We start from the raw sequence: 72,089 nt of genomic DNA on the forward strand, positions 1-72,089 counted from the left end.
ACCATCATTTTTCAGGCATTTGCTCTACATACATCTAGTACTTCAATTGCAACTGCTGAAGCCAGTGGCGTAGGCAGAAATTTTTTTCGGGGGGGGGGGGGGGGGCGCCTCCTTGATCCGACATGGGGTCTGGGCAGAAGTGGGGTCGGGTGTCATTTTGTGCTCTGTATACCACGGGAAAAAAATGTTTCAGGGGGAGGGGCACGGGCCCGTGTCACATTAGCTGATGCCAGTATCGACACGATAGCGCACTCGGGCTGTTTTGTTAGTCCCACGACTCTCGCAGTAATAGTTCACTTGTCACGGAAGAGCACTTAACTCACACAAAGTATCCTTGGACGCGGCTTGACACGGCCAATGCTGGGCCACGGTAAATGCACTTCACTCAGCAGGCTGCTGCACTGCGCGATCCGCCGTCAGGTCATTTCGTCATCATAACCAGCACTTTTCTGTCGATCCACTTGCATGGACTATTTGCTACTTCATCAAAATTTTCGTAGTGGGCGGCCTAATCAGCTTGAACACTTCAACGATGCTAAAAAAAAGTTCTTCAACTTCCGCAGGCGAACCGCCATGTTGGTTTGTTGAAGGCGGAGTTCTCACCGATCACCGGCCGCGCGTTCACGGGCGTTGACCGTGTAGACGTCGCGGGCGTTGTTTGCGTGATAACTTTGCGTATTCACGAGTAAACAGAAACACAGGCACGTCTTGTATATTTTTAACAAAAACGCTGCGAGGCGAACGATCGAGGCAGCAGCGACGAGGCGATCGACCGTCGTTACTTGGGCACGGCCGCTTTGTTTCCAACGCACGTGCAAGGCGCGTAACCAAAGACGATCGGCCAAGGTCAGGGACGCGCTGGCTGTAGCTCGAGTTCACCGGCCGCATTCGGCGCCAGCACAGGAAACACTACACGACGTGAACGTGGACTTCGAGCCTTGAGCACTCTCACTCGGCGTTGTTGCTATAACTGCATCTCAGGTGCGCTATTGCATCGTCCGTAAATTCGAAACAAAACCGACAACGTCAGGCAACGAGCGTCCAATACTGAACCCTTATGTCGGTTTTTCGCGTAGTAGGTTCCCCTAATACGCACAACACATGTGTACAGATAACGACAACATACGGGTTCTTTGGTGAGACAGGCGAGCAAGGGCGTATTTTTAACCCCCTTTGTGGCTTGCGTGCCGTCTCTTCTTTTGATACGCCCATTTCACTACGGAATGAAATCAGGTGATGCCACGTTAGTACTCCCTTATTTTGAGCATCTCGACGATAAGGGTAAAATAGCGGTTTCAGCCCATTTTGCGCCCAACCATGGGAGTTCTTACTTTGGGCTTGGGAGTTAAAAGGAGATGTCGACAGCTAAAAACGCCCATATGGGCTAATTTGTGTTTACAGTGTAGGGGCCGGGGAGGCAAAGGGATACGACGATGGGAGCAACGGTGTTTTGTTAGGTTGCGCAAACTGATTTGTCTATTGGTACATAATGATTATCTTGTTAACCAAGATTAATTACCCAATTTACTAATTACTTTAGTAAATGCCTGACCTCTCGTATCCAATTGTGCATTACATACGAGCATGTCATGTCCTCAGGACTACTCATGAGCGCTGCTGTCGCAAGTTGGTAAACTACGGTAAACAAATGCTTCATTACACAATACCCACACTATTAAACTATATTATAATTCGGTGCAGTTTAATCTTTTTACGGCCTCTCTCAAAGAACTGAAAGAGATGTATGTGGTTTTGATATAGGTTCTCCTTGTAATATGTACATCTTTGATTTCTTTTATGTAAACTGCGCTTGGGACCAGGGGCGTACGTAGGCAGAAATTTTTTTCGGGGGGGAGGGGGGACGCCTTTATGATCTGAAGTGGCTTCCATGCAGGCAGATGTGGTCGAGTGTCATTTTGTGCTCTGTATGCCAGGGGCGTAGCCAGAAATTTTTTTCGGGGGGGGGGGGGGTTCAACCATACATTATGTATGTTCGTGCGTGCGTTTGTATGTGGGCATGTATATATATGCAAGCAAAATTGAAAAATTTCGGGGGGGTTTGAACCCCCCCCCCCCTTGGCTACGCCCCTGCTGTATGCCATGGATGGATGAATAAACTTTATTTTGGTCCCTCGGAACGCGCCCTAGCACGTTGCGGGCCGCTCCCACGTCGGAACAGAAAGACCAAATCCCTTTGCTGCGTCGCGGGCCCGTTGGACTGCCCATAGCTGTTCTTCCAGTCCGGAGCTTGACGGCGTGATGACTATTCGCCGCCGCGTAACGCGGGGCACCGCCAGAGCGTATGTTCGAGATTCGCGATATCCGCGCATAATGAACATGCATTAGTTGGCTGTATTTCTGGATAAACCTTGTGCAATAGCGCGGGGTTAGGGTACGCCCCGACCTGAAGTAGCCTGAGTGTCAGAGCCTGTGGTCTGCTTAAATTTCTGTGTGGTGGAGGGTACTGTCTCCGCCCCAGGTAAAAATGTTTGGTGAGGGTCCCGATTCTCCAAAACCTCAGCTGGGCCGACTCATTGAGATTGGGCGGGGCTCCCTCGATCTGTCCCGTGTGAGCTGGGAACCAGACGAGTGTGTGTGTGTGGATCGATGTTCTTGTCCCGGAGGATCCGCAAGGCCGGTTCCTAGAAATTGGCAAATGCTCTGATCGCCGATCTCGTGTCGCTGTAAATTGTGGACCTCCTGTTGTCCAGCAAAGCCAACGCAATCGCCGCTTGCTCCGCTATTTCGGCTGCCGTCGTCCGGACTGTCGTCGAGTTTGTGATTATACCCTCGTGGTTGATGCTCACTGCCGCATACGCCTTCCCCTCGGGATACCGGGCCGCGTCGAGGAAGCAATCTCTTGCTCTTAAAGGGGTCATGAAGCACCCCTTGGGCTTGTTGAAAAAACACATCCTGCGGAAAGCTGACGCGGCTATGAACTGCTGTGCAAAATATTACAGTCGTGCGCGCCGCGTAAAGACCACAAGCGGAGCGCGAAATTGGCGTTTCCTCAGGCGCCCTCTTTTCAAACAGAGGCCGGTTCTCACTCTCGTCGGTGGGCGGGGCGTCTGCACGTTGACGTCGCGGATCTGCCAGTTTACGTCGCAAGAGATATAGCATGCTTATTGGCCGATAGCCGGATGAGATGCGCTTCTTGCCACGGGGTGCCTCCACTTGCCCGCGCCGCACTCCTCAGTCTGCTAAATTTACGCGGTAGCCGCACTCGCGCACGCGAATCACAGCGGGAGAGCGATCGCGTTTCATTACGCGCGCTGACGTAACTTCTTTCCCCTGTGCCATCCCTCCCTGTCTAGCTTCCAGTGCGCTCGTCGGCATGAGAAAAGAGAGAAAGCGCTCAGAGCGTGCGCCAGACCCCCGTAACTCCGCTCGTTCTTGACGGATTTGAGAAATTTTTGCGGCAATCGATTCGGGAGGCAGTAAACTCCGATACTGAGGTCATTAGATCATTACTTAGAAAAGTGGTTCATGACCCCTTTAATGACCAGCGGTTATCTTGCCTACAAGAGAATTCCAAGAGAAGGCAAACGCGCGAGGGGGAGACAGAAAGTTAGGTGGGCAGATGAGATTAAGAAGTTTGCGGGCACAACGTGGCCACAGGAAGCATAGGCGTGCGCAGGGTTCCCCATCAGGGGGGGGGGGGGCAAAGGTTGAGCGCAGCGCCCCACACCCAATTAAGTCAATGTATGGGGCAGATTTTGCGCCCCCCCCCCCTCTTAGGTGACTAGAAGGGTCAATGTACGGGGCAGATTTTGCACCCCCCTCTTAGGTTATTAGGGGGGGCGGTCGCCCCCCCCCCCCCTGTGCGCACGCCTATGGCAGGAAGCACAGGACCGGGTTGATTGGCGGAACTGCGTTGCAGTGGGCTCAGTCAGGCTGATGATGATGGTGATGAATATGTCTTAGCCCCCCAACACACGCTCCTCTTTGATTTCGTTGCCTTTTAAGGTGAAAGTGTGAGTCGAAACATGTTAAAGCACAAGTATGCGCTGTTATGACTGGCAGTCGGTGGCTAGGGTTGCCACCTGCCCGGTTTTGGACCGGCCGGGCCGGTTTTTTAGACAAGGGGCCGGTCGCCGGTCCGCATATAAGACAGGCCGTCATTGGCCGGTTTTTTGCTCATCGTATCCCGAGTATTTTTTTTTTTTTTACTCTTCTCCGTGTTGACCGCACATGTTGACTGAGGAATTCCACCTGCGCGGTCGGGGACTGACCTCGCAGGTGGAAAGAAAAGACGGGGGAAATGTGACACCTGCGTCGCCGCAACGACACCGCGTGTCGATCCCCTACATCGCCGGTGCACTGAGAAAGGCATGGGCCGACGTCGCCGACAAGCCATCCACCACCATCGGCAGCTTCAACGCTCGGCCCAAAGATAGCGCACCTGCGGAAAAAGCTCAGGGCGTCGTGTACCTGATCGCGTGAGCAGACTGCCCCGCTTCCTACATTGGGGAAACCAAGAACTTCCACGAAAGAATGCGGAAGCACAAGAATAACCTCCGTCAATTGAACCGAGAACGGAGCGCAGTAGCAGGACACTTCGAGCGGTTTGACCAATATCCGTCCCGACGACGCGGTGACTCTGGCAAAAGAAAGGAACCCTCGCCGGCGGCTCCTCCTCGAATCCTGGCACATTCAGCAGACAACAGGAAAAACCGACTGCTCTACGGGGACATTGCCCTCCCTCTCCTGCCACCGATCGTTGGAACATAGCGAAAATCAGTATCAGTAGTTAAGGGGTATTCAGACGGGGGAGAAATGCACGGGGGGTAAAGGCGGAGCCTAGTGACGTCAGCTCGCGAGGAGAAGTCTCCACAAATGCGCCCCACTCACACGGACGAGGCAAACGGCGGGGGAGACCAGTGTTACTAGACTACTCTGGTGGCTTGCACGCTTGCACCACCCGTTTGACGAGCTGCTGACGACGAGCTGCAGACGACCATCCAGCTGCAGACTGGACACCCACTGCCGCTCTCTGCAGGAGCAAGTGCAACAATGTGGCCAAACAAGAGCCCGAAATTCCGCCACATCCCCCACCGCCGGGGGATCGTTTGTCCTTTCGGGGAAAACGTCCCCGTCTCCTCCGAGGAGGCGCGGGGGGGTCACGCCCACTCGCTAATCCGTGACGTCGCGGTCACGTGATACGCAATCCCCCCCCTAGCAAAAATGCCAATAGGATTTCCTATTGGTCCAATAGGAAATCACTATTGGTTCTATAGGACATCTATTGGAGCTGTATTGGTTGTATAAGACTTCTATGGGTACCAATAGACACCAACAGCCACCACCTATTGGTGTCTTATTAGACCAATAGAAGTTGTATTGGTCAAATAGGGGCTGCCTTTTGGTGTCTTATTGGACCAATGGGAGTTGTATTGGTCAAATCGGTGCTGCCTATCGGTGACTTATTGGGCCAATAGGAGTTTTATTGGTCAAATAAGTACTCCTATTGGTTTCTTAATGTACTAACAGAAGATGTATAGGGCCAACAGGAGTTTTATTGTTCAAACAGCTACCGCCTATTGGTAGCTGTTATAACATCTTATGACTGATTGAGCGCGTCGGACCCGATCCCGATCAAATTTCTTGATCATGATTGGCTATATTATACGCAAGCTGCAAACGGGATCAATTCACTTTTGATAAGTCTGATCCCGATTGAGCTAACTGCACACCGTGAGACACCGTGTGCTGTTAGCAACTCACGCGACTAAAAGAGTTATATAAAAAGGCTGCGTGTCGACCACGGCGGTACGGTGTCTCCGTGCATGCCGTGCGGTAAACGGGCACTATAGTAAAACACGCTAAAGAAGAACTTGCGAAGGAATCGACAACACAGACACCACAGAATAATAATAAAGAAACCGCCATGAGATCACAACCGGTATAGAACCAGCCAGGTGACGAACAAAAAAAAAAAAAAAGTGAGACGGTGCGCGGCGTGGCGACGCTGCATGTGTGAACATTTTTTTTTACACGTTCCTTGGTTAAGCAGGCTAAGCCATGTGCTAAGCTTTAAGATAAGCTTTGGATAATATGTAAAGTTTATAACTATTTATGCTAAGCAATATAAGTAGTGCTGTAAAGATACAGGAGAAAGAATTGTGGATCTGCAAACGCGACCGACCGTGCGTTTGGCGCGCCATCCGCGCTCGGCCGATACGAAGACAAGCCCAGCCTGCGGCCAAGCTAAGCCAAAACGTGGTGTCTGTGTGTGATCTCGATGCTTCACGTAAGCCTGCTTACACGATGTTTGCTTTAGTGTGCTTCCGCGACGATAACGTGAAGACTGTGTTCAGCGTGCACCAGATGGAGACGTTCTGAGCCATAAATGTCTTGGATTTCGACCGATTTCGACTCTACAAAGTGGCACCAAGAAAAATGGCAAGACGAGCAACAAGGCCCATGTGCTCCGATTGTTTGGTGAGTTGAGTGGGCATGGTAGTTACTCCTATTTAGTATTTATTTGATATCACCTTTTTTTTGTATTCAAACTTGGGACGAAGCTGAAAGGTCGGGAAAACAAGTCCCTCGTCCTTTGTCTCCAGTATTTGATGACAGCGGGACCAGCAACGCCTCGATTGCAAGTCCACACGCTCTCAGAAGTTGAATGATTGAGCGCATATATTATTGCAGTTTGTTTTTGTGTTTGTCAGTATGCACAAAAAAACGTAGCATAGATTAGAGGTAAAGGACAGGCGCCCTGCTCGTGAGTGTAGTTGGAGTCTCGCAAGCCCTTTGTAAGTATTTACAACGTGCGTGTTAAGCCGGAAACGCGTTTATCGCCTCATAGTAAACGCTCTAGTCGATGCTGTTTGTGTGTTGTAGTGCGCGCCAATCGGCTTATCATACTTGTTCGACATAACGTCACAAGAACCACAGAAGGCCACATGATAATTCATTATACAAAATGTGCATAGCATATGTACTGCACTGGTGCGATTTTTTATTTCATATTTTTTTATTTTTACATACTGCAGCCCAATTAGGGCTATCGCAGGAGTGGGTTTATTAATGTTGTTGGCTTAATTGCATAAGCACGTAACATGCAGCACGTGTGTTATATCCAACTCATTGCAGCCTGACTGCTGTGTTGGGCTTGCAACGATATGTAATCTAGGCTGCCTTTACTACTGTCTTACATATTACCGTTGCCTCATCGTGAATCTACCCTAGCTTAATTTATTTCATGCCATCTTTAAGTTGAGATTTAGTGGCATGCTCTAGTATGATAGTCGCACCACCACCGTGAAAAAGAGCACGTCACAGATAGTAAGTGATTATTGAGTTGCTGTAATTTAAGGACGAGTTTGCAGTTCATTCTTGGGTACAGCTCAAAAAACACAGGACGCAAGCGTGTAAACGGGATAAGGTGCTGCTTAATTTTTAAAAAAAATTTTGCCCCTTTCTTTTCCTTCCTTTTTTGCCGCAAAATTTTGCCGATATACTGTTTTCTTCCACGCAATAAGCCACAGTTGGGTGTGTAATATTTCACTCAGTTTTTTGCTATAGTTCAGCTCCTGCAACATTGTGAACATGTGCAGTGAATTAAGGTCTAGATAATTTCTCACTGTGCCGTCTACTTTCTATACATTGCTTTGAAGGTAAACTTTAATTAAACATGTGTTACTGTTTTCTGATTTCATGGCTCTGTTTATTTACAGAATCTTTCAGGCACTTCCTCGAGTGCGGATGAGGCCCGCAAGATCGCCAACATCATCAAGGGCCAGAAGAAGCACTTGTAGTTTTGATTATGAGAATATATTTGAACATATGTCTCATTCATCCACTGTGATTATCATTGCAGGGGCGCTGCCACAGTGTGGGCCTTCTGCATGACGACAAGACACCCATAAAACACTTGCGCAAGACTAATTCTAATGGGGCTGAGAAGTGGGCAAATACAACACTAATACAATGCCAGCAGGCAAATACAGAACCAATAGGCCAATATAATTCCAATTGGCTAATAGAGAACCAATACACCAATATAGGTCCAGTAGGCTGATATAGAACCAATAGACCAATAGCCAAATACAGTTCCAATAGACCTATAGAACCAATAGACCAATAGGTGTCAATAACCCAATAGGCTATTGGTTTTTTATTGGGAATTTTTGCTAGGGCCCGTCTCCCCCGAGCATTCCTCCCCCGTCTGAATACCCCTTTAGTTACGTGCTTCCTTTGCTTGCATCATGAGCACGGATTCTCCGCCTTTGAAAAAGCGAAAAATACGTCAATGCACGTTCCGGAAAGAGTGGAGATCTCAACCCGAGTACTAGAGCTGGCTCCTGCCCACAGTGTGCTGCTTTTGTTTGTGCATTGGGTTCATTTCGCTCAATGAAAGCAATGTTACATTAAATGTCACTGCATGCCGAAGAAGTGACATAGCGTCTATTGTTCAACATTATTTTAATCTCCTGTTACCCCCCCCCCCCCCCCCGTCGAAGGGCCGGTTTTTTATTTCGGTAAAAGGTGGCAACCCTATCGGTGGCGTCGCGCTGACCATGAGAATCGGCGGGCGAGGCGTTCTCACACTGCTAGAACACCTGCATCTTTCCTGGAAACGGCGTTCCCGGGACGGCAAAGCCGGAGACAATGGGCCACCTGGGATTGACTTGGTATGCTGCCGAAACTACATGACCTGTATCTTTGGACAGGAGTCGCCGCAGACCCTTTTCTGCCTTCGCGGAAGAATCGGAGGAGCAAGCACGTTCTGCCTTCGGGGAAGAATCGGAGGAGCAAACACGTTCTGCCCTTCGGGGAAAAGAAGAGTACGAGGAACGAGCCCGAGGAACCTGTCGCCTTGCTTCCCCTAAAGTCCCTAGATTTTTCCCAAACGAAAAATCTAGGGACTTTAGCTTCCCCCACAAGCGTGCCGTTGACCACCTGACCCTTGCTGTTTCAAGAATGCAACGACCCCTCAGCGACAGTGAAATGGACTGTGCCATGGTGGGTGGGGTCGTGTGTGTGATTGGTGGTCATCAAGAAGGAGGAGCCAGTTGAGGGGTTAAAACGACGGTGCTGAGTGAGAAATGGGGGTAACAGGCTCATCCAATTTGCTCGTCGCTGAACTCTGACCTTGTCATGCTGTAAATTGAGTGAAATTGAGTGTACAATAAGTGCCAGTAAACTTGTTATTGTTTTCCCATCTTGCTAGCATCAGTTTCTCAACCCGGAGACTCGACTACGCTACCAAACGGAGTCCGGGTACGACGCTGCCCTATCGTAGCAACAACTTGGTTGCCGAGAAGGGATGGATCCAAATACCGGTCGCAACAGCGCCTATATATATATATATATATATATATATATATATATATAGGTAAAAAGGACTTCTTCTGGCTATTGCAATAAAATTGGGAAAAACGTCGTACAATATAGCAAACAAAACAAATATTTATTTTATCCTAACAGTTTCGGCTGGCGGGGCGGCCTTCTTCGGAGGATGTGATTAAGAAATCACATCCTCCGATAAAAAGATAACTGCCGGCGGCAAGTTATCTTTTCGTCCACTTTACTTTCTTCACAGTTATATCCTAATTGCTACAAATAACACCCCCTATACTTTCCCTGGCATTATTGTCTGTTAGGTATCATTAATATTGTATGTATATGTATATATATATATATATATATATATATATATATATATATATATATATATATATATATATATATATTATATATATATATATATATATATAATATATATATATATACACTACGAAGTAAAGGGCGTGGAAAACGAAAACTTCATTTCTCCAACGCTTCAGCAGGAAAAATAAAAAAAGCTTCCGATTTGCACGTCCTCTATTTCATAGTATTGGTTCTACTCGATCCAAGGACACTTTTCCTTCTTACACACACACACACACACACACACACACACACACACACACACACACACACACACACATATATGTAGAATGGTGGACAATGTCCTTGACTTCAATCAGAGATATTTAAGCATATTAAAAATTCCCTTTTTGAGGAAACTATTTTCGTACTTCGGCGTTTTTGGTAAACCACATATACGTTTCAGCCCAATGATGTGCGCGAAAATTATTTTAAAAGAATTTTTTAATTTTATTATATTTATATATGTTATTATTTTAAATCATGAAAATTATTTAAAAAGAAAGCTCCAGTATCAAAGTCAATATTAAGTGAGTTTGATTATCCTCTGTTTAACTTGTGTGCAGCTATAAATTCTTTAAATATATACAGGTATCAATTTTTGTGCCGTTTACCATGTTTGTGATGTTTTTACTCAAAAGTCCTTCGTCAACAAAGGTAAATAAAATACCCATAAGATTGCATTTCACTTGTTCTTTGAGGGGAAGAAATGTGACCAAGAAGCGCACCGTTGTTTCGTTAGATGTGCTCAAAGTTCTGCGAAATTAGCTGGAAAAGTGTTTTTGTGGCGAGAATTTGTACATTTTTTTAAGGTGAACAAAATTTTGTTTCCCAATATCACTGTGAAATCATTGTTCTAGGTCTAAAACTTACGCCTACAGTAAATTTCATCAGAATCGGGAGTGATGACCACTGGACCTCGTGTTCGTTCTTGTCTGGACACACCGTATGAGATACATTTAAGTGTCCTACGGCGCTAACACTTGGCCTCCACTAATGTCACTAGGTAAAAAAAAAAAGTAAAGGCAGTTCAGCACAGTAAAAGCTGTTGAAACATCGAAGCGCTCTCCTGCCAGCTCCTGCTGCCACTAGCGACGAGCGGCTTCTTCTTGGGCGTGCGATCTTGCCCATGCATCTTCGGGAAAGGCGCGGCGCACATAAACACCCTTGTGAGTGAGTGAATAATCTTTTATTGGGTCCAGCAAAACACGATAAAACGCGCACCCGGCTAATCCCACGACACCGACAGGTCTAGCGTGCCACGATCACGGGCGCGCTGGACGGCCATGATTTGGTCTTCATAGACGGGACTAGAGTTACTCTATAGGATAAAGTAACTCTAGGTGGGCGGGGGCGGTGGCGCCGTCTTTTTGAAATAAAAAATAAATAAATCTTTCTCTCTCTCTGTACTCGCGTTCTCTCAACCATCAGAGTTATCAGAATCGTGCGCCGGACAAATCGGCGCACGTGTTCTGTGAACGAAGCAGATGAAGAAGAGGACCATGGAGGAGCCGGTTCATGATCATGATAATTTTCTCTTGACGGATTACAGCCAACGGCTGGCATTAAAAGTTCCGCTGTTAACTCTATGAAACTCCGCCGTCAGCGACACGGAGTCCTCATAGACGTTCCGAATGTAAACCGCACTCCGACACTGATCGAAAGAGGCCCGTCCATCATTAGGATCGGTGACATACGAAACAGATAGACATGAGAAATCGTGGTTACTGTGGTTACTTCTCAACAAAGGCTATAAATTACAGACCACCTACAACGTGATAACCTGCAACCAAAACCGCTTTCGGCGCCAGAGGCGCCACTAGATGATCCTACACGCCGACTGAAAGCAATCTGGCAACTACTATTCGCGCCACATTGCCACATTTTCGCGCGAAAGCTCAGTTGGCGGGAACGGCGGGAACGCTTACTTGTGGTGCTGTTGGCCTGTTGGCGCGCAAAAATCATCGAGCCATCGGAGCTGTCAAGACTGTCAGGGGCAATGGAATTCAACACGAGTATGTATTCTCGCCGCACACTGTCTTTTATTTACTGTTGTGGCGATGTGGACCAGAATAATCGAAGGATTCGAAGTCCAGTTCCTTTTATGCTTCGTCAGTGATCTGAGCTCCGCGCCTCTTTTACCACCGGGATCGACTTGTCGTAAGCGAAGAACGGAATAGTACCGAACAAAAAGAATGTTAACATGTGGCTGTGCCTTTTGAGACGGGGTTGGTGTGTCGTGGAAATTACCGCTTATGTATTTCCGACGCCAACGTCGCGTTCGACATTCTGATTTCCAAGATGTAGTCGTTTTTCCTGTTGTGTATTCTACATTTCTTGCTGCTGGCATTTTTTGTTGTTCTAGTATTCTTCCGGCAGAGTCACCTCAAAGAAAACTTTGCCCCGGTATATTTTGGTGTCGAGTGAGCTCAAAGCTGTTTTTCAAGCGGTTCCAGGTAGCGACTTGGCTAATTCAGCTGATGAAACATGCCTTCTTTTCAATGTGCTGCAGCTTGAAGCTTGCGAGTGAGCGAGTGAAAGGACTTTATTTGATTATCCGGCGGACGACTATCCTGGCTTGAAGCTTGTCGTACCGCCAGCTGCCAAAGTGGGACAGCTTGTCTGTATGCTTGTAGCATCAGACATGGCTGCCCGTGAGTGGTATGCGGCAGAGTGCTTCCAGCTAGATGGAAGGGTGTAGGCAAAATGCTCTGTGGGCAAAATTCAATAATTTAAGGCCCATTATGCTGACACAGACTGCGGGCAAACTGTATGTGAAGAACGTAAAACGCTTCCCAAGCCAGTCGAGGAACACAAGTTATTCCGCTGGCAACCGCAATCTACCAGCAGAATAACCTCAAACAGGTGTTGGCGGCATTATAAATGTGCGTGGAGTTTCCACGTTAGGTGAATTAGGAGGGTGGCAGTTCGTCTGCAATGGCCATCCATTGATAGGATAAACTGCAAGCAAAATTTTTTTGGCACATCGCCAGCTTCTGTTAGAATATTCACTTCTTTTTTTATTCATACCGTCATCCGATCAGGTTGCCGCAGCAACGTTGCAGCGGTGTCTGTTCTATGCATAATTTTAGATCCTGCAAATATTTCTTATGTCACGCAAAGGCATGTTGTTGGGCTAATTGATTCATAGATTCAGCAAAATTTTAAACTGCGCAATGCAGACAGAACGAAAACAGGAACAACACAGACACACACACGAAGTGCTTTGTGTGTGTGTCTGTGCTCCTGTTGTTGTCCGGTCTTAACATTTTGTCGCATTTACATCGTGACTTTGCATTTCAATCTGTGTGATCCAGAGGACCTCAGCTAATTTCTTTTTCATTTTAAGTAACTACTATTGCCAATCACAATTGCGGTGTCTGTTCATTTCTATAGTGAGCTTGACCTGTGCATTCAGAGAAAACAAATGTGTGCAGGCAGCTGTTGTCACCAGCACTTTAAGGCTCATTCACACCTGCGACTAGAACCAGTCGCGTGACCAAGTTAATTGCAAATGGATGCTTTGGTTGCAAAGCGGCTACTTTGGCTCAGTCGCTTGCTGCTTGATTTTTCAGACGTGCGACAGCAGCGCAAACCTCTGAACCTATCAGATGTGCCAGCTTATTTTACGGGGCACTGGCAATACGAGCCATATGCTAGCAGATATGAATTCTGTGTGGCAGCGAGCCGCAGAACGAGTCCTATCACAGTTTTAAGTATGTTAACCTGTAGAGTTTGATTTTAAACAGCTGCCTTCTTGCACTTGTTGCTACTTGTCCAGAACCAGAAAGCTTACAGTTTTTAAGTGCAGTGCAATGGGCATGCTGTTTTCACCACACAATAAAAAACTGTCGTGCGTTGCTTTCCATTATGCTTGACGTGTGCTGCCTTATGATTATTTCAGGTGCGACAAGGCTTATGGATGAGGTTTATTGATGCGATGAGGTAGGGATGAAGAATGACCGCACGGTAAAGCACTGCAAGGTCCACAAACAGCACAGGCTCTCGTGCAATCACAGCACCCGTTTTTTTGTCTTCTTATGGGGGCGCATACCCATTGGTACATTTGCTCCATTACACAAGCCACATGTTCTGTGTGTGATGAGAGGTATTTGTAATTCAGGATAGGGAAGTCCTGAGAAAAAAAAAATGCCTTATGGTGAAAAAACGACCACAGTTCATGCGGTTTACTAAGCTCCAACTTTGCATGCAATGAACACTATACTCATTCTTGTGTTGCAGATGAAGTATTGTGTACTTCCTGCATGCTGCTGATAAAATAATGACCTTTTTTTCTTGTTCTTTTGCTACCAGCTGATGTGCAGGCCATGGCAGTGGTATCATCATATGAAGGAACCATGCCTGGGATGATGTCCAGCATCAATCCACTGGCGCAGTTTCAGATACAATCACCAGACAAGCCTGTACAGTCACCGGCACGGCCCTTGCAAACACATGCCCTGGTCAACAGCTACACTCAACAGATTGTTCAGGTGAATTAAGTGGAACGCAGTACTAAACCTCAATTACAGTGGTTCCGCATAAAATTGCACTTGGATAGTAAGTCTAAGTCTTTCTCCAATTTGTTTATTGAGTGGTCTCCCAGACGACATTGCTTCTCAATAGAAACACAGTGCATTTTGTTATCTAACTGAACATTTTGCTGGTTCAGCCGTTTGATACCATTTGGCTTTTTTTTCCTGCTTCCCTCTACTTGCTTATAAAATATTTACATTGATCCTCATCTTTGCAATAATTGTGTTGTCTGCCGTGCGTCTCTACGTAGCGTTCCTGACTTGCCAACACTCACTTTTCTTGTTTTGCCTGAACTTGAGTGGTTAGGAAATGCATAAAAAGTGCGTTTCCTATGAATAAAAGGGGGATTAGTCTTCTGGCCTTTGTGTTGGTCGTGCATTGCTCTACTACCGGTGGTCGTTGTGCCGCCGAATACACCATAGTTGATGTACCAGTGGTGCGGCTATTGTCATGTTTGTATGCCTATCATGTGATGTGATCATCACCATTATTTCACATTTAGCAATATCAGGCCTGCCGCATGTATTTTTTTTTTCTGCTACAGTCGAAGCTGCGTATATCAAGCTCGCTCAAAAACAGGAATTAGTGTGATATATTTATAATTCGATATAAAACTTTTAGAGAATTTACCGTATTTTCGATGCGAATTTCAGTGTGCAAGTTTGCGTCGCGGCACAGCTTCACGACGATGCAAGGAAGGCGGCTTATGGCAATATGCAGGGATGTTTTTTTTATTTTTTCGCAGTTTGTAGTTGGGGATACAGGTTACATGCAGTCACGGGTTGTAGGCGAGAAAATACAGTATGGACGTAAACAGTGACTCAACATCTTCATATGCAGCTGTGCGTGCTCGTAGGGTGCCAGAAGCCTCTAGTCTGCCTTGGCCTTAAAGGACCCCTGACACCAAAATTGAAACCTCGAGATGTTTGTGTTGTTTGACTTTCCTGTATACGGGGGCACATCTGACCGATTATTAGTGACGAACGTTGCCTTTAAGATATCTTAATTTGGTTTTAAAGTAAGCGTGGAGTGCTCACTCGAGTTGGCTGCACCTCGCGACATCCTGGTACGATGTAGATAAGAGGCCCCGCGTGACGTAGGCCTATTGTTCCGCCCCCCTCTTGCTTTGTTGTCGGCCTGCTCTCGAGGTAGTTTTCCTGAGGGGACACGCGCTTAACAGGTTTAACCCATACCGAGGCACCCACATACTTTCAATCTCTACCGCGCGGGGGGCCCCGATTTGAAAACCGCGCTTTCAACGTCACCACAGCTTGTGTGCACGTGGTCCTTGACGCTCCCCCACATGGGGCGCCAGTTTCTTGTGGTTTTTAGGCGGGTGTTTTGAAGCGACGCTAAAATGGTCGCAATTAACTATGCTAGAATGAGTTATGCGATACGCTAGAGCATTTACAATTTAACTTAGGGATTGCCAGACACAAAGCTACAAATTACAGTAAAAAAGTCATCAACAAAAATTTTGCTGTCAGGGGTCCTTTAATGTTGGCATTGTTTTTCGATATCATACTCACTGTGCTTCTTGGGATGCTGTATGTAGCAGCGACGTTGCACTTCTTTTCTCTCTGTTTGACTGTGTTCCCAAGCAACCACAGATATCCCTCAGGAATCCAGTATATATCCGTTTCGGAGGTAATGGATATCCAGTGGAGATTCGTAAATCTCCGCTGCAGCTCAATCGGAGGTCCGACAGATGTTGAAAAAAACATTTTTGCAGATTCACAGGATATCCAGAACGGGATCCTGTCGTGGACATATTATGGACCTTATACGTATGTTGTGCCTGAATGTACAGTGCTCACAGATTGAAACAACAAGCACAAAGCAACACTCAAATAAGGAAGAGACACGTACACAGGAAGGGTGCCTACGTGTCTGTTCCTTACTCGAGCATTCCTTTACATTTGTTCAGATGCCCAAGTTAAGTTATCACCAACTAGCCCAAGTGTCTGCATCAGAATAACGACTGGTATGCACAATTGCTCGAGTTAAGTGCGTTATGTTGCTACAAATGCAGCTGCCAAAAGTAATATTGCCTCTGATATGAGGGTTAAAGTTGAATTTACACCAATACGACACGAACTGAAGATGCTAGAAATGAAATTGCATTCATAACTTAGCTTTAAATTGCATAGTTTCAACCTGTGAGCGCTGAACAATGCCTAAGTATGATGGAAAGCATAAAGGTGCGGGCCCAGAGCGACTCACCAAGGAATGTAATTGATACCTAAGTGCACTCAGGCAAGTAAATTATATATATATATATATATATATATATATATATATATATATATATATATATATATATATATATATAAATAAATAAAATACAAAACAAAACAATGCAAATACAATACAAAACAATGCGCAGGCATTGCGTGTAAACGCAAGGCAGTGACATTTTCATAGGTCTTCAGTAATGTGTTGCAGGGTTTTTAAGTGAAGTAGAAGGCAGCAGAAGATGCATATACTAGTTCTTATTTCAGTCATTTGGGCTGCCATATGTGCAGTTACACAACTAAACTGTTTACTGGCAATTAGGTCATATTGCTACATGCATATTGCCAGCCCCTCGAACCATGCGCGTGTGCGCCGGACGAAGAGAAGGAAGATCTCTCTCCGCTCGGGCTCCGAGCTGAACCGGTCAGCGCTGCAACCGCTACTGTAAATATATCGTGTAAATAGTCTACGGACTACAGTCTACCGAGTCGTCATTCACGTAACAGTATAAGAGAACAATCAAGCGAACAAGTCAATATTATATTTCGATTAGTAAGGGGTGTACATGAAAATATTTTATTGTACGTGGTACCTCAATGATGTTTCTGGGTTCTAAACCTAGTAGTGGATTCTCGATTATGCGTCCCCCGGATTCTCGACGACCCGCATTTCACGGCGAATCGGTTTGGCCCCGGCAAAATCCCCATAGAAATAACATATTAAAAACCTTCGTTATACGACGAAATTTTACACCGACCCCGCATCTTACGACTTTCTGATTCCGTCCGAGAAAAAAAATCACCTTCTTTACTCGCATCTGAACGCTGACCAAGTATTTGCGAGTGCACAATAAGAACTCTCGTTCCCCTATGTTGACAATTACAAAAGTAGAGTATGAGACAGTAAATTTATTCTCCTGGCAGTTCATGCGCTTCTGCAGTCCAGTTTTCCTGGCTTTTAAGACAGCTTCTGGATACGCCTTGGTTGCGTGCGTATCCAGGGTCGTTACCTAGACAAGCTCTCTCCACACTGAGTAGCTTCAGCTGACCGGTCATTGAGATCCAGATATTTTCACGCTTTCGGTCCGTGGAAATTTTTCCTGGTCGACATACAGCTGTTCTCCTGCCCTTGTTTGCGGCACTCGCAGTCACAGGTCTTGAGCACGCAAAAGGACGCGACGCAGCTATTTTCACCGTGCAAAATAACTTTCGCTTGACATAAACGTTCATAATAACAGCGGGACATCACTAGTTGCACTTCACAGGGGCACAAATACGATGCACACAGCTCAGTCGAGCACGAAAGCATTCTACACATAATTCTACGCAAACTCGTGCTCTGTCGCCATTATGTGATGGCGATGACACTGTGTCTGGGTCTCCTGACGGGAGGCTGTTGCCAACGCGGTTTCGGTTTCGTTTTCACGCACAGGCAACTTTTGAACTCGATTTATTGGGAGGAAGATGCGCACTGGATTCAATTTTTTGAAGTTGAGGATGACGATTCGCTCATACCTCTTTCAACTAAGTAATGCTGCCGTTCGCTGTCATTTTCAAAAATAATTTAATCTACCTTCCTTGGAAAAGCACGGGGTCGTGTCGTGGGCTTATTCAGGTGGTTTGTTCCCCTTTTCTGGCCAAGGCTGATTTCCACTGCCTATATTCTTAGTTTTTCGATTATACGACGCCCGGATTATACGACGGTTTTGCGTGGATCCCTCAAAGTAGTATAATCGGGGTTCTACTGTAAATGATTTTCTGGTTACGACCTGTGACTATGCGCATTGCCATGTGTAAGAAAGCTGTTGTATCAGCTTATGTAGTGAATACATGTTCATTTGTGGACTCCTTCACAAAGTCATACACGAATATCCTTTGAAGATCCATAATCGATTATAACTTGTCTGTACGTCACAACTCCAAAAATGGATATCCACTATGGTATCTCTAATGTACATCCAAAGAATTTCCCACACTGGCACTGGACGTTAGGCTCTTGCATGGATACTGATCGGATATCCGTGGTTGCTTGGGTTATTGCTAGCTTTGCAGAGAAGAGCCAGTTTCTTCCGTTTAACCACAGCCATTGTATTAACAAAGAAAGCGGAGAAGTGAACGGCGACCCCGCACAATGGGCGCGACAAGGAATTATATTTGAGAAAGCACGCGATGAGAAGCGATAGTTTCTACTTGCTCTGCGTGGCGCCCTCCTAATCACATCGCTCACTCTCCTAAATCCACGCGGGAAAGTCCCCTTCCACGAGAAAAAACCAGCCTCTTGGGGTGCATCGAGTTTGATATAAAGGATAACTCGATGAAACCGAGTTCGATATAGTCGTGTTTTACTGTATTTCTCTTCATATTGTGTGCGTTGTTGTCATATTAATATTGTGTGTTATTGCATTGTGAATATTCCTTTTGTTGTACTGACGCCTCTGCTGCTTTGTAAAGGGACCGACAACTGGCCAGAACATGTGATTAGATACTGGTGGAAATGAAAAGATCAGGAATTTTAGGGACAGATTCGGGCATCCTTTTTGCGATCTGGGTAAGATTTATATGTTTAAATCTCGTTTAAAAGTCACAAAAAAACCCGTGTGTTGCGCAGCCTAGAGGAAGAGTCTTGAAGCCGGATTATGGAGTCAGTCACTTTGCTGTACGTAGTCTGATGCTTTCACGTGCACCATAATTAATGGGTAAAATTAGAGTATGTATATTATTACCCATCTCGATCTGTTCTGTGCTGCTTATGAGGCAAAGAAGGTTGCACGCTGAGATTCAGAAGTGCCACTGCCTTCGCAGCAACATGATGAGCTGCTTCGCATGTGCAACAGATTGCTGCGTGCAAACACGGACTGCTCTCGCGCTCGCCTCCCACTGTTTGCAGCATGTGTTGTGTGCATACGGCTTCATGGTCGCTGCAGATAAAAAAAAAATTTGATTATATAAATGTTTCACAGCGTTTTCTACGTTACCATTCCATGATTAGACACTCTGACCGGTAAGCTTTCCGTTGTGCTAAGGAAAACAGGTACCATAAAAATTGGTTGTCAGTTCCTTTGGCTCTGTGCTACAAACGGGTGGTTGTCTATCTTCCCTTTCTTAACCCTTCCGCCACCTTGCGGGATTCCGCAGAACTGATTTGCAATACTATGTGTCCAGTTGCTTCGAGTTGTTGATGAATTCGCCCTCGCGCTGCCAATTGCTAGCTTCCTGGTTAGCTCAATTGGTAGAGCGACCGCCCCGGAAAGGCGTTGGTCCCGGGTTCGATCCCCGGACCAGGACGAATTTTTCGGCAACTAAGAGGCTTTATTTCTGAGAAATCCGTATGGATTTCCTTGTGGCTTCGTGCTACAAATGGGTGGTTGTCTATTTTCCCTTTCTTAACCCTTTCGCCACCTTGCGGGATTTCGCAGAACTGATTTGCAATGCTAAGCTGTGTTTGACCTTGGAAGCTATTTCATTTGGGATATCTGTGGCACAGAAGTGCGCTTTAAAAGAGTGCTGACCTGGTTGCCGGCCTTATAGTTTAGTCAGTCATATCTGAATGTATGTTGTACCAGAATTCGTTGCATGTGAAGCTCAATAAACTGAAGAAATAGGAAGACCAGCATAACATCAAACATTGGTATGTTGTATCAGACTGTCTGTTGTACGAAGATCCATTGTGACGAGGTTATACTGTATATTATGGTGAACAGAATCCAACTGGCCCTCCGGGCAGTTCTTCCGCCATTCTTTCGTCATGGTAATTCTTTCTTTTGCAGCGGCAGACATCTGTCACAGCTGTGGCCCAGCCACGCTTGTCAGCAGTGCTTCCACAACCAGTCAAGACGCTGGTGTTCTTTGACCTCGAAACAACAGGCTTGCCTTTGAAGTACCAGCGAGTCAGCATCACTGAGATAGCCATGGTGGCTGTAGACAGGTGAGGGTCACTCACTATTAACTAAGCGCTGCAGTCCACATTGGAAGAATCTCCGCTCGACTCACTAGCAGCAAAGGAACCGGCGCGCACTTCCATAGCGTAAGCGAACTGTATGAGTGAGCGCACGAAAGAAAAGTATTGTTGTGCGCCTGTCCAGAAAGCAAAATGAGTGAAAAAGCTATAATAATCCTTCGTCTTATCGCCAAGGAAAACGAGTTAGTTTTTCAGAGTTCCCAAAACAGGAAATGCAACCACGGCGGCATCGTTTGTGTAATTTAGCGCCGCACGGAAACATGTAATTGCACCCCGGGGAGCAATAAACGAGAGAGTAAGAAATGGTCACTCTTTAACAGATTAGAAACCAGAAATCAGCTTTGCGGGTGTGAAAAGTGATAACCACCCAAAGGATGAAACCGAAACCAGCCGCACCACGCGCTCGCGCTCGAATATGCAAGCGAAAGCCGGCGCGCCTCTTTGGAAAGAAAAAAAAACAACGGAGAGACATCGGCACATGAAAGAATTCCACGTATTCCCGCATTGTGGCAGCACATGCCAAGCAAGAGAAATGATCGAAAAAGGCGCGCGTTTTAAACATACAGGCAATGACTTAATGTACGGCGTAAACCCTTTGTTGCCCGTTAGGTGATGCCATGCATGCACGGCATAGGTTAATTCTCCACCTGAGTCTAAGTGCACTGGTGTTCTTGCATTTTGCCCCCATCGAAATGCAACAGTTGTGGCCAGGAATCGAATCCATGTGCTCGTGTTTAGCAGTGCAACACGATAGCTGCTAATGTGGAATTGCAATGGTGGAGTCTGAGCAAGTTTTTGTACTCGTTTTGTTCCAATGACAGAGTGAGGGTGGGAGTTGCATGTTTCAGTGAGAGGCTCGGAGGGGATTCAGAGCAGCACTCACTTCGTGGAGTAGGAAAAGTTGCTCTGTGGGAATCGGCAGAGTGTATCGGAATTCTGTGCAATGCATTACTTTTTACATGTTCACCTGCTTGGGGGCGTCGCGGTAGTAGTGACTTTCCGTGGTACGTAATGGCGGACAACATGAGTGAGCAAACAGCAGAAGTGAATGCTCACGGCCAAGGTATCCTGGGTAACTCTTCATCTGGAGAATAGAACTTCCTATTCTGCTTTGCTCTATTGGCGATAGTTGTGTCCCATTTGCAGATTAGGAGGTGTTGCTCTACGCCAGAGACAAGTGCTCACTCGTGGAGTCGGTTGGCTGCTCTGAATCCGCTATTGGAATTCAACAAAAGACACCACAGCGGGTACTGCAGGCATTTACAGTGAAAGCTCGTTAATTCGACACCCGTTAATTCGGAAATTCGGATAATTCGGACGGCTCTATTGGTCCCGGCCGAAGTGCATGTCAATCTATGGGGCCAAACCTTCGTTAATTCGTCAGAATTGGACACCGCACCGCTTAATTCGGACAAATGTTGACGGCTGCCGCTACACAAAAGTGTGGTAAGGCAGCGCTGGCACCACTGGAGCGAAACCGAAACCTCAGTGCCATCGCTATCGTCATCAACTAGTGGGGGCGATCGCAGCGTCACCGAACGTCGGCGTCTTCTTTCTTCGCTCGCCTCCGACGCCATTTTCCCTTGTGTTGCGTCGGCACCGTCTCTTCTTGCGGAGTTCTCTTTCTTTCCCCGTTGTGACCGTGTTTACATGTGAGGCCCGAGCATGCGGCAGTAGCTGACGACGGCATCGGCGAGGTGTCAGCCGAGTCCAACGACGATGGCTGCCCTACCTTCGATGCTGTCCTTCCCTCAGATATGACCCTTCAGGACTACATCGCGATTGATGATTGTGTCGCCACGACTGGTCTCCTGCCCGATCAAGAAATTAATAATGATGTCGCCAACTCATCACACCTCACAGGAAGTCTCGGAGGCTCTTTTGATATTGGAGGACGTTTGCCTGAGCACTTCCGACAGTTTGCGTGCTGTTGGCCATTTGGAAGAGTTAAGAAAAATTGTAATGTCAGCCGGAATCTGCGCGAAACGCAGACGACCATTACAAAATACTTCAGCAAATAAAGGTATGCTTCTCCAACTTGATTTTAATGTTGTTTTTCCCGTTCATTCGTTAATTCGGCATTCGGTTAATTCGGACATTTTTTCCGGTCCCGTGAAATCCGAATTAACGAGCTTTTACTGTATTAGTCACTTCGATTTTTGAAAGTGAGGGAATTGTGGATGGTTGCGTCTGATCGGGACAGAATGCAAAAGTGCTTGTGCGGTTAGATTTAGACACACTACTGCCACTGAAGCATTACAGTTGAACCTGGATGTAACGAAATTGACATATGTCGGCAGTACAATAAAAGCTCGTTAATTCGGATTTCACGGGACCGGAAAAAATGTCCGAATTAACTGAATGCCGAATTAACGAATGAACAGGAAAAACAACATTAAAATCAAGTTGGAGAAGCATACCTTTATTTGCTAAGTATTTTGTAATGGTCGTCTGCGTTTTCCCGCAGATTACGACTGACATACAATTTTTCTTAACTCTTCCAAATGGCCAACAGCACGCAAACTGTCGGAAGTGCTCAGGCAAACATCCTCTAATATCAAAAGCGCCTCCGAGACTTCCCGTGAGGTGCGATGAGGTCGCGACATCATTAATAATTTCTTGATCGGGCAGGAGAGTAGTCGTGGCGACACAATCATCAATTGCGATGTAGTCCTGAAGGGTCATATCTGTGGGAAGGACAGCATCGAAGATCGGGCAGTCATCGTCGGTGGACTCGGCTGACACCTCGCCGATGCCGTCGTCAGCTACTGCCGCATGCTCGGGCCTCACATGTAAACACGGTCACAACGGGGAAAGAAAGAGAACTCCGCAAGAAGAGACGGTGCCGACGCAACACAAGGGAAAATGGCGTCGGAGGCGAGCGAAGAAAGAAGACGCCGACGTTCGGTGACGCTGCGATCGCCCCCACTAGTTGATGACGATGGCAATGTCACTCAGGTTTCTGTTTTGCTCCAGTGGTGCCAGCGCTGCTTTACCACACTTTTGTGTAGCGGCAGCCGTCAGAATTTGTCTGAATTAAGCGGTGCGGAGCCCAATTCTAACGAATTAAAGATTTGGTCCCATAGATTAACATGCACTTTGGCCGGGATCAATAGAGCCGTCCGAATTATCCGAATTTCCGAATTAACGGGTGTCGAATTAACGAGCTTTTACTGTATTTCATTATATACAGGTTTTCGTTACATGCAGTTTCACGTGAAAATCTGCAAGTATCATGCAAAACAAAACCAACACGATGCGGACATCATTTCAGAAGACCTCACCTCTAACATTTATTCAGAAGAAAAAAAAGCTGCGTGATTTTGGCTTTTGTTTTCTTCATATATGATGACGTAAGCGACACTCCAAGGAAGTTAATTCATGAAATGCAGCTTCATCATCCTGTGCGCCGGCGGCACGACACAAGACGTCCAACGCGTCCATCACTTCCTTCGCGGTAGGGGCGCGGCAAACAGTGGAGCTTTCTCTGATGCACCTTCGTCGTGACCGCAATCTTGCACCATTTCATCAAGCTACATATCTGACATTTGTTCAGTACACACGGCGACGTCGTCGGGCGCTCCCCCGTTCGCACGTAGCGCATCCCATGATTCGGTTACATCCGCTGGATTCGCAGACTCCTCTTCGTCGTCGCAGATTCCAGCTTCAACGACCTTTATTTGGGCCTTGGCGAAGCAATTTGAAACCGTTTGAGCTGCAACTTTTTGCCACGATGCGGCAATCATCTCGACAGCTTGATAGATGTTGATCTTCGTTTGCCGTTCAAAACGGCTGTCCAGAAGAATCTTTTCCATCACACGATGGCGTTAGCAGCACTTCAAGCTATTGATTATTCCCTTGTCCAGTGGCTCAGGGATGTGCGATTGGGAGGAAAATATATCAACTCTATGTCTGAGAGCTGAAGGCCGTCAACGTGGTGCGCAGAGCAATTGTTCTGGAGCAAACCGATTTGGCGGCCTTGTTGCTTGATATCTTCGTTGAAGTCTTTCAACCAATCGGAAAAGATCGCCCGCAACATCCATGCCTTTAAATTGGCCACATACTTTACCGGAATTCGCTTCGTTCCCTTGAAGCATCTGGGCTGGGCACTCTTCCCGATAACCAAGTGGACCCGTTTGTCACTGCCATCGCTGTTGGCATAAAGCAAAACATTCACGCGGAGTTTGCTTTGCTTGTTTCCGTGGTAGTCTTCTCCTTTAAGCGCCAGCGTGCGATTAGGCAGCATCTGATAAAACAGAGCCGTTTCATCAGCGTTATAAATGTCAGCTGCCTTGTGGCGGCTCAAAACGCCAGGCAGCTCCTCGGCCACCCACGATGCACAAGCATCGCTTTCGGCAGAGGCCGACTCACCACTAACGATCTTCCCGACGACTCCGTTTCGGCTCTTAAATCCTTGCAGCCAGCCGTTGCTAGCTTTGAAGTCGTCATGGCCCAGGATGCAAGCAAATCCTTCGCTTTTTGTTGTGGGATGGTGCCGCTTATGGGCACGTTTCGAGCACGTGTGCCCTAAAACCACGTAATCATAGCTTTGTCCACATTGGCGTACGTTGACAACCTTGTGCCTGGCTCTACTGCGCTGCGGATGCTGTCTTTCGCACTCAAGATAGTTGACAGGGTGCTAGCAAGAATGTTGAATCATGCAGTGACATTCTTCTTCTCGCCAGTGGCGACGACCGCATTGACAATCGGCAGCTTGTTCTCGAAAGGCAAAACTGTACGCTTTCTCACCAAACTCATTTTCGAAGCGAACAATCACTGTGAGAAATGCGGAACACACACTGTTGACGTTCACTCTCGCGTTAAGGCACTCGCACATGATGCAACGACAACGAAACACGCACAAGCCTAAAAAAGCAAACAAAATCAGGTATGCACAACAGCAACACCTGGTGTCACAATGTGTAAGTGAAAAAAAAAAAGGAAAAAACTCAGATCTGCCACCGAGTGTCGTTAGGGGAGCTAGCGGCTTTCATCATCATCATCATCCCGGCACACCGTATCGACTGCTCTGGCTCACTGCACTCGCATGCATTCCTCTTGCGATCGCCGCTTGCCTTTTTCTTAGCAGTTGCAAAAATTACGCATTATTTATCCGAATTTTCAGCAGATCTACTGCTAAAAATAATGAATGACGGGCATGGAAAATTCGTTACACCAAGGTCATTTGCCACAATGCCTTCGTTACATGGACATCAAAAATACATGGGCTTCTTTGGGGATGGAGTTGGGGAATGAAAAAAATTCATTAAATCCAGGAATTCGCTAAATAGAGGTTCGTTACATCCAGGTTTAACTTACTTAAAGGGGTCATGAACCACTTTTCCAAGTAATGATCTAATGACCTCAGTATCGGAGTTTACTGCCTCCCGAATCGATTGCCGCAAAAATTTCTCGAATCCGTCGAGAATGAGCGGAGTTACGGGGGTCTGGTACACGCTCTCAGCGCTTTCTCTTTTCTTGTGCCGACAAGCGCACTGGAAGCTACACAGGAAGGGATGGCACGGGGGAAAGAAGTTACGTCAGCACGTGTTATAGAACTCTATCACTCTCTCGCTGTGATTCGCGTGCGTGAGTGTGGCTACCGTGTACTGGGGAGTGTGGCGCCGGCAAGTGGCGGCACCCCGTGGCAAGAAGCACATCTGATCCGAACGCCGCTCTCGATTTACAGTGAAAGCTCGTTAATTCGACACCCGTTAATTCGGAAATTCGGATAATTCGGACGGCTCTATTGGTCCCGGCCGAAGTGCATGTCAATCTATGGGGCCAAACCTTCGTTAATTCGTCAGAATTGGACACCGCACCGCTTAATTCGGACAAATGTTGACGGCTGCCGCTACACAAGTGTGGTAAGGCAGCGCTGGCACCACTGGAGCGAAACCGAAACCTCAGTGCCATCGCTATCGTCATCAACTAGTGGGGGCGATCGCAGCGTCACCGAACGTCGGCGTCTTCTTTCTTCGCTCGCCTCCGACGCCATTTTCCCTTGTGTTGCGTCGGCACCGTCTCTTCTTGCGGAGTTCTCTTTCTTTCCCCGTTGTGACCGTGTTTACATGTGAGGCCCGAGCATGCGGCAGTAGCTGACGACGGCATCGGCGAGGTGTCAGCCGAGTCCAACGACGATGGCTGCCCTACCTTCGATGCTGTCCTTCCCTCAGATATGACCCTTCAGGACTACATCGCGATTGATGATTGTGTCGCCACGACTGGTCTCCTGCCCGATCAAGAAAATAATGATGTCGCCAACTCATCGCACCTCACAGGAAGTCTCGGAGGCTCTTTTGATATTGGAGGACGTTTGCCTGAGCACTTCCGACAGTTTGCGTGCTGTTGGCCATTTGGAAGAGTTAAGAAAAATTGTAATGTCAGCCGGAATCTGCGCGAAACGCAGACGACCATTACAAAATACTTCAGCAAATAAAGGTATGCTTCTCCAACTTGATTTTAATGTTGTTTTTCCCGTTCATTCGTTAATTCGGCATTCGGTTAATTCGGACATTTTTTCCGGTCCCGTGAAATCCGAATTAACGAGCTTTTACTGTATGTCGGCTATCGGCCAATGAGGATGCTATGTCTTTTGTGACATGGAGATGCAGATCGCAACGTCAATGGGCAGACGCCCCGCCCACCGACGAGAGTGAGAACCGGCTTCTGTTTGAAAAGAGGGCGCCTGAGAAAACAGCAACTTCGCGTTTCGCTTGTAGCCTTTACGCGGCGCGCATGACTGCAATATTTGGCTGAGCTGTTCATAGCCGTGTCAGCTTTCCGCAGGATGTGTTTTTTCAACAAGCCCAAGGGGTGCTTCATGACCCTTTTAAAGTGCTGGTGCAACTTTGGGATGTAAAACATTGTCAGTTATGACTAATGCACTTTGGTTATTTGAAGATCACAGCCCTCCCTTGGTGGGAGTACATATTTAACAAAATTAATTTTTATGTTACGCAGAATGAAATCACTTCTAACGCTAATCTTCACACTCCACTTCTCAAACTAAACTCCATTCTTATAATAGTCCCTAGTAAGTTACCTGGATAGTTTGTGGAGATATGGAAATCGACTTTGAAATTTTAGTGTTACCCAAAAAGTAAGAAATATTTTGATCACATGATTACAACAGGTGTTATTGTTGTAATCAGTGTTTCTTTGAGATGTTTGATTGCTGCCATGCTGCTGTTGTCATTTTTCTTGCACTTTCCCAATGTTACAAAAGTAAGCATACAGACATTGTGCTGTAGACTTATTTCACATTATTAAACATTTTATGTGCTTTAAAGGGGCCCTGCAACACTTTTTCAGCATGATCAGAAAACGCTGCCGATCGGTAGCCGAGGCTCCTGAGAACACGCAAGCCAAACATTATAGCGCAGCACGCGGCCTGGGATTTACAATAAATTCTCAGTCACCTAGAAAGTGCTTCCTTTTCTCTCGACAAAAATTATGCTCACGGCGTCACTGACACAAGTTCCACGCCATCGGCTGATTTGAACATGGCGCGCTTGGTAGTTACTGCGGCCGCCGCGGGAGGCCGTCACTTGCCCACACGCGCGCGATCGCACTGAAAGTATGTTGCGCATTCGAAGAAAAAAAAGAAAAGAAAAAGTGCTCAAGGTCAGGATACGCATGACGTACCTTCTTCCCCGGTGCCACCCCTCCCCGCTTAGCTTCCAGCGCTTTCGTCAGGATGAGAGAAGAGAGAAAGCAATTACAGCATGCGACAAATCTTTGTAACTCCGCGCGTACTGGACGGATTCTAAAAATTCTTGCAGTGGTCGATTCGTGAGGAATTAAGCTCCTTTAATGAAGCCATTCAATGGCTACTTGGAAAAGTGTTGCAGGGCCCCTTTAAATGCTTAACTAATCAATGTGTAACTTCACTGCCTTTTACAAACCAAGGTTATGCATTGTACAGTGGGCTTTCGTTAATGATTTTTCGATTAATTCTATCTCGACGAAACGTTCCAGCCAGCACCCACACATTTCTATGGGACCAAGCTTTTGTTGTTTCGTTCCTTCCAGATAATTTTAACTTAGTTGGCCATCCTAGATGTGCATGACTAGTGGCGACTGCAGTGGTGGCTCCAGTAGTAGCAGTGTCTGACTTAGGGTTGTTTAGGTTACGATGAATGCAGTGAATACATGTCATGTCCCGTCAAAAGCGGTAATTTTGGTCCTGCCCCAGGAAGATTTTAATTCAAAAGCAGTAGCTCACGAAGAGCCATAGAAGCTTTGCAACATTTCTTGCTCCAAAATTTAGGGCCCACTTTGAGAAGCAAGAAAAGGCTGAATTTCGGGTGACCAACAAGCTGACACTGTGCTTGAAGCCTCAAGCCTCCATGCACCCAATGGCTATCAAGAAGTCCGGTGAGTGACTGCCTTCTTGCTCAAATAATATTTGATATGGGACATTAAGACAACTAGTATTTAGTCTTGTTGGTGTTCAACGGTGTTTAAAGGCTCTTCAGTGTGTAGTCTTTCTTGTTTGCCAAGGGGTGACATAGTTGCAAATATTTGCTGATCCAAACAACTCCTTGTGGCTTAAATCAAATTATGCAGCAGCAGAATTTGTTGACATGTGATCACGGCAAGCACAAGTGAGGTGTAAGTCTACTGTAACCATCTGTCAGTATGCAGGTGTTAAGCAGGTCTGAAGTGGCTGTACCATATGGGATGCATTTCAGTACTAGAGATGTGAATAATGCAGTGATGTGATAGCTGCGCCAATTGCGCCAAACTGCGCCGAGACGTGAAACCTGCTACATCCTGCTACATCTCCGCTGTTCTGCGCCAAAACTGCGCCAAACTATAAGCACACTAGCGGAAAAACGTGCGCAGCGCGCCGGCGGCGGCAAAATTTTCGTGCCGCGAGAGGAATGGGTTCCTGCATCACTTTTCGCGACACGCTGCCCGACGCTTTCTGGGGGACCTGACCGGACGCAGATTGATGGGTAGGCTAGTTAAGCGCTGGTTTGGCTTGCTCAGGCTTTTGGGGGCCGACATAACCCTCTTCAGACTGCTGTAAATTGGCGTGACCCCCCAAAAATGCACCTTGGAAGGAGCGGCTCGCCGCGAACTGGTGTGACCGCATCGCCGCAGCAACACAGAAGTAAAGTTTCAGCTGTTAGTACAGCGGCGTCCATGACTGTCTTATTTTTGCCCCCTTTTTTTAAGTTCTGCTACTCGAACCAGTGTTATACCACGGTCACACGGACAATGTCGACATCTTGAACAAGATGGACGAAAATGTTGGTGTCGCCAAGGCAGCGATGGCAGTGGATTTTGCATTGTCTGCAGTCAGTCAATAGACCCTTTTCATAATCCGCAAGTGCGCTTCTCTGCGCTGCATATTTGAACAACTAATGGCGGCACCTCTCTTGCTTAGAGTGGAGACGTGGTCCTAGTTACACGTGCTGAGGCTTGTCTATTATGCGTATTTATGTCAAGAGAGCCGAGTCTACATTTTCCACGTCATAGCGTAAGCAAAATGCGCTTGAACACGCTGTTTGCAGTAAGTGACTAGCCGCCATTACTTGGGCAAACTGCATGACAGGAAAGCTAGCTTTACAATTATGAAAAGGGTCTATTAACCACGAACAGCATGGTTTTGCAGTGATACAGTGACATGCTACAAGCAAGAGGCACAATGAGGCCACGAAGCAGCACTAGAATTCAGCAGGTGTGTTGAAAACTCCGAAGACCTGCACATCAGACGTATTTGGACTTGAGAAAAATTGCAACCCAATCCGATCCAGGCTTTTTGCGAACCCACAGTAAACCAATTTAGGAGGCGTTGATGTAAACGTAACCTGCTGATACAGATTCGTGAAATTCCCCAACCGTCGAGCAACGGCCGAGAGCAGAATGCCGTAGCTTCGAAAGTACGCGCGCGGCCAGTGCGCACACTGTCAGAACTGTGGTTATCGTTTGCCACAACCGCTGTGGGCGAAACCGCGGTCGCTCTTGACACTATCGTGTATGGCGACGGCGAAACTGACGGAACTCCGAAAGTGCACGCGCGTTCAACGCCCACCCAGTCCAAGCGACGCTGCTTCCCGCAAACGCCGCGGACAAAACCGCGGCACATGCGATTATAGATAGCAACAAACGACGTAGTTTTGAAGGCACGTGCGCGGCCAGCGCAGGTGGATTGAAAACGGAATTACTGTTTGGCGCAACCGCCGCGCACAAAACCACAGTCGCTATCAACGCGATCATCGATAGCGACTGCGAGCTCCAAAGGTACGCGGCTAACGCAGCGGTAGAATCAAGGCTTAAAAAAAGAGGCACGAAGCAGTAACGTAGCCAGCCCCCCCCTCCCCCCCCCTTCCCGAAAAAAATTTTTGCCTACGCCCCTGGCACGAAGCCTTTCAGCGTTCATGTCGATCTTCGCTTGTTACTATGATGGAGCGGACTTCACTTAAGGCTTGAACACACGTAGGCGTTGCAGCGCGTCAACGCGTGACATTTTGACGCGGCGCCGCGCCCTCTCCCTATGGGGAGAGACGGCGCGCGGCTACGCGAAGCTGCGCGCCCTCCCTCTCCATAGGGAGAGGGCGCGGCGCCGCGTCAAAAAGTCACGCGTTGACGCGCTGCAACGCCTACGTGTGTTCGGGCCTTTAGTTTTCAATTGGCCTCATGCGAAGCTTTGACGCGCTTTCGCGGCAGCCAGCTGTGCCGTCCCTTATTGGTCCGTTCACGTGTGTCCCAGAAAGGCGTACGCGAGTTCTTTTGACGGAAATAAATGTTTTGTGCGTATATCGTGGTTTGGAAACAGGTTTTGCTAGTTTTTTGATGATACGAAATTTTGGCCGATACGAATATTGTCGCTCCCCCTGCAGATTCGTATCACCGAGATTCTACTGTAGCTGGGAAACCCTACCTGTGTTGTTTGTTTGGCCACCCTAAGCCATTATAAGACCGCAACGCCAATGTTTACGCTTACGGGGCTGTTAGGTGATCCAATGGTGTTATGCAAACACCCATTATTGGACAGAACTTTTTATTTCAGAAGAGTTCCTCCTTATCTGACTGTTTTGTTTCACACGGTTCATTTTTCCACTTGGCAGTGAGCTTTTAGCTGCTCCAAAACCTGTTTTCCCTGCTCCCAAACCCGTTTTTGGCTGCTCCAAAAGCCCTTTTACCTGCTCCAAAACGCACTTTTTGCTGCTCCAAAAACCTGCTCCAAAACAGCTTCAGTCAATCACATCACTGATAATGTCTTGGTGAATGTTCTTGACTTTTGCAGCTAAAGATAAATGTGCTGCAACCAAGGATGTGTTTGCAAGGGGTTCAGTAAATGGTTGCAGTGAATCTTGTTGTGGTACTGTACTTGTTTTGTCTAAACGTGTCTCGCATGTGGGGAGATTGAGCAGTCACTCCAGTGTCATGAGCCTCGGTGATGCACTATATGTGCTTCAAACCTCTATAGATGACCTGGATCCACTGTGCGTGTGTAGTGGCCTGGCTTTTTGCTACTTTTGGAGCTGAGACTCAGACAGCACATTTCTTTCTTAACCCTTTGCGGTCAGTTGTTGGGCACTGCCCGAGGTCGGGCACTGCTGGACAAGTTCTTTTGTGGTTGATTCACGCACCCGTTTTCTGACTACATTATGTGCCAACTGTAAAAGAGTAAGTAAACTTCTTTCACTTGATCTTTGAGTCTTTTACTTTCGGAGCAGAACAGACGGAAGGTGGGAAAAGGTTTCGGACCGCAGAGGGTTAATATGGATAAGTTGCATGACAGAAGGCGCGGCTTCATCCTTGTATCCAACCACGGCCACCTGGATCGGGGCTCGCGGCGGTGTTGCTCCGGCCGTCCCATTCGGACGGAGGAGGCGTAATTGCAGAAAGGGGCGTGACCGCTCCTTTCGCCGCACCGCGGCGCGCGCCTACTACCCCTCCATTCCTTTGCGCTCTATGCGGGAAAGTTTGCGGCGCCTTCAAGATATCGCTGTAGAGTAACCGTGAGTTAGCATAGCACTTCCCCCACCCTCACAAAAAGCACAAAAAAGGATGAATGGCGGCTATCGCTATATTCTTTATTTTTTTTGTGTGTGTGCGCCAGTCCTTGTCGTGATGATGGTGACCGAAGCGAAAACACCCGCGAGTCACATTTCAAGAAAATTGTTTTGGTGTTCTTAAGTGCAGCATATCAGTAAAAAGTATACATGCGAAGGAAAGCACGAGATTTATTAAAAAACCCTTTTTTTCTGAGTGCTTCCAGAATAGGGGAAACGATCCGAAGGTTGGTTCCGCTGCTTAAAGGAGGTTGGCAGATTTCCCTTGGGATGCTGCGGCCTTGAGTGCGCGAGCTTTACTTGCTGGAAGGAATGCCACTTTGGCGTCGAGGCAACGTAATCTTTCTTGGTGTTGACTTACAGTAAGGCACGCAGCCGTACGGCACGTTTCTGAAAAACACGGTAAATGAGGCAAGCTAGTGAAAAACTCGCAGCTACAGCTAACAGGCGTAACCTCGTGGTACGCAGACTAAAAACAAATTACTTGCCTGAAGTCAATGTGGTATGACAATGTGAAACATCTAAAGAGAGAAAACGTATATTGCCGTCTTTTTTTATTGTGAAAAAGTCGCAGCTACAGCTAACAGGCGTAACCTCGTGGAACGCAGACTAAAAAACAAATTACTTGCCTGAAGTCAATGTGGTATGACAATGTGAAACATCTAAAGAGAGAGAACTTATATTCACGTCTTTCTTTTATTGTGTGTTACGTATTAACACGTTAATTAGTGCAGACCGTTAGAGGCGTTTATTTCCGTCTTACATGTGCACTCTGCCCGTAATTAATTCAGATAGAGTTAAACGCCTCTATAAACTGCCCGTTCACATTAAATACGACACGCACCAACACACCAGAAAAACAATTGATGCGTTTTGTTAGAACACGCACAAAAAATAAGAAAAAAAAAAGCAGAGCAATACTAGCGAGAAACGTCCGCAACCGACCTACGGCCGTCGGTAAATCGAAGCTTATGTAACGTCGGGCCTTGGTCAACCCGCGAGCGGCATGCACTCGGCATCGTCGGCCACGGTGGACGGGCCTACATCGGGTGCCGACGCAGGCCCACATGAGGCCAATGTCAATCCCCAAGACCGGCCCTACATTGGTTGCCAAGGTTGAGCCAACGACAGTGCAGTTGGCCAGCGACGTCAGGCCGACATTTTGCCAAGGATAAAGTGTTGCTTGGGAAACGGGCTCTTTCATGCTGTCGCGTTAAAACGACAATTCGATACCAAAACGAGAGAAAGTGGCCATTGCGCGACCGACCCTTAGCTAATTCGCAGGCGACAAGCGTCACTCATCGCTTTCGCGTTCAAATTCGCCTACATGCGGCCTGCGCTTAAATAAGAACGTCGCATTCACATCACTGTCGTATCGTGGGAACTTCAGAATGCAAAGAGACGCGCCCATATCAAAATGTTGCCTATCATCGGCAAGGAGAAAACGACTACAGCATTATCATTACCGCAATTGTTTTCCAGCAACTTAAGACAGCGCTCGACCGCAGAAGATAGCTATGCAGTGCCGACGACGACAAAATGTATTTCCTTTAGAAAGAAGCATGGCGCGCGCCGGTCCAGGCGGCCGTGGGAGAAACGATTGCCAAAACAAAGAATGAGAAGCACGGAAAATCACGTACTCGGCACAATATATGTGTCATGGCACTTATGTAGCGGCCGTGGTCATGGCACATGAACGCGCCGCGCCACACGAAGTCTCTTAAGTACGCTGCTTGGCTCTATCTCGATTGTAACATGCTACAGAGAACAACACTCACTGTGTAAAGCCCGATTAACATTACATAATAGCGTACCTTGATTCCAGTCACCACGTGCACGATGTCCAGTGTGCATTTTTCCAAACACATCTGCGGCTGTCTACGGCGCGGTCAGCGCGGCATCATTCGCAAGGGGGTAGGAGGAGAGCGCCGCGTCGCGGCGCGCGTCTGAACTACCTCAATTACAACTTTTCAAAGGGGCGCGCGCCGAATGGGACGGCCGGAGCAACACCGCCGCGCGCCCCGATCCAGGTGGCCGTGATCCAACATCAATAGTTAACCAGTGTTGGTCAGGTGGCGCTGCTGTGGTTTGTGTGCAACTTAAACATGCTGACATCATCTCGCATGGTGCTACTAAAATGGAATGACATTTTGAATTATGTTACAACTCCGCGTGACATTTGCTTCTGGTCTGTTGATGGCCATGCCTACTGCGAAGAGCACATGCACTCGTGCTTGTTTTAACATACCACTGCCCACTCAGGTCAGGTGCTGAAAATGGTGATGTCGACTTCAGCACCTAGTTGGCCGGTAATGTTGCACATTTAATTTGCTTTACACTTGGTGCGCTATAAGGATCGTCCCAATTGATGAGCATTGATGCCATTATATACGATAATTCGAAGTCTCTTAACAGAATTGACAAATAATTCAAACTGCACAGCGGGTCCAGGCAAAGTACCTTGTATTTGAATAGGAAAAAGAAGCTCTTGGAATTTAAAGGGGTACTGACACAAAAATTTTGGCCTCGCGTTTTTTTGCTGCAATGTGTTGCTGGGGGCCTGTTAGTCATAACACGGCACATCGTTTGCTGCAGTGCACGACAGATAATTAATTACAGGCTCCTCATTACCGACCAGTGTCAGTTTTGGTTTCAAAAACGACAAGCCTCCGGGTGCAACTATCACCACCTACTGGGTGCAGCGCTCGATCACGTCAGCACACAGAACTGTGATTCACTTTCGCACGGTTCGTGAGCAGCCATCGAAAAGTAGGCTGCTGGAGCAAACGCGGCAAAAAAAAACAAAAACATGGCGGCTATGACGTCATCATAACTTGTTGCAGCGTGGTCACGTCAGGGAAGTAGGGGGTCCCCAAGGGTCCCCTTTGAGGGTGTCAGTAGCGCGAGGATGGCGATTGCTCACGCAAACTTCAAAATTCATTTAAAATAACTTCCAAGCTATATTCGGTGTTGGTATTTTGCAGATGATATACGCATGTTTACCGGAATCGATCCCGCAGGCTATCTCGGCCTCGAAATATTGTGTCAGTACCCCTTTAAATTCTAGGAACTGCACAACGGTTATTTCTAACAATATTTTCATGCCTACTGGCTGCCTTTAGGAAAAAAAAGCTCTGATCATGTTGCCTCTTGCATCAATGTACATATATCTGAAACTTAGGGATGATGCAACTGTCTGCACTAAATGCGAAGGAAGACAGTGCACACGTAGCTGCCAGCAGTCTATCTGGTTGCCTGGCTATTTTACCGGCTGGTGATTAGCTGCAAAACAAAAAGGAGCACTGGCTACCAATGCTCTCGGCCACTATGATCATTGCCTCGTAGAGCACACACATGGCTATGCTAAACTCTCTCCTGCACCCAATCCCGCCCAATGCACAGGCACCTTTCACGTTCTTTGCATTTTCATCTCCTGTGCCTCTTTTGCTATGGTGCACTCGCCCATGACCTGGAGTGCTATTCGGACAGTCATGAGCATATGAGGCCCTCGCTGCTTGGTTGACGGAGTTCGGCCACGGATATGCTGACACCTACTCCGCGTATTGGTTCAAACTTCCTCTTTCTTCCAGTCTTTTGTTTCCCCACTTTTTTTTTTCTTTTCTAACATAACCACTTTCCCCTTAGGTGGGATGAAGGAGATGCGTGCTCTCTGTTGCCGCTCGCATGCTCATTTGCCTTGCGAAATGACGCACTCGCCTGCAATCAAGGACCACAAACCCCCTTAGTCTGCACGAGCTTACCTTCCCCCCTGTGCCTGCATGCATGAGGACTGCGCAGACTGCCTGTCCACGGATGACCTGGGCTGCATACGTGTTCAAGAAAGGGGCTCAGGTTATGGGGTGTCATATTCAAAGCAGCTCTCTCTTGTTAAAACTGCATTTTGTTGAACAAATTTCTGGTCACTGTAGAATTTTAATGAACTAAGTTTGATTGTATAACATAAACATTTGCCCAGGACCCATGAAGGAGTTTGAATTATCTGAATTGGTGAGGTTTTATTGTAAAGTTTTACAGGCCACGGTGATGGAAGCTTCTTAAACAATTAGCAGGGGATATGTGGCTGTAATGAATATCAAAAGTATTAACAACCTGGCACCTGTGGGTTATGGTTGCCACATGCATGTTTGACAATGGCTTACAGCCTCAAGAACTCCTGAAAACAAAGGAGTGCAGTATGCACACTAGAAAATGTCTATCATATAGTTAAACCCTAATATATAAAACGAACTGCAATGTAATGAAGCATGTTTATCCGGTATACTAAAAGTCTCACTGCTGCTGCAATAGAAGACAGACAATAAATTGAAGCTCGTGCTGGTGCCAGTGCTCAAACGATTGAATTGCACAGGGCTTTTGCGAGTGCATTTTTCATTGTGCGCCGGGTGACAAAGCAGCCGCTGCAATGGAGCAGTGGTTTTTCCAGCATTGGTTGAAGGGCAACGAGAAACCCGAATGCTGGCCTCCAAAGCGGTGGTGAAAGCATGCGTGAGAGTGCCCTAGTGCATGTACTGCGTACTCTACAACTGGCGCAGTTCCATATTTCGCACCACCTGTGCCATGCGCCAGCTCCCAATTTGATGTTCTTGCTATTGCCCAGTGTAAAGCGACAAGCATGAGTAGCCATAGAGGTGGTAATACTAAATGCAACAAGCTCTCACTTATCTTGCAAGTGATAGCAATTGTTCGGGAAGCGTACATTGCCGACAAGGCAAGCTGTCAATCGGTGAGAAAAAAATGTTGCCCATCTTTTTTCTAACCGAGAAATGCTGGCCCTAAATTGGCGATTTTGATGCAGTGTTTGTGCGAAAAAGGAGTGGCATAGATAGGTGTCCTCTAGCATGCGCCTTGTATACTACAGGTCTCGACCCCGTTCTCCTGAAGGACCAGGGACTGTTCAATCAAGCCCAGCCTGCGATTCGTGCTTTTCTCTCGGTCCTAGCACAACCGATCTGCCTTCTGGCTCACAATGGGGACGCTTTTGACTTCCCCATACTCATGGTATGTACTAACTTGTTTACCTATATAAACTGGCGGGAGTGCATGTTGCTTCTTGCTGAAGCACTGATATTGCAACAAGTATACTATAAGTGAGCAGTGGCTGTACTTAACTGTGATTATTTCTTCTTTTCAACCATTCATCATTTTGGTTGCACTGAGTGGTTGGTCCCAGTGATTGTTGCCATGACAGCATGCAACATGGTGATGAAAGATGAATGGCACAAATTAAGGAATCTGGGCCCAGCAATGCTATATACAGTAGAACCTCGTTGATATGTTTTCGAAAAAAAACGCGGAAGATAAACGTACGATCCGGGAAAACGTACGATCCGAATCCAGCAAAAATTGAGGCTGACAAGTCCATATAGAAGTGTAAGGGCACAAAACATTTATTTTTCAAAAAACATAGTAATTTTCTGCTGCTGCCTCTCACCCTTGGACAAGAAAAGCTCCTTCTGCACACACTGTAGAGCCTTGTCCGCATTTTCGTTGTTCTTCGTGCAAAAAAAGCTTTGTAAAGCTTCTAGTCCCGCAAGGGCTTCGACGAAGTTAGCCGGTCGGCTCACGCTTTCGTTCTCGCCGCTGTCTTCCGGTGCCTCGTCCCCCACCTCCTTCGCTGCGTTGTCCCCCACCACCTCCGCGACAATCTCGGCAACACTTTGCGGCTCGCAAGTTGGGACGTTGTCGTCTATCGAGACTAACTCTGCGAAGGGTGCATCGGCGCCGGTGGAGAGGAACTCCTCATCGATGTCGTCGTCGGTGTCAGACGCGCACGCCACAGGGTCATCTTCGCTGCACTCTGTATCCTCCGATGCAAGCTGCCGCCGAAAACCGCACTTCCTGAAACAGTTGCTAACCGTTTCACTCGTCACACTGTCCCAAGAAGTGCTAAAGTAGTGCATCGCGTCGAGAAGCGATAACTTCCCGGGGTCATCACCACGTGACACGCGAGCAAGGAAGCGTCGCACAATACATTTCCGATAGAAATGCTTCACATTCTTAATGATTCCAGCGTCGAGGGGTTGCAAGTGGCTAGTCGTGTTGGCAGGTAGAAACACAACACGAAGGTTGCGAAGGAATGACGTGTCCTTCGAATGGGCAGCGCAGTGGTCCAAAAACAGCATGCCACTGCGCCCCTTGCATCCGAGGCGTCCGTCGAGGTAATGCAGGAAGCATTAAAAAATCTCGCAGGTCATCCACGCCTTCATGTTGTTCTTGTAGATACAAGGTAGACGAGGGATGTTCCACAGGCATGTCGGGTTTTTGGATTTTCCAATCATCCACGGCTTTATCATGTCACTGCCGTCTTCATTGCAACAAAGCAACACAGTTACTCGGTCCTTGCTGACCTTTCCACCGTGGCAGGACTCGCCCTTCATGCTCAACGATTTGCTAGGTTGAACATGAAAAAAAAAGGCCTAGTTCATCCGCGTTGTAAACGTCGCGTGGATGATAGGAATTAATTATGGTAGGGAGCAGTGATAACCAGTTATCGACGTCGGCTGGATTCACACTTGCTGCCTCCCCATTCACTTGTCGGTAGGCGATGCCATGCCTCGCTCGAAAGCGACTTATCCAGCCGTTGGAGGCGGTGAAGTCATCGATGCCAAGAACATCGGCAATTTCGAGTGCTTTCTCCTTAAGGGGAGACCCGGCTTCTGAAACATGTTTCTTGTTTTGAGCATATAGTTATGGTATGTTGAACATTCCCAGCTTGATCCCAGTTTGACCGAGCTCGACATCGCTCACTTGCCAAGTGTTCAACATACTATAACTTTTGTTCAAATGGGCCTAGAACATCCATTCTTGTTTTATTGCATACAGTATTCATTCCAGCTTATTGTGATATGCTGATTTGCTTGTTAACTCTCACAATTTATAAATAAATCTTGCTCCCAACAATATAAATGAAATATTTGATATTTTGAAAACAGCATAGTGTACAAGAAAAATAATTGCATATTTGAAATCAGGACATAAAAATACATAAGCTGCGAAAGTTTCACAAAAATGTACTCAAACATAAAGAAATATGTCTCCGAAGCAGGGTCCCCCCTTAAGCATGCTGCCATCAAAGTTAACTCCGGAGGCGCGTGCTTGCTTAAACCACTTCAATAGCGCCTCCTCCAGCTCCCCATGGCGGGCTGCATGGGCTTGCTTTGTTGCGCCGCCGAATACCAAATCGTTCGTCTCGATCTCTTTCCGCTTCGACACCACGGTATTCACAGTAGACGCTGGCAGTCCAAGTTCGTTCGCTATGTTGACTCGCTTCCTCTTCGGGTTCCTGTCGACAACCGTTAGGATATTCAGCTTCTCCTTAATCGACAAGGGCTTGCGCTTCCTCGACGCCATGCTAGACGCAACTGCAAACTGTCTCGAATCGCGAACTACTGAGCAACGTGCAGCCTCGCACAGGGCCCGGCCTGCCTAATACAGTAAAAGCTTGTTAATTCGAATTCCACGGGAACGCTGAGCAATTTCGAATTAAACAAAATTCGAAATAATGAAAGTGAGCAAAAATGGGTGGATTTCGAAGGTGAGGGCACGAAAAATATTTATTGGCCAAAAAAGTCGGTGATGACCATCTGCTTCTTTTCTCTGAATGCCACAGCTGCGGCTCTCTGTTCCAGCGCGCAGACGCGGCGCAGGGAATCCTCTTCACCCTCTTCAAAGCTGAAGAAGAGACGCGCCACATTAAGTGCCTCCATCACCGCAGAAGCTGACGGGCGCACAGGCGCTTCGTCATCTTCGTCTTCCTCACCTTCTGGCTCTTCAGCAACAGGCTGCGCACCGGCTACTTGAGCGATAATGTCCTCATCAGTCAGGGCACCACACACCGATGCACCGGTGTCAACTTCAACATAATCAGCAAAACGTACGCCCCGAAGAGTGTCGCGCAATGCCACTGGCATGAGCTCCTCAGCCCCGTCCACGTCGACGTCACAACTATCCTGCGCACTTCCAGCTGCAAATCCACTGTGGCGGAAACAGTTTGCGATTGTGGTCGCGGTCACCTGTTTCCATGCGCGCACCAACATGTGCATGGCAGTGAGCAGCGTAATGCCGAAGTCCTTCCTGTCGCCCGCGCACAAAATCATTCTCTCCAGCATGTGACGCCTATAAAAGCACTTGATGTTCCTTATCACACCCTGGTCCATTGGCTGTAGGGCCGCAGTCGTATTTGCTGGAAGGAACACTAACTTTGTTGCTCTCAGCTCAACGTCGACTTTGTGCGCCGAACAGTTGTCGACGACAAGAAGAACGCGTCTGCCGCCCAGTTCCATTCGCCTGTCGAATTTCAGTAGCCACTTCCTGAATAGGTCACCTGTCATCCAGGCTTTCTTGTTTGCAGCGTACTCCGTCGGCAGTGACCGAATGTTTTTGAAGCACCGTCGCTTGAGTGCTTTGCCAATCACAAAAAGGGGGACCTTTTCCGTACCGGTCATATTTGCGGCGACCAGAACAGTGACACGCTCTTTGCTGCGCTTGCCGCCGGCACAGCTGTCTCCCTTGTAGGTGATCGTCTTGTCTGGCTGCAACTTGAAAAATAACGCTGTCTCGTCAGCGTTAAACACATCCTGTGGTGAGTAGCTCTCCAAGTACTGCTGCAGGGTGTCGCTTCTCCAAGTAGCGCATGTTTCGGCGTCCACTTCCTTTGCCTCGCCGGATAACGTGCGGAATACGAGATTGTGCCGCTCCCTGAAACGATGAAACCATCCCTCGGAGGCGACAAAGTCTTCAATGTCCAAGCGCAGGGTGAAATCGGCTGCCTTGGCCATGATGATAGGGCCGCTCAATGCGATACTCTGGGCTCTCATTTCTTTAACCCAGATAATCAAAGCTGACTCCAGTTCCGGGAACTTCGCTGTCCTTAGCCTTTTTCGACTGGCGCCAAAATCCTCGGCTTCATAGGCGTTTTCAATGGCCGTCCTGTTGCGTATGTAGGTTGACAACGTGCTCGGAGGTATGCCGTGCTTCCTCGCAATTTCGTATTTGCTCGAGTTCCCTTGGTCAACCTCTCGCAAAATCTCCACCTTCTCCTTGACAGTCTTCGCGCAGTAGTTTCCCCGCGGCATCTTGCAACTTCGATGCGGAATAAGACGGCTTGACGGCGTGAACGAACAACGTGCTCGAGGAACAAAGTGACGCTGCCGGGTGCGGCCTAGGACTGCTAGGACTACTCCGCCGACTCCTCAGAGTCCCGCGGGTCCCGCGTATACAAGTGGCGCCAGGCGCTGAGATAGCGGGAGGGCTACGGAAAAAAAAAAAAATTGCTCCCTGGATTTCGGAGGCCATACTTTGCTTGCCCTTGCTCGGAGGCCACTTGAAGCTCGAAAAAACCGGTCGTGCCACCTATTGTTCGGCCGTAAAAGCTTCCACTAGTGTTTGACGACGATGACGCTCGGCAGCGCGCGCTTCGAATTATCCGTAGAGGCGGCAATTTCTGTTCGAATTAACGAATCGTTTTACACATGGTCTCCTATGCACTGCGGACCGGACTGCGGCGACCATTTCGAATTATCCAAAATTTCGAATTAATGAGGTGTGAATTAACGAGCTTTCACTGTACGTATATCCCTAAATGTTTTTCTCCTTGAAGTAGCAACAATCGCCGAGGCCCTGACGACGACTCTCATTGGGCGACGCTCGATTCCGGTGGAGGTTACCCTGCAGAGTTGTAGACACCTGATAACACAGTGGGGAACGCATCCCCCGCTAATGACAGGGGGATTAGCGGGAGTAGATAGGCGCATCGCGTTCGCATCTTTCCCGCTAAAAGGTGCGTGGCTAAAGTACTTAAATGCGCGTGGCTTTGTAAATCTTCTACGTTAGGAAAAACATGGAGGCAGACGCCAGCTGCGTGTGAGACACCGTCGGGAGAGGAGGCAGATGGAGCGAAAGTCTAGTGATTTAAGGCGTTGCTACCCCTGCGCGGCGCGTTGTGTAGCGGAGGCAGCACGTGCGTCTTGTGCCGAAACATGGCGAACTGGAAGTGACCGACAGCATCCATTCTTTGTGCCACATTGTTAGCTCCGTAGCGTTCTTCCGGCTGTTGTAGCCATGGGGTCTGAACAAAAGTGTGTGGGACGATCGCATTTTGACGTACCGTGCTACGGATGAAGGCTTTGCAGCGCTCAGCGAAATCGTGCCAAGGTGTCAGCTGAGTAAGAAAACCACTGTGCTACAGAAAATAACAGGCATTTTTTTGAAAACCATTTGAAGACTTTGACGGCTCGGACGGGTCTGTGTGTGGTTCACAGACAGCTGCGGCAGTGATGGAGAGGGCGACCGGGCCATTCGAAGAAGGCGCGGAGGGGACAATTGAGAATAATTCGGAGAAGACGCGGGGGAGGGGACAACTGAGCGCAGCAAAGAAACCGCCGTAGCCGCGCGGCGGCAGTCTGCCACTTTACGCTTGACAAGCACGCGAGAGCGTTTTTTTTTTTTTGCCCACCTGAGTGAGAATTTTTGCCCGCGGAACGTATCATACGACCGCAGTTTGCCGAAATGCCGAACGTTGCTGCCGAATAATCGTATTTTCCGGGAACGTATTAAGCGGAACGTATTAACACATAGCTCTATGGGGGCATTTCTAGTTTTCGCGATTTCGAGCGTAGGAGCCGGGAAATCGTATTAAGCGAGAACGTATCAACGAGGTTCTACTGTATATGACGTGCACACAGTTCAAGCCTATACAGTAAAAGCTCGTTAATTCGACTCTCGTTAATTCGGAAAATCGGTTAATTCGGACACGTCATCTGGTCCCTGTAAATATACGCATCACTCTATGAGACTGGGCGCTCGTTATTTCGGACAGATTTGACCGCAAATCGGATAATTCGGCGACTTTCGGGCCGCTGGCGAGGCTCGAAAACGAAAAAATAACAATTCGGAACAGAAGTGAAGCTCAAACGCAGCATCGCCATGGACATCAATTGTCGACTTGGCTTGACTTGAGACTGCCAGACTGGTTGAACGCCTTTTCTTCGCGTGTGCTTTGTTCCCGTTGGTATGCTGCATCGTTGAACGTCGTTTTATCGAGGAACGATTCAGTACGGCTCCTTTAGCTTGATTGTTGCTGGTGCTTTTGTGCTGACTTTTTGTGTGAACGCACTCTCTGCCGATGGCAACGCCGGCGAAGCGGCCCAAGTACGAGGCGAAGGACTTCACCACCAAAGTAGAAATTTTGCGTGCCCTGAAAAATGGGCTCTGCCGACAAGAAGTTGCTCCTGTGCCATGACGTCGGCGTAGCATTCTTGCGTATGTGTGGCAGAAGTTTATAGAGGAGGTCGTGGGCAGAACACGCCTGTGCACGCCATTGCCAACTGTTTCAGGCACAGTGGCTTTGTTGTACCCGACTCCAGCGATGCCGAAGTGTCGCCGGACTACGGTGCCGACGTTGGGCAGGATTTCGGAAGTGTTATGCCTGATGCAGTGACACTAGAGGATTATATCGGCATTGATGATGGCGTTGCCACTGCCGGCTGTCTGACTGATGAGCAAATCGTTAAGGAAGTGATGCATGGCAACGAATCCGAGAACGAAGAGCCTGAAGAGGAGCAGCCACACGGGCCCCCTCGCACTGTGAAGGAAGTCGCGGAGGCCCGCGTCGTCCTTGAAGAACTTGTTTTGGCACTGCAGACAGCATGCGAGCTGCTGAGCACCTTAAAGGGCTCAGAAAAATTGTGTCCGCGCGAATTTCTGCTCGAAAACAGACACGCATCCGCGATTACTTTGTAAAGTAAAGGTATGTTGAAAAAACTCTTGCATTTATTGTGTTTATTTCGACCATTCGATAATTCGGACATTCGGTTAATTCGGACATTTTTTCCGGTCCCTAGAAATCCGAATTAACGAGCTTTTACTGTAGTAGTGCCCTCAGTGATTTGTGCACGTGGAGGGTCGTCTAGTGTTAGGCGATAGTTCTTCAGTATTCATAGTGATAAATTTTAAACAAATTGTAGAGGCCAAAATCCATGTGTTCCATGTGTCTTCCTCTAATCCCTGTCCCCTTTAGTTTATGCTATACTCGCGTACAAGTCAAGAAAAAAGCGTCTTTTCACCGTTGAAGGACCCCCCCCTCCAGCCAATGGCATTGCCGTGTCATTGCGATGTCGTGGCCGACCACATTGCGCCTACAGGCAGCGCTTGGACCCAAGCTCCTATGAGTGTGTCCGCGCTGTAAAGTAGTTCCTCTGGAAGCCTTCATTTTGAGCGAAGATATAATTTTAGTTAAATTTCTTTTATTTCTCTGTTAGAATACAACCCGTGAAAGAGTTTATTGGTCAACTGGAGTAGTGAATTGAAACCACGGCGGGATTGTTTGTGTGAGTCGGCGCCTGCACAGAAACAGGTGTAATTGCGCCCCAGTGAGCAGTAAACGAGAGAGTAACAAAGCAGTCACCCTTTGAGAGATTCTAAACCAGACAGCCATCAGTTTTGCGGGTGCAATAAGCTGGAACCGCCCACTAACGTCGTGTGTTATGCACAGCCATAATATTAACAACTTACAGGCATAATCAATGAGAAATAAACAAGCAGTTATCGCCACCTGTCGCAGTCACTGGTCTGACAACAGGCATGTGAAACAACGTACAGCGCAGATGCAGGAGGGTCCAAAACGGCAGAACGCGCAACACTTCATGCTCAAGATGAAGCACTCGCAGAGGATGATGATGACTGCTTTGTATCATTTAAGGTATTGGAGCGTCGATCAACAGCGCAAATATCGGCAGCTGTTTCCAGCGCCGAGCGCTTATGCAGCAAACGAAACAACACGGCGATCGTCATTACCGAACACTGCACACAACACAAACAAGGTTTTTCGTAGAATCCAAATTGGATTGAATGCACTAAAATCAGCTTGCAAGAGCGCCATCTCACTGACGCCGCCGATGGATTGTCGCGAACAGTGGAAGCAGCCATTTTGGTTGAGGTCTGTAAGCGCAGAAGAACATGCTTTTTGATTCCTCACTTGAGCGCGGCACGAAGGCGGTTGGCTGTGACATCACGATGACATGGCGACGCCATTGGCTGGAGGGGATCTTTTGATGCCGAAAAGCTGCTTTTTTCTTGACTTGTACCCGAGTATAGTAATCATGTCCTACTATCATGAAAGGAAAACAATTTTTTTATTGCATTATTGAAATCTACGGTGTGCGCGCGGGCACGTGGTTGCAGCCATGGCAACTATGCAGCTGACGATGCTCCAATCAGCCAATGGTCGTGGACTTTGGGTTTCTGGCGCGGTCATTTGGTTTTATGGCATCATTTGTTGAGAGAAGAGAGCGATATCTAGCTCACTTTGAGAATTAATTGTAAATTCCAGGCCGCGTGCTGCTCTATAATGTTTAACTCGCGTGTTCTCAGGTGCCTCGACTACCAATCGGCAGCGTTTTCTGACCATTCTGAAAAAGTGTTGCAGGGTGTTGCAGCACTAGTGCTTTAGAAGCCCAGAATTCAATTCAGCATTGCATTTGTACTTCAATGGTCCCCATGCTCAAGCTGCTTAAATATAATTTGCTTTGGTAGTATATGACTGCACCACATAAAACATGGCATGTATGCTCATAAAAAATAAAAGCAGTAACGTGGAAGAAAAGCCAGCACAAAAGAAAACACTAATATTTTGTGTAACATGCCCTTGAGTACTATGGTAAAGGGCTGCATGACTTTTCAAACAATTTAATTACACGAGCATGTTCGTTCAGGAATAGTGTCAAGGACATGTACTACCTTACTCCCTTTCAGGATGAGCTGGTGCATTCCACGGGCAGCAGTGATGTGGACAGTGTACTGGGTGTGCCAGGGCTGGCATGCTGCGACACACTCAAGGCTGTGCACAACGTGTGGCCTGTGCTACCTCCCGCACCCAAGAAGGGACGCGGATCGGTGGCTGCCAGCAAGCAGAACTCCTATGCACTTGACCAGCTCTTCAAGCGCTTCTGTGGACGCCGTTCCAATGCACACCATGCCGAGCAGGATTGCGTTGACCTCATGAAGGTGTGCCACACAGAGAAAGCAGCCTTCCTTGCCTACGTTGATGCCAACGCGGCACACCTGGCCGATTCTCGTCGTGACTGGTGATTGCAGCAGCAACCCCATCATGGGATTTGCGGAGTTGTACAATGGGGGGTGCATGTCTGCGCCGTGCCAAAATCTTTGTATGAATTTGGTAGACCAAAATGTGCCATCTTCATGGGGCTTTTTCTGCGGGCCTCTTGCAGATTTTTGTGATTTTGACATGGATGATCATCATGACTGGTGCATTGTCGAGTGAGCCTCATTTTTTTAAATCTAAGGTTTGAGTACCTACATTGACGTAGGTATCTGGATGTCAATGCAAGGCTTGCATGGCATTCACAAGGTATCTCATTTTCGCTGCTCACTCTTAGTCCATCTTATTGCCTCTTTGTAGTTTGACCCTCATTTTCTTCTAAGTGTGGTCCCCCCCACCGGCTGTCTGTGACTCATAGTTACGTCAGGTGGTGCAGCATCCACTTTACTTTTGAGGCAGGCTGCAAAGGTGCAGTCACACCATGTGAAGCAGTGCTAGTCTTGAATAACAGGAAACAAGTTTCCATAACCCTACTTATAATTTTGCATAGTGCTGCAAATGATATGGCATTGTTAAGGTCTACTGTAACATTGCACTTCACAATTGCATGTGGATGTACAATGTTTGCGTGCTCCTCCAAATGATCAGAGGCATAATTGAGTTTTTTCCTTGCCAAGAAAGTGCAAACAGCCATAACGAGCACCTCATTTCTGTGGAATTCTCAAGGCCACAATTTTTATGACAATTTCATCATGCTCTGGTATGCTGTCAATTGAATGTTTGTTTTAGGTTGATCAGACCCTAAAAAAGTTTTTGTATTAATTTTTTGCTTATTTATCACATTGCTCAACAAGGAAACATTTTCTTTCATTTTGGGTATTATCTTATGATGCCTTTGCAGCATTTTTATATACCAATTTTAAATGGGTTAGGGAGCATGCGATAATTTGGCATGCATTACTGACTATAGGAATCATTTGCTTGCAAAGCGAGCTGTCATTTGGTGTGTGACCTTGACCAACATGGAACTTGTGCGATCAAAGTATTTTTTTATTTTTGCTGCATGTGGAGTGTTAAACAGACTGCCTACTTTGGTACTGCGTTAGGCGGTGTGTTAATACTCACGGCCCTTAGTCTATGGAAATGTGCATCACTTTGTATTCATTGTATGCATGTCTTAAAGTAAAAATCTAGTAATCATTACTTCAACCATGTCGACTCACCGATTTCTCGTTCTCTGCATCTTTTACTGTGACTGTGGGACATGGTTTATCAAGCGTTGAAAACGTGCGAGGTGTGGCCGCCATCAACTCTCGTCTGTTCCTGTCTTTCTCTGGTGTGCAGTCCTTGCTCTCTCAAGTCTCTTCAGTGCATGCAAGTGTGCTCAGTGTAAGGGCTCCTCTCCCCTTCACCGGCATGAACTGCATGTGGTTACATTGTGTTTAGTGTAGAGAGCCAAGGTTCGCCATGATGGGAGGGCATTTACGGTCCTTGAAGTGAAATGGCGGCCCTCTGTAAAGTTTTGCCTGCCAATGAGAGCAAAACTCGAGCAGTGGAAGGCTGTTGCTTAGTATGGGCAGAGGGTCTGGGATGTCCTTCAGTGAATGCCATGCTCCCTACTAGGGCTGTAAAAATAGTATCTTCCACGCCTTGTCCACACCTCTTTCTAAAAACTAAGCGCTTCACAACTTTGTGCTGCCACCACGATTGCAGAAGGTTGAAGTTAAGCTTGTACTGCTGCTGTACATGAGTATTGTGCAGCAGCAGCAAGCGCCACTGGGAAAATTGAAAAGGGTCAAGCCATCATATCACGTGAGGGATGCTAACAGCAGCCTGATCGGTACGTAGACAAGCAGTGTGGTGCTGTTTATGTCACTGCCTTCACATGTGGCAGGGCATTTCCTTCATTACTTTTTAAGCCCATCACCATAATTATGTCTTCCCATGCGTGGCTCTTTGTATTGGTTCGCTTGCTCATTCCAATTACGGGAAGGATTTGTTCCAAGTTTTATGGCAGCTCTTTCACGGCAGTTGGAGCATTGTATGGACCACTTAGTGTAAAATTGTCTGCTCCTTTTTTATCACCGTAAAGTTTCCTGCTAATGGTTGATGAAGCATACCTTAAAAAAGTTGACATACTGTTTATCACGCACGTTTTATGTGTAGTCATGGATTATGTGAACAGGATGTGTGCTCATAGCACAGACATTGCTGTATTTTGGCTTGCGAAGTCTAGCTAACGGCACTCTTTGTGGTTACTTGTACGTGCGAACATCGTGGTTAATGCATGGTAATAGTTTGGAAGCACTGCTGCGGAAATGTTTTATATGTAGGTAGTCATGCAATGAGCACTGACAGTTTTGAACTTGTATTTTGTTGCACAAACTTTTATACAGGAATGTATCCAGGTGATCTGCATGTAGTGTAATACAAGTATATATTGGGTTTTTATATGTATGCCAGGAAATGGTGCTGAATAATCGAGTTTATAGACGTTGTTCTTATTCAATACCCTGTTTTAGCATGTGCTTCACTTCTTTACCTTGCATGCCATTTCTTTCAGTTTTTCTAGTTACGCATGTCACATTTCATTTCCATATTGTTGTGCCCCCTGGCAACTATTGATCACCTAGTGCTGCAAAAAAAAAATGCATTAACATGGTTCGAAAGTGCAGAAAAAATTTGTGAGTCTGAGCATGGCTTGCAGTGTGACCATAGAAAAGCTTAAGTTGTGTACCTAGAATGTGTTGTGTAATAAATTATATTTCCAAGCAACAGGAGCTTCATACATGGTGTGTGCAGTATTGAAAGCCGAATTTTCTTTTCCAGTGTTGAAGTTTACTAGAGCTGAAACTCTATTTAACGAATTGATGACCACGCTCGAATTATTTCGTTAAATTGTGAATTTTATAAAATTAAGGGAATTTTTCGGTCCTTTGAAACCTAAAATTGTAATGCAGCGACACCCAAAAACTACCACCGCATTGTCTTTGGTGGTAACCTCTGCCTGCGTGTCTGAAGACTTTACTCTGGCAAATGGCACCACAGTAACAATACTGATGCGCAGTAGACTGGAGGCACTGCCACAGGCAAGCCCAAAATGAACTAGTGGTTGGACATCACCGTTTCGTGTTTTTTCCCTAGCAACATCGGGAACGATGGTAAAACGGACATAAAAGATGTTAAACAGGTATAACATGGCAGAAAAAAAATGGATGTACAAATATGCAGCTAGAAAACAGTTGCAAAATAATAAGCATGAAAGCACATATGGAAGTGAACGTAATACATGAAGGAAGTGCCTTAAAAGGCATGGCACAAGTTGTGTAAAAGGCTGGAATTCTACAGCATGCAGCTTTCAAACTGAAGGTGAACTGACATGGGCAACTTAAAATAATAAGCATGAAAGCACATATGGAAGTGAACGTAATACATGAAGGAAGTGCCTTAAAAGGCATGGCACAAGTTGCGTAAAAGGCTGGAATTCTGCAGCATGCAGCTTTCAAACTGAAGGTGAACTGACATGGGCAACCTGACTATTATGAAAAATGCTTGTATATATATGAATTGTGTCGGGCTCCTCTTCTACTAGCATAAACTAGTTTATTGTATCAAGGTTTGGGTGGCAGTGGCATTGTAAATGACGCTCAGTTGAATCGCCCGATATCCATATCTTGTACTTGTTTGTGTTGCTGAAGTCATATTTAGACATGTACAGATGCTGCGGAAAAATATTAGCACAAGTGATCATGATGACCTTTGCTGCAACATGCAATGCTCTTATTCCCGAGCATGCCAATAACGCGTGTTCGGCACAATCCGTGTTCTAAACTCTTTGACCTAGTATATTTTTCTGCTTAAAGGGCCAGTAAACAGCCCCGAGGTCCAAAAATTGTAATGAAGAGAAATATGCGCACTTTTGCTATGCGAACGTGCTGCCGCAAGAATTTTGCGAGTATGTGATATAATAAGGAAGTTAGAGGGGTTAGAACATCCGTTTCAGCTGGTTTTAAATTTTTGCGCGGCCGCGCCACCCTTCTCTGCCGCAGGAAGCAGAAGGCGTAGCCCGTCGTAGTGACTCCGCCCACTTCGGCAACGTGACACAACGTCAGCAATTGACGTCATCGGCGAGCTCGATCAGTCGCAATGCACTTCCGTTTGGTGCGACTCCTGGTTTATTGTTCACATTGTCGCACATGCTCCGTAACTTTACATGCGGTTTTCGGCTCTTCAGTATTTTTAAACCTTTGTCACAGTTCACAATGCAGCAGGAATGCGTGCTTGCTTTCCAAGACGACGAAAGGGCGCTAGAGAAAAGCGTGGAGAACCTCGCTTGCCGCACGTGCAACGGGAAAACCAAGCAATCGCGACCCGTCCGAGCTACCGAAGATTCCCCTCTCTCCGCTCGATTTGCAGCCGACAACTGAACACTTTGCCTCATGTCGAAGGCGAAGTGTGTGCAGGTTCACGGCCGGTCTGGAGGCGCGCGCTCTTCAGACCGGCCGTGGCAGGTTCTACTAGTGTCGCCGCGAGATCGGGCTACAGGTGGCAGCACCGTCGCCGCGCTAGTGTGGATAGGCGGTCGTCGGCGCCTATACAAACGCACACAACAGCGCTTCGTTGTGAGCGATTTGATCCGATTTCCGGCAAATAAAATGCGTTGACTGCAGTTTTCTGATAATATATGCGCTCTTCATTCCCGAATTAATGCACGAAGCGCGCCGAACGTTACTATTACTTGTGAGAGAAGCGCATTCTGCCAACGAACGGGGTTGCTCGCCTTCGGCAACAGTCGGCGTTTTCGCAGTGCATGACGTTTTCTTGTTGTTTTATTTGTACATGTTCAACTCGTGTTGCAGCTACTACGCACTGCTGTAGCACGACTGAATTAAGTATTTACTTCTTGTTCATCTGGATACCCCCCAACAAAAAGAAAGCCTGTATTCCTGCACGATGAGTTCAAATAGCACTTTATACACTGTGCTCAAAGATTCATCCGCATTTCTTATTCAGTTCTCCTATGTAGGACAGTTGATAGGTTTACTGAGGAAAGCTACGTGGCTGACAGCGCTTTAGCGCTACAGAAGCGTTTAGCACGCACACGCTTGTTTTTATTCCAGTAACAGTACACAAAGGTAACTGTACAGCACGGAACTTTCTTCGATTAATTACTTGCACGGCAGTAATGTAACAAAGGCCCGGTTATTTCACGGGACCAAAGTATGTATCTTCACGCGAAGAATGTCCGCTGCCTTCCGCCAGTCTATTACAACGTAGCAAAAACGCTCAATATAATGTAAAGAAAAAAATATGTGGCTTCGGGTGAAATTACTACGACATAAATGTAAAGTACGCCGTTTGGATTAATTTTGACCATCGGGGCTCTTTAACGCGTACCTTAATCTAAGTACACGGGTGTTCTTGTATAAATTTCGCCACAATGTAAAATTGCGCAAGGCAAGCTCAGTTTTGCGATTTCCGTACATTCCATATTCTGTTCTTTTTAGGGGCAATTTAAGTACCGAAATGTCAGACATTACTTGACAGAAATATTTATGTGTAGTGTGACCAGGACCATACACAACTAAAGCTCGTCGCGTAACCTATAAACGACAGCCCCGAAGTTATACACCAAACCGCAACGCGCAAGTGCATGAGAGCCTTTCTTTTTTTTTACCACCGAGCCGCTGAAAGAATAAATTCACATGAGATTTAATACTTCTCATCTTTAGGACAACGCCAAGTGCACTTTACAATGCGCTTGAACCACAGAGCGGCACCTACACTGATATAACTCTCGTGAACGGAGGGTACGACGACTACACATAGCACTCTCTACAAGTGCACTCACTGATCTTAATACAGTACAATATACAGCCGATCACGGCCAAATGCTTCTTTACATCGTGTCAGGCATACGTACGAGCGGTTAAAGTTGCACTAACGCAACGCAGTGATGTGATAGCTGCGCCAATTGCGCCAAACTGCGCCAATACGTGGAACCTGCTACATCCTGCTACATCTCCGCTGTAGGGCGCCAAAACTGCGCCAAAGCTGCCGCGCGGCAAAATTTTCGTGCCGCGAGAGGAATGGGTTCGTGCATCATTTTTCACGGCACGCTGCCCGGCGCTTTCTGGGGGACCTGACCGGACGCAGATTGATGGGTAGGCTCGTTAAGCACTGGTTTGGCTTGCTCAGGCTTTTGGGGGCCGACATAACCCTCTGCAGACTGCTGTAAATTGGCATGACCCCCCAAAAATGCACCTTGGAAGGAGCGGCTCGCCGACAGCTGGTGTGACCGCACCGCCGCAGCAACATAGAAGTAAAATTTCAATTGTTAGTACAGCGACGTCCATGCCTGTCTTATTTTTGGCCCCCTTTTTAAGTTCTGCTACTCGAACTAAGGTTATAGCCCTGTCACATGGGCAACCTTAACCATGGTTAATCTCGTAACCGCGGTTATCGCAAACAGAGAAGCTGGCAAGATGGCGGACAAGCTTCGCACCAGCCGTGAACTGGCGCAGTTAATTGGCAGCTTCGTGTTGTTTGAGGATTTTCACGGAACGCGACTCCAGTCGGTGAGCAGAACTGGAAAACTGGGTTCGCCCGGGTTCGCCGTGGAACGGCTATCAACAAAGGCTGTTCCGTCCTCGACGGGATTAGCAAAAAGCGTATCGCTACACGTTTCTTGAGGGGAATTACTTTTCGCATTGTTCGTATCTCGCCGTCTCAGAGCCTCAAGTCGTTCCACCAAGTTTAATGTCGACATCCCGAACAAGATGGACGAAAATGGTGACACTATGTCATCTTGGTGTCGCCAAGGCAGCGATGTCAGTGGATTTTGCATTGTCTGCAGTCAGACTATTAACCGTGAACAGCATGGCTTTGCAGCGATAAAGCGACATGCTACAAGCAGCCGAATTCCACTGTGTCGAATGGGCCGAAATGTGGATGTTCCGAACACTTTTTCGCGTCGTGGCGGGCGATCAGAATGCTTCGGAAGTACGCGCGCGGCCAGCGCACACACTGTCAGAACTCTGGTTATCGTTTGCCACAAACGCTGTGGGTGAAACCGCGGTCGCTCTTGACATTATCATGTATGGCGACGATGAAACTGACGGAACTCCGAAAGTGCACGCGCGTGCAACGCCCACCCAGTCCAAGCGACGCTGCTTCCCGCAAACGCCGCGGACAAAACCGCTACAGATGCGATTATAGATAGCAACAAACGACGTAGTTTTGAGGGCACCTGCGCGGCCAGCGCAGGCGGATTGAAAACGGAACTACCGTTTGCCGCAACCGTTGCGCACGAAACCACGGTCGCTATCAACGCGTTCATCGATAGCGACTACGAGCTCCGAAGGTAAGCGGCTAACGCAGCGGTAGATTAAAGGCTATATAGTCGTAAAAAAAGGCACGAAGCAGTGGCGTAGCCGGGGGGGGGGGGGGGAGGGTGCACCAGGCCCGACCCCCCCCCCCCCCCGATTTTTTTTTTGCTATGGCATACAGAGTCCATGACAAAATGACACTTGACATCTGCCTGCCCGGCCCCCACTTCAAGTCAATGAGGTGACCCCCCCCCCCTGAAAAAGATGTCTGCCTACGCCCCTGGCATGAAGCCTTTCGGACGTTTGTGTCGATCTTCGCTTGCCACTATGGTGGAGCGGACTTCACTTAGTTTTCAGTTGGCCTCATGCGATGCTTTGACGCGCGCTTTCGCGGCAGCCAGCTCTCCGTCCCTTATTGGTCCCTTCACGGGTGTCACAGGAAAGCGTACGCGAGTTCTTTTGACGGAAATAAATGTTTTGTGCGTATATCGTAGTTTGAAAACAGATTTTGCTAGTTTTCTGATGATACGAAATTTTGGGCAATACGAATATTGTCGTTCCCCCTTCAGATTCGTATCAGCGAGATTCTACTGTAGTTGGGAAACCCTACCTGCGTTGTTTGTTTGGCCACCCTAAGCCATTATACGATCGCAATGCCAATGTTTACACTTCGGGGCTGTTCGGTGATCCAGTGGTGTTATGCAAACACCGATTATTGGACAGAACTTTTTATTTCAAGAGTTCCTCCTTATTTGACTGTTCTGCTTCACACGGTTCATTTTTCCACTTGGCAGTGAGTTTTTAGCTGATCCAAAAGCTGTTTTCCCTGCTCCCAAATGCGTTTTTGGCTGCTCCAAAAGCCCTTTTACCTGCTCCAAAACGCACTTTTTGCTGCTCCAAAAACCTGCTCCAAAACAGCTTCAGTCGATCACATCACTCAACGGAACAAACCGTCTTTTGAGGACCTGCATGACGTACGCGCACATGCAAACACATCGTGGCTAGCAGACGACGCATGGAGCAATCCACACTAGGCGCGGTTCAGTCAAAAGCCGCGAGGTGGCGACTCCATAGAGTTTCCTAAAATAGGAAACTCTATGGGTATAGTGCCTAGAATATACTTACTAGTGTGCCGACCGCGGGCGTCGCGGTGGCACGGAGAATGATGCCTTCCACCGGCGGCCACCAGACGGCGATAGCCGTAGGGACCATGCTATGCCGAGCGGCGTCTCTAGCCGACGCGCGCGCCTGTGAGAGACGCCGACGGGCTGTCCCAACGCAGTTTTGCGCTACGGAACGTTGGTTGGGGTGCAAAGCGTAATCGAAGGAATGTGATTTCGTAGCACTAACAAGCGATCGTACGCACAGTTATCATTAATACGCTGCGCGATACCGGCTGTTTCTTCGAAAAATTCTATTATATGCGACACATGACTACAAAGGCTAAATTCACGGCAATTTGCAGCTAATTACCTTACATTTACTAATGATCTGTTTATTTACCTAAGGACACATATTTTACTAATTATCCATTTAATCATCTAACGACACATATTTTACTAATTATCTATTTAATCACCTAACGACACATATTTTACTAATTATCTATGTAATCACCTAACGATGCTCAGTGTAGCAATTATTGAAGTGCTTCTCACAAACGACAGCCGCCGGAGTTTAGTCTTCGATTTGTGCTCTTTATATTATTCTCCCACTCGGCTAAACTTAATTAAATCTCAGCGTCCACAGGAGCGCTGAATAATGAGAACCGCTCGTTGTTTGAGCGGTAGCCACTGGTACAATATGGGACAAAACAGGTGCTGTATTTACGCCTCGTTTTCTGCGACCACATCGCGGTCCTGTGAAAAGAAACAAGTGCGAAGCGCGCGCACAGAAAAGAAACCTAGCAATGACATGCGGAGACACCGTAAGCTTCTGGCTCGAAAGCGACAACGCCCCACAAGTTTACAGCAACGGAATATTTCTTAACCCCGTGATCACAACCGACTACGCTTACGAACGGGCACGGCCGCTACATGAAAAAAAAAAAAAAAAAAAAACGCGGCCGTGGAACGGGCATCCGCAGCGCAATTCAGCGACGCGCGTGCAACGCGCACGCTTGGCTTGATGCGCCGCTCGGTTAGCATGGTCCCTAAGAGTGTCGCCGTCTGGTGGCGTCCAGTGGAAGGCATCACCGTCGGTGCCAGCGTCTCCCATTGGAAACCCTCGGCGGTCGGCACACTAGTAAGTATATTCTAGGCACTATACTATGGGCTATAGTGTACTAGAATAATTTATTCTAGTACACTATACTATGGGCGACTCCGCTCGATCTCGCGGCCATGAAAACTGCGTGGCCAAAACCGCATCACCGCAGCGCCAAGAAACAAGGCGCAGTTTCGTAGCGGTGGAACTGACGTTAACTTGACACCTGTTTGTTGAGACCTGGTTTAGACCAATCGACGAGCTCAGTGGTACGTCAAGTTGCCCATGGGAAAGTTTGCGTCACTGCGCGTACGAGGGGGATTCGTCAGACGAAGGAAAGAGGCGCGGGAATTGTTTTTCGAAATGGAGGGTCTGCGCGGCGCGCAGCGCTGTAATATTCGGAAAATGTGATCGCCGCTGTTGACTGTACAAATTGGCGAGTTTGTTTGGGGAGTGTAAAAAAAAAATGTCGGAGCCTGTTTACTGGCCCTTTAAAGAAAAGCATTTGTGTGGCTGTTAGAATTGCTTGTGTGCAAGCTAAAAACATCTGAAATTAATCGCTGGCAATTTCACTATCGCAAGTGAAAGGTGTAAAGTTAAAAACAAAACAAAAACAGACTGGGCTTCTACGAGAAAACAGCATCTTTATGTTTACAAGTATTTACATTAAACATACCTGGACTTGGCAGGTGAAGTGGTCTCTCATTTTGCGGCAGTCTGCAAAACAGTCAACATTGCCGAGGTGCTGTTTCTTTAAATTTAGGCGCCTGAAGTGATTCAGCTGCACAACATTTTTGAAGCGTTCACTCTCATTGGAAGCATCATGCACAATGTGTTATTTCCTCCAAGTCATAAATGGCATTATGCTGGCAGGTTTTTGCCAGTCAGACACGTCACATCCAAATTAAAGGGTCCCTGCAACACTTTTACAAGTTATCGTCGGATGGCTTCATTAAAAGAGCTTATTGCCTCACGAATCGACTGCCGCAAAATTTTTTTGAATCCGTCAAGTACGAGAGGAGTTGCAGGGATTTGTCGCACGCTTCAAGCGCTTTCTCTCTCCTTTCATATTAGCGAGCGCGCTGAAAGCTACGCAGGGAGGGGGATGACAAGGGGTATAGTGAACTATAGAAGAGATGATGTGGCACGAACAGCTCAGCGCAGGCGGCCCGTTTTCGCATGGATGCCATGAGATGGCGCCACTGCAACTTTTCATACTACTATGGCGCGCAATACGATAAGGACGTGTGAATGGTTGCGCGCCATAATAGCATGAAAAGTTGCAATTGCTCAGAGAAATATGCAATCGCACTCGCTAAAGAAAATTGGTTCTCGAAATACGACTCTCTTACGGGATCTCTTCATACCAAATCTGCCTGGCACCTCCTGCGCCGCCTCGTTGACCCAGATTCTACCAGAGGCGCGACCAGAAGAAGCCTTCAGAGGGTTATACACGGCTTCCCTGGAGACAACACGAACTTACTCCGTGCCCTTCAGTCGAAGTACGTAAACACCGCGCGGGATCACACACCTATACCCCTGTATGACAGCTCGGCTAATCCAGAACTTTCAAAAGCGTTTACGGTCGTCGAAGTTAAAGCGGCGATACAAAGCATGAGGAAGGGCACCGCCCCGGCACCCGATCAGGTATCGATAGGGCTTCCTCTCTAACATAAGTGATGACATCACACAATTGCTAGTAGATAAAATGAACCAGTACTGGGACGCCGGAACGCTTCCTATAGAGTGGAAATCGGCCGAGCTCACTTTCATCCCGAAAGCCGGCAAAGCGCTCAATATTGATAACCTCCATCCCATATCCCTCACGTCATGCGCTGGTAATGTGATGGAGAACCAGGAGAAGGCAATACAAACCAGGCTAACCGAATATCTAGGAGAACAGAACCTCCTGCCTGACACCACGGGCGGCTTTCGTCCCTATCTGTCAGCTCAGGACATCCACTCCAACAACTAAAACATGAGATTGTCAACCTACCCAGCGGAACGACTCAAGCGGAAAGGGCTATTCTTGCAATTGATTTCAAGGGTGTCTTTGACAACGTTAGGCGCTTCACCGTCTTGGAAAACTTACGTGAACTCAAGTGCGGTCCAAAATTATACGCATATGTGCGGGACTTTCTTACAGACAGACGGGTCACTATCCGCATAGGGGACCTTAAAGGGGCCATGACACCCAGTTTTCGGTCATAATCTATGTTATGTGGATTAATCCTTGTGCATTCACAAATAAGCTGGCGAAATTTTAGTGCATTTGGTCGAGCACCTAATTTATAATCGAATATTTTTATAAACACGCGAGTGGCCCGAGAGTCAGGCAACACTGGTGCACTCGCGAGCCATGACGTAACAGGCAGCTAGCTGTGCAAGCGTCTCCATTGCGGCGAACGATATTGTTCCGTGGTCAGCTGGACATGATATCGAGATATTTTAGCTTTCTTCAGCTTGGCACTGAAACTGAACGATTTGCAGCGGCTGAAACTTTGGTAGAAGACGATAGCTCCGTTCCGTGCTGCACATGGTGTTACACGCGCCATCGCAATATGGCGGTCGCCGGCGGTGGGCGGGGTTTACAGCCGGCGATCCGGCGATTTCTAGGACGTGTTTTGCACTGAAATATTCTTTTACGGTCCACTTTTGAATTCTGTATAGGCATAATAGACCCTCTACTTGTAGCTTTCGCTGAAAACCACAAATCTTTGGGTGACCGTGTCATGGCCCCAACGACGCCGACACCGGAATTTCTGCACGCTATCGCGTTAGACAAGAAAAAGCCGTGTTCTTCGATTCCAAAATACGAAAGGGCCCTGCGCTGTGAACGTTACATCATTTCACGAATCCTTCCTGACAGATGGAATAAATTAAACGAATACTAACTTTATTTTGCTGTGTTTCAATGCTGTCGCATCATAGCATCATAGCCTGCAGAACGCCGCGGCAACAACTTCAAGACAGTCGTCAGACAATACAGCCGCTCCTGCCGTTTTCGAAAGACCAATGGCTTTCGGAAACAGTAGCGCAGCTGTGAATTTGCGGGAAACACAGCGCATGAAGACGACTTGATTGATACGATGTGGACGACACCCGATTCGAAACTTTCTGCTCTCCTGCACTCGATGCCACGCCTCGCGCTATTCAGAAGTAGTGAAATTCTCGATGAAGTATTATATTTAGGTTTAACAGAGATATACTTCTCTCTCTTTGTTTGAGTCTCTATATTTCTGTTTTTCTTCGCTTTCTATCTCTCTTCCTCTTTCTTTATAGGCTATGCTTTTCTCTCTCCCCTCCTCCTCACCCTCACTCCCCTTTCCCACCCCTTGCTATACTATACTATACTATACAAGGCTATGTTATGCTCTGCTAGCGTGCCTGGATAGCCGAGTGGTTACGAAGCACGCCTGCGGATCGTGGGTACGCGGGTTCGAATCCCGCCTCATCAAGAAATTTCTGCCGTGAATAATTTCTCTTTATTTCTCCCTTTATATACTCTTTCTCCCACCCATCAGGTATGTTCCATCCCACGCCGTACTAATCGGGATATGTGTTATGGCACCCAAGAAGAGGACGAAGATAGTGCGTGCCGGTTCATGATTATGATAATTATATGTTGACGCGAAACGGCATAACGAAAAGCTTAACGGCTCCGCTGTAAAATTCGGTGATGCCGAATATTTTTATTTAGAGCAAAGAACAATATAAAAAAAAATCGGTTTCATGCGAAGCAATCAGCGAGTAGTTGTCTATGCTGCATTTTTTGGCTTTCAGCCAAGTTTTTGTAAGCGTAGCAGTTGCGTGCACATCGTGGCCTTGCCAGGGACGTCGACAACACTGGCGTTTAAAGGGTAACTTATGGTCTGACGTAACGTCAGCACTCATTTTAGAGCACAGACGTGAGTATTATCGAAACGAAGTGCACTTTACGGTGCGATGATGTGGAAATCATATTCAACTTTCGTTAGCGTATTCCTCCGGGGTGGAGCAACGCTCGGATATAACTTGCTGAATCATAGGAATACAAGTGTAATGTTTATTACACTTCTATGAAAGCAGAGTCAACACTGGAACCACAATTGACGTTAGCCCGGCATGACGCCTGTATCATAGGAGTACATATGTAATGTTTACAGTGAAACCTCGGTGATACGAACACAGCTCGTACGAATTTCGGGGTGATACGAATTTTTCGTTGGTCCCGGCCAAGGCCCATTGGCCTGCAGTGTAATGGAGTACGGTTGTTGCGAACTGATTTTCAGCCAGCGACGTTTGATACGAACGTACGCTACCGTCCAGGTACAAAGATGTGCTGTCCATGCTGTCGCGGAAGACGCGCCAAGCACGTGCGAGTGCGGGGACGCAAACGTGGGCATGCGCGCCGCACCGCCAAATAGTCAGAATCACGGTCTAAGAAAAACACTTTTCTTACGGTCATGATAAACTTTCAGAGACGGGTCACGGCCTCCGAGATTGTATGCGCGAATCTTTGAGGCTCCTATGTGCCTCTGTGTGCCTTCGCGTTTAGATTACAGAGGACATTAGCGTCAGGCTTTTTTTTTCTAACGCGTCGACGCGGGCTGCTGTCGTTTTACTGTGTTTACACGTGCCTGCCTAGTGCATCACACTTCTCATGAAAGGTGGACGAGGACCCAAAGAACGCGAGGATGGTCTTGGAGAAGGAGTCAGGCCTCACAACGTCCACATCTGCGACAGTTGAGCTCGCACTTTGGCGGGCACGGCCGTAAATCTCCAAAAAAACATCTCCAACACCTAAGCGATAACAAAATCATAACACAGAACCGTGGTTCTGTAATTTTGTGGCCTTGACGCATCGCGACAAAGCGCTTCTTTCGTTAATTTCGCTGCAGTATTCCGGTGTGATGGAAAAAACCATATTAAAAATTGGAAGGGATTACCTCTGTCGCTGGTCACAACACACCTGGTTCATTAATGAAATACACGCGTACGGGCTGCATATTTACGAGTGCTTGTACGATTGCCGACATCTAAAAACTTAAGTGACAATTATTCAGTGTTCTTCGTGACGTTGCTGTGGCCCTGAAAAACAATAAATGCAAATGTACAGCAGCTTTCTTTTGTCACATGCTAATTTTTCATGCTTTCAGGTGATACGAATTTCGGATGATACGAATATTTTTGGTGGTCCCGTGAGATTCGTATCACCGAGGTTTCACTGTATTTCTTTGTTGTAAAATTAGCAAGCAATGCAACCACAATTGACGCTGCGCTGATATTATGCCTGCATAGGGTCTTTTTCCAAAGCGTTTTCGAGACATGACGTGGCTCTGTGGTAGAATACCTGACTGCCACGCAGAATTGTTGTGTTCGATTCCTGCTCGGATCCGGATTTTTACTCTTAGCGTTCGCCGGGTGAACGCTGCCGATGTCGGTTTTTCTTAATGCTCTCGCATTTAAATTACGAATGTCTGTTCTCGCCGTTCCTGGGAAGACATAAACTGTCAATTACCTGTGGCGCATAACTACTTACCGTGGCCCGTGGTATACGGGTATGTGCCACGCGGGTCTGGAGGAAAGGGTTTGACGACGCACGCGACATGGATTTTCACGTTATTCATGTCATGACCAGACAGTCATATTCGTCAAACCCTCTTACCCTCCCATGCCAATCTTGGTCTACACCAAGTTATGGAGGCGATCACGAGAGCACCCAGACGTAGGCGGCTAGATAGATAGATAGACAGATAGAGAGATAGAAACGTTCAAAGTGCCTATAGGGTTCGCTAAGAAATGCTTCGCATTTAAAAAACGAAAAGTAATTAAGCAAGGTAAGTCATTTCATACACAATTCTTCAGCGTTCGATTAAAAGCTTTTTTTTTTTTTCGACCCACAGCGGTGCCATGACCCATACGTAAGCTCCCGGAAAATCTGGTGTGCATGTCAGACAAGCCTGCAGCCTTAAGCTTTTGGGCAACACGGTTAAATAAATATGTTTAAATTAATTTTCTCTCCGTGGCTCAGCAATATATATCTTTACCTTGAAAGTGCGTTAGTGCTAAGACTCGACGAGTCATCAAAGTGCGGGTGCTTTATAGAGCTTACGATGGAGTACAGTATATAGAAGACGAAGAACGACCATCAGGTCGCGCCACAGATTACGGTGTCCACAAGTCATTTTCGCACAGAAACTCTTGAGTACATTAGAAATGAACCTCCGTGAAGTGCTTATACTAAACAGGTATGTTCAAACAATTAGAATAGAATTTGACGATATATTTCCCAAGAAATGCAAACATTTACCCAATAGGTACTTAAATGGCACTTTCGAAGTCCATTTGTCAAATTTAGAAACGAACACCGTAATAGCGACTGATGCTTCAGTTTGTGAAGAAAAGGCAGGAGTGGAAATTGCGTCATTATCTTTGGATTGTTTTTTTTTCAATTCGTTTACCTGACTTTACGCCTATTTATCAAGCAGAATTGCTTGCAATTATCCTAGCTTTATGCAAATTACCCCTATCTATAACAGAAGCAGTCATTATGACAGACCGTCTGTCTATTTCGTCTTCATTAACTGCACCTGATTTGTCAAATACCTAGGAAGTGTTTTATTCTCTTGTCCCTAGACGTTTACGTCTTATTCATTTGATGTGGGTACCAGGATACAAAGGTTTAACCCTCAATTAATGTGCGGATGCACTCGCAGTAGCATCACACGATGGCCCCATAATTTTTATATTGCCGACGTTGGCGTTTGTCTCTGCGGCGCGATTTGAAAAGTTTGCCACGTCAACTTTGCTAAGTCTCCTAGGTCAACATCTGAGTTTCATCTTAATTATCCTTGGAAAAATCGATGGTGCTCCACTAGAAGGGCAGAAATATCAATTACCAGACTACGATGCCGAGTTCCCCCACTGAACTTTTACCTGCACAGGTCTGGTCTGTCACAGCCACATCTGTGCCTCCACCTCTACACCATTTCTTTATAACATGCAGATTGTTCAAAAGTCAAAGAAAAGGACTGCTAGAAGAACCCTTCCGAAGGATGGGCTTAAATTTATCCCCTCCGGTGGTTCTCTCCATTGGTGCAGTCGAATTGGGCAACAGGCACATGAACGTTTTCGAAGCCGTATGCAATTTTCTACGGGGGACAAAGCGAATTGATTGTTAGGTTGATTTAATTTCACTTTATTTTTCATTCATATTGGCTTCAAAATTTTTTAGCCTTGACTTTTAGATTGAGTTTTTCTTTAAATATTGTTTTTCTAAACATATTCGAAGTGTAAAACAATTTTATCTCTAAAATAAGGTGCCGCCCGTTTCATGGCCGATCCCTCGCAGTGGGTTGCGCCAGGTTGCCAAGGAACAACCAACCAACCAACCTTACATCTTCGTGTTCTTCATTCTTCTGGTTAACCTACCTGTCTTTCCTTTCTCTTCTCTCTCTCTTCGTTCTTCGTGTGACATTCCAATTTCTTGCTATCGCATTCACTGCTTCGCCCTTGCGGCGAAACTGTGACTTTTTTTCAACAATATTGGTTTATTATTATTAATTTTTCCCTTTATTATACCAGTGAGCTGTTTCGGAAACTATCTATTTCTAAACATATATAGAATATAAACAATTTCATTTCTAAAACAAGGTACCGCCCGTTTCATGGCCGATCCCCCGCGGTGGGTCACACCAGAGTACTAAGACCAACCAACCAATAGCGCGCTCGCAAGACGAATCGTCATCTTCATCCGCTATAGCGCGAGCGGCTCGTGCGACAACGGCTTTCGAACGCACTTCGCTGCTGCGTAAGCGAACGGCGCCAGTACCAGCCATGGGCACTGATGCATCGATCGGCATCAAGATTCACTATCTCGCCGACGGTAGTGCATCCATCTCCTCAGAAGATTCGCCATCCCACAAGGAGTCTTCCTCGATGTCACTCGACGCTAGTCGTGATGGGGCTGAAGACGAAGCGCCCTACGTGTCAATTCAGGACGTCTTTCCTGACGACCGGGACGTTGTAGCCAAACCACGGAAGAGCGCCGACAAACTAGTCCTGTGTGAGCTCCTCGTTGACAAGGCCAGCAAGGACGAGGCCGTGTGTCATTGCGGCACTATACGCCGCGCAAGCACCACGCAAAGAGCCCAGTGCTACATGGCGGTATTGTGGAGCACTAGACGGCCGCAGACAGTCAGGTACAGGTAATCTTGTTATTTTGTGCATGAAACAATCCGTAAACAGTGGGTGGGTGCTCTAGCCGATGTTCCGACAAATGGACTTGTCTTCTTCAAGGCTGGAACTGATTTCTGTATTTTCTCAAAATCTGTATTTTCTAAAAAAAAAAGACCCAGTATATTTACGTGAGCGCGTAACTACCGATCCCGTCTACACTATGACGCTGCTGTCACGGCTTAATGGTAGAAATGTCATATTAACACATAAATTGAATGGGTAGTGAATGGAAATATGTCCAAATAAGTGAATCCTAGCATAATTACATTAGTAAGCCCCTGACTGTAGCGCCGAACATCGAGTTTGAAAGAAAACAGCACTGTTATTTTGGCACGCATAAATTAAGTTTAGGTCGTCTACAACCATTGCCCGTGTAATTTGTTCAGATCTTATTTCAAGGCAAGTGAATTTGTAAAACACAGTCTAATCAACTCCACACACCCCCATTTCTTAGGAGAGTGTCACGCTAATAAAGCACAGTAATTTAACGCAGAGAAGTGCAAAATGTATTTTCTCCTCTCCAGAATCAAAGATAAAATTGTCATTGCTTGATTTAAAATGCACTTTTTCCTTACTATAAACAGTAAACATTTCATTACAAGAGCAAGCAGCTGCTTATGAAAGTGTATTTAAAAAGCACTGTTTATTATCATCATGTGGCATCGATGCAGCACGATGGAGCCAAGCATACATGGACTGGAACCAGCCATGAACATCATTCTCCAGGTCGTGCAGTGCGGCACGTTGGCTTCTGCCGTGCACAGCCTCGGTGTCTTGGCCTGCAAGCCTCGGCTCCTCCTGCGAGACAAGCCGCCATGTTTGTTACCCAAGCCATCCAACAACAATGACACGGGCGGCGTGGCCAATACAAGCAGCTGCTTCTGGAGACAATGCGAGGTAAGATGACCTATATATATATATATATATATATATATATATATATATATATATATATATATATATATATATATATATATATATATATATAACGTTACAGAACAGAGACGCGTCGAGGTTCAGTTGCCATGCATTTATTCTAATGCACGCGCACTTCTTCAACAGTTTCTTCTCGTTGTTCCAGAATAGTTGGATACGATGGAATTCCATACATCAAGAATGAAGGTGCGTAGCCGGTAACTTCGTGGGGCGTTCTGTTGTACTCGTCTATTACTTCCGAGAGCAGTTTTGTCCAACACTTCTGTGGCTCGTCATTGATCTTACATTTAAGTCTGGTTACAATGGTCTGGTTTGTCCGCTCGTTCATACCATTGCATTGCGGATGATGAGATGAAGTGAAGAGTTGGTGTATTCGGTTGTGCTTTAGGAACTGCTTAAATTTTCCTGCAGTGAATCCCGTTCCACGATCTGAAAGGAACTTCCTTGGTTTTCCCGCAGCAAAAATGGTTTTCAGGCATGAGATGTAGGCGTCACTGTTTTCACTTTTATGAGCGAACGCCCATACGTAGCGAGTAGCATGATCAATAACCAAATGGATAAACCTTTTTGATGAGCCGTATCCAGAAAATCCTCCAATGGTGTCCATTGCGAAGAGGTCAAAAGGCTCTTCAGCTGGAGGCAGTGATTCAAGTGTCCCATACTTCTTTGTTTTCGTCTTCTTGCATCTCTGGCATGTATCGCAATGCCGAATATAGGTGGCAACATCGGTTACCATATCCGGCCAATAGTATTGTGGAGACAGGAGTGACAGTGTCTTCTTCACGCCGACATGCCCGAAATGTTGATGTGCGTTCTTAAGAATGGTAGGGCGCAGTTCATGTGGCACATATATCTTCCTTAGTCCTTTTCTTTTGACGATGACTATGTTGTTTTCCAATGAATACGGTCCTCTTGGGTGCTCATTGGTGCATCGTTGAAGTTCGTCGTGTGACAGAAGTTGAACTATGGGGGCTCTGGAGAGTGTATCCGCTTCTACGTTGCTTACGCCTTTTTGATGTTTGATGTTGACTTCATACATTGACAGCTTTAAAGACCACCGGAAGAGACGACCTTGAGGATTCTTAACATTCTTCAACCACTGAAGTGCAGAGTGATCCGTTACGACAGTGAATGGCTTTCCGTGCAGGTAGCAATGCCATTTATCAATGGCATCTATAATGGCAAGGCATTCTCTCTCTGTAATAGCATAGTTCATCTCATGCTTCAGTAGTTTGCGGGAATAATAGGCAATGGGATGTTCCTTGCCTTTGTCGTCAGGCTGCTTCAGCACTGCACCAATGCCTTCGGCAGACGCGTCACAGTACACAGTACATGGTATAGAAGGATCGTATATGCGAAGCACCGGTTCTTCAGTCATTCGCTCCTTCAGTTCCCGAAAGGCTTGCTCGCATGCTTCTGTCCACGACCACTTGCTGCCTTTGCAAAGTAGTTTCGTGAGGGGAAGAGCGATATCGCTGAAATGAGGGATGTACTGTCTGTAAGTGTTTACAGTGCCCAGGAAACGCTGGAGATCTTTCTCTCGTTTAGGTGTCGGAAATCTGAGTATTGCAGCCACGTTACTTTGCTTAGGTGTCACTATTCCACGTGAAATCTTGTGGCCTAAATATTCAATGCTGGATCTTGCAAACTGGCACTTTTTTCGTTTTAGTCTTACGTTCTCGGTTTTAAGAGCTTTCAATAAAGCCTCAAGGTGTCGTATATGATCGTCAAATGTCTCCGAGTATACGACCACATCGTCAAAGTAGTTGTTAACATTAGTGAGCTGATGTTTGGCTATTATAGATTTCATGGCTCTTTCAAATGTAGCCGGAGCGTTCTTTAACCCGAAAGGCATTACCAACCACTCATAATGACCATTAGCCGTGACAAACGCAGTTTTCTGAACGTCATCGGGATGCATTCGGACATGCCAGTATCCGGACGTTACATCCAACGTAGTGAAAAACTCCGCCTTTCCCAAGTGGTCAAGAATATCATCTATACGTGGCATTGGTTGATAGTCGGGTACCGTTATGGCGTTGAGCTTGCGGTAGTCAATGCATAGCCGAGTACGTCCTTCACCCTTCTTTTCCGCTAAGATGACCGGTGCGGCGTAGGGGGACAACGAAGGCCTCACAACCCCTTGCTTAATGAGGGCGTCAACTTGTTTGTTAATCTCCGCTTTGTCTGCCTGTGAACATCTGTATGGTGCTCGATGAATTGGGACAGCATTGGTAAGTGCGATCCTATGTTGCTCAGTAGTGATGCATCCAATATCTGTTTGGGATTTCGAAAAGATCTCGTCATACCTGTTTAAAAGAGAGTCGAGCACTGCAGATTCACGCTCTGATAAGTTTTCCGAAGTCAGGGTGTTCATCAGCGGGGCTTCAATGGTTTGCTTTTCATTATGATCCGGTAGGTTCAAATTTTGACGTCCTTGCGTCACTGACTTGCTTTCCAAATTTACAGAAAGATTGAAGTACGAAGCGCTGTCTAGGCCAAGAATTAATTGCGTTCTCATGCCTCGCAGAACGTGTACATAAACTTTCTTTGTTACATTCCCAATTTGCAAGTGAATGTTTACGCGACCCAAAGTTCGAATGCTTGAAGTAACTTGCTGGACAACGATGCTTGAGTCTCTCATCAACTGAAGTTTGAGCTGTTTGTACACATCCTCACTGATACAAGTAATGGTTGCTCCTGTATCAAGAATTGCAGTTACTGACCTTCCGTTGATGAGAGCTTTGAAGCGTATTAGTGAAACTCTGGGTCGCTCTCCTCGTTTCCCGGTCTAGTCTCAATAGCGGACACGTTGCCGCGGCGCGGACATTCGTTGTGCCAATGAAACTGCCGTGGGAAGCCAGCAGCTGAGCAATATCTACATTCGTTTTGTGGGGCACGCGGTCGAGAAGTCAACGTTGGCTGCTGAACCTCGACGCGTCTCTGTTGTGTAACGTTACATATATATATATATATATATATATATATATATATATATATATATATATATATATATATATATATATATATATATATATATATACTTTTCGATAAAAACACCATAGGCCAAGCAGTGGACTCATTTAACCCTTCGTTTCTTCTGACTACTGTAAAAACAACTGTATACCGAGACCTGGAGTGTCCTCATGTTCCATATACGCTTCTCTACAATCAGCATTTAAATGTTACTCATTGTGCAGAACGATCGTAAAATATTGCTCAACCGTTGGATTTCGCTCAAAATATTTCTTAATTTCGTCTTGTGTGCCACAAATAACAATCGCACTTCACATCAATTTTATCTTCGCGGTTTAGTCACACACAATCGAACTTTTCAATTGCTATTTCAGCTTACTTCCGCCATGTGCAACCTACGCCAGAGTGGAGCATGCGCAGAGCACCACGCTGCCAAGACCGGTCGCGGCCGCCTTCTCGTCCAGCTTCGCACTTCTGCCGGCGGCGTTCTGTGTCACGCGCTGTCTCGCTTGCTGCGGCATAGTACTGCCACAGTGCCAATTCTGCCAGCTGCGCCAGCGCTGCCACCTTTTCTTCAACTGCGGAGATTCAACTTTCAACCTTCAATTTTCAACTGCACTTTAATGCGGTCATCTCCGCAGTCGTGAAAGGACGCGACAGCACGAACTGCCGTCGTTGCGCGACTGCTTCGCCTAATGAACGGATGCGGATTTGAAGCCAGGCTTCCTCAATGCGTTCACCTACGAGGCCTTGAGTGACCGAGGATGGCTGGGATTGCGCAGCTAGCTAGCCTCCGCACAGGTTGCCTTAGGACAATCCCGCATGATTCGGCTTCGTCGCATGCGACGGGCTCTGGCGAATTTTTCCGTAATTTTATATGTTATTTCAATTTTTGCGTATCAATGTTATATTGTTTTGTTTGTTTAAAATACAGTTACTTACTGTTGAAGTGTGTTGAGTCGACTTAATGAGCACCTTCTGGCGCGAGACTGCGAGGGGAAAATTAAAAAAAGCCATTCACTCTTACTATTTATTCATTATTTTAGCTAAGATTCCTGGTAACAGCCTGCTTCATCTCAAAACTGCAGTGTTGTCCTCCAACGCCATCACCGCATCCAATTATATTAGGCTGAGCCACCGTCGGAATTGAAATCTTGTTGGCAATCTACTGAGACTTGCTATTGCTCCGATTAAGGCTTAAAGCGAATACAGAGAAAGAATGAGTGGGTGATAGACAAGAAGCGGACTGATATTTGTTTTGTGAAACACACCAACAAATTTACTGATTGCCGTAGGTGTGTGGTGTATGATTCCGTTTAGCCGCGGCCGCTTTTACGTAGGGCAAACGGGTCGCTGTGTTAACCAGAGATTAATGAACATAACTGATCGCTAACCGGAGGCTCACCATCTAATCTATCTTTACACATTGTCGAGAGTGTAATTGAACGCCAAAATTTGATGAATACGCGATTTTGTACCGGCACAGGAATGAGGAAACGCGTTTAATGGTTGAGGCCTGGGCATATCGATAATAGTGGTAGCGCATGCGTGAGCCAACCATCGATTAACCTGCATAAAGAAGAAATCAAGTGTCTCAATTGTTATCTCTCACGTAGACCACCACGCGTGAAGGATTGATAGGTTCGCCTATTGCATGGGCATGCGCAGATGAGTTTTCGTGCCTTCTTTCTTTTCCGCCGTTGTACGCCTTTTCAGTTGTCAGCCGGCGTTTGTGGTGTCTTGACTTCTCTCTTGTCTCCGTGTTTGCACGCCCTGTTTCTTTCACAGCGTTGAAGAGCTCGTTTCGCAGAAATTTCGGTGTCGGTGTCGGCGTCGTTGGTTGTGAGCGAAAAATCTTGTCCTTGACCGAAAAATCAAGAAAGACGCAAATAAATAATAATAACCTTCGGGTTCGATTGAGAAATGAACACAGGCCGTATGGGTGGCAAGCAGGTGTTCTACCACAGAGCCACACTATTTCTTGAAGCTGCTTCGGAAAAGAGAAGACTATATGAACGGCATGTAGGGGAGGAAGTCTCCTCAACGCATATAATATTGCGCGGCAGAAGCGTAGAATCGCGCCAAGCGTCAAAACATGTGAATTGCGCAACGAGTGGGTGTTTTAAAGGCCCCCGTACTACAAAGCGCTCAGACATACTTAATCATCATCAGCAGCAAAAGCATCAACAATGTGAACAGCTGGGTACGTTCGCGTGTTGCCTTACGGACGCAGTTTTTAGAATGAATACCTACCAACTAGCTCAGCTCTCTGTTATTCTAAGGACGCAGTGGGCCCTTCGCTGATTCGCAAGAGGAATAATTATGGTGTAGTGGGCACTTAAGAACTGTACTTGCCGTAGGCATGATAGGATACTCTGAAACGGCCAATGTTACGCGTACAGTCGTTCGATGCCTTACGGCACGGTTGAGGCATGCACCGAGAACCGAAGCTAGGCTAGCAGTTGAGAAGGCGACGCGCACAGGGCCCGATTACGCTATCGCGTTCTACTCTTGAAGGTGAAGCTCAAGCGTAAGCTCAAGCGTTCTTCGTAAATTATGTACAACTTAATGCACCGTATATTTACTTTCACGCATGAAACGTGCATGTGATCTGATGTAACGTTCATTTTTACAACACACATCAAAACTATGTTTTCATGCATTGTTTATGTGCCCCCCCCCCCCAAGCTATGTCCAAAATTCAAGAATTACGCCAAAATGCAGAAGTCAAATACTGTAATAGTACTGCGCAGCGATGTCACGAGGACGAAGGCGGTATATGATGCTCGTTGGAAGGAAGGCGATTGCAAGTGCATGCATCCCACACTGGGTATGACAGATTATTGATAATTTTATTCTTTAGTTTTACGGGCGAAAGTCACGATCTGGCCATAAGAAACGCCGTAGCGTGGGACTGCGGATTATTTTCGAACATCTGCGCTTTGCGTACACCTAAGCAGCGAGGTCTTCTCGATTCCATCGAAATGTGGCCGCCGTGGCCGGGAATCGAACCCGCGTCCTCGAGCTTCGCACTGCAACACTTTAGCCTGCGATGTAACCACGGAGGGTTACACATATTAAGCTTTTGTCTTTTGTGTAGTTGCGCCACATATTGATTGTCTATATCAACGAAAATCAAGCCAACGAAAATATTTTATTAAAAGCGACTGCCTGGAACACTAGGCCACGCGCCCATGCTGGCCCAATGTAAACTGAACTGAAGCATATGAATGCGTTCGAGAATGCAAGAAACAATTGGGAAACTGTGCACTTGCTATGGGCGCTTCATTGAAATAGCTCGTTTTGGTGGACTAAAAGCGATCTGCTGGACAACGCGCATTTCAAGAAAATTTCACTTGCACGTTTCATGATAATTCCGGCTTCGAGGAAATTGAATTCCTAACCCGGCGTTTCCGTGATCGCGTGATGGTCCTTTCGTTGCGCCGTTCTCAAAGTGATGAGCGTTAGAAAGAACATGAAAGACGCCATGCCGATTCAGCCCGAAAACAGCGTTCCGGGGACGGCCCATATCTATAAAGAAAGAAAGAAAGAAAGAAAGAAAGAAAGAAAGAAAGAAAGAAAGAAAGAAAGAAGAAAGAAGAAAGAAAGAAAGAAAGAAAGAAAGAAAGAAAACCAGTTTGTAAGGCCCACCCACGCCAAGCTTCGTTTGCCCATATTTCCCCTACTGAGGAAGGGCTCTTGATTCTTTTTTTCTTTTTTTGTGACCCACTACGATGTTATGACCGCTTTGGCCATCAAATGGCCCTTGCGCCATTAAACAAAACAAGAGGTTATGACCGCTACGTAATCTCCCACAAAACTATGCTTTGCATATCTGACCCAGACTGCAGCCATAAGAATGTGGGTAAGATGGTTAAATGAATCGGTTTAAATTAATTTCCTCTCCGTGACAAAGTAATATACCTCTCT

The 72,089-nt window shown here is 46.9% G+C and overlaps 1 protein-coding gene and 1 non-coding gene across 2 annotated transcripts; both read left to right on the forward strand.

Annotated features, from left to right (window-relative positions):
* Nucleotides 1-11,576: 11,576 nt before the first annotated feature.
* On the forward strand, nucleotides 11,577-49,264 carry LOC119379582 (three-prime repair exonuclease 1). The gene is made up of 6 exons (XM_037648886.2): nucleotides 11,577-11,672; nucleotides 13,972-14,150; nucleotides 20,195-20,352; nucleotides 28,658-28,764; nucleotides 37,297-37,436; nucleotides 46,188-49,264. Exons 1-6 carry the CDS (start codon nucleotides 11,657-11,659, stop codon nucleotides 46,521-46,523), a joined length of 936 nt encoding a protein of 311 aa, XP_037504814.1. The 5' UTR covers nucleotides 11,577-11,656; the 3' UTR covers nucleotides 46,524-49,264.
* Nucleotides 19,639-19,712, forward strand: Trnas-gga (transfer RNA serine (anticodon GGA)). The gene has a single exon. It is a non-coding gene; the product is annotated as a tRNA-Ser (tRNA).
* Nucleotides 49,265-72,089: the final 22,825 nt, after the last annotated feature.

The sequence above is a fragment of the Rhipicephalus sanguineus genome, chromosome 1 (assembly GCF_013339695.2).
Source record: "Rhipicephalus sanguineus isolate Rsan-2018 chromosome 1, BIME_Rsan_1.4, whole genome shotgun sequence".
NCBI lineage: Eukaryota > Metazoa > Arthropoda > Arachnida > Ixodida > Ixodidae > Rhipicephalus > Rhipicephalus sanguineus.

Bases quoted from the DNA above. Each gene is read 5' to 3' on its own strand.
- LOC119379582 (XM_037648886.2), top strand. The intron at 28,765-37,296 runs GTGAGTGACTGC...TGTATACTACAG, and splicing joins AATGGCTATCAAGAAGTCCG to GTCTCGACCCCGTTCTCCTG. The intron at 37,437-46,187 runs GTATGTACTAAC...ACTCCCTTTCAG, and splicing joins TTGACTTCCCCATACTCATG to GATGAGCTGGTGCATTCCAC.